The 71911-nt window shown below is 46.5% G+C and overlaps 1 protein-coding gene and 1 pseudogene across 1 annotated transcript; both read left to right on the plus strand.

The window, feature by feature from the left end:
* The first annotated feature begins 15197 nt into the window (after window positions 1-15197).
* Window positions 15198-44257, plus strand: NALF2 (NALCN channel auxiliary factor 2). Its single transcript, XM_020883012.2, has 3 exons — window positions 15198-17045; window positions 40846-41017; window positions 41379-44257. Exons 1-3 carry the CDS (start codon window positions 16176-16178, stop codon window positions 41762-41764), a joined length of 1428 nt encoding a protein of 475 aa, XP_020738671.1. The 5' UTR covers window positions 15198-16175; the 3' UTR covers window positions 41765-44257.
* Window positions 29903-31286, plus strand: LOC110130785 (coenzyme Q-binding protein COQ10 homolog B, mitochondrial pseudogene; annotated as a pseudogene).
* Window positions 44258-71911: the final 27654 nt, after the last annotated feature.

Raw genomic sequence — 71911 nt, forward strand, 5'->3', positions numbered from 1 at the left:
GCAAGAATACTGCAGTGGGTTGCCATGTTCTCCTCCAGGGGATCTTCCTGACCTAGGGATTGAACCTGTGTCTCTTTGTCTCCTGCACTGGCAGGCAACTTGTTAACCAATAGCGCCACCTGGGAAGCCCAAGTGAAAGATGTCAGTCACAATAAAAACATTATGCCATTGGTATGAAATGTTCATAATAAGCAAATCTATAGAGAAACAGAATAGATTAATGGTTGTTTAGGACTGGGGGTAGGGACAGGGGGAGCTGGAGAGTGGTGGCAAAGGGGTTTAGGGTTTCTTTTTGGGTTAATATTCTAAAATTGGTGTGGTGATGGTTGCATGATTCTGTGAATATACTAAAAATCAGTGTATTGTACACTTCTATGGGTAAACTGTATGGTATATGAATTATATCTCAATAAAGCTACTTCCAAAAAGAGGGGGATAAAGTATCTCATAAACACAATAACATGTAGAATATAAAAACATTATATGACCAAAAATACCCTAAAAAGTATATACTGTTATTCCATTATATGAAATTCTATAACAGTAACAGAAAATATATGCATGGTGCCTACAGGGGCCAAGTAACTGAAAGTAGAAATGAGAGAACTTTCAAGTGTGATAAAAATGTTTTACACATTTTTTATTTAGAGTGGTAAAAATACAAGTACACATTCATAAAAATGCATTGAGTTATTACATTTGGGATAAATACATTTCACTGTATGTAAATTTTATCTCAATTGAGACAGAATATAGGAGACAAAAGGAAGGAGAGAAAGGGAGAGGGGAGGGAGCAGTAAAATAAAGTAAAGTAAAGTAAAGTAAACTCTATAAATTTGGCATTCAGTAGGATACAAAGGGTATGGAAGAGGAAGGGATCTAAAACAACAAAAGGTGGCAGATTCTATTAGAATCCTGGCTTAAAAACCAGATAATCCTCCAAGACCTGTCTGTGAGACTGGCAATCTCACCTCTCTGAGCCTTGGTTTATTCATCTGTGAAAAAGAATTGTGATCCCTCTTTCACAAGATTTTTATGAGAACTAATGAAATAATACATATAAAGCACCTAGAGGTCTTTATTATTATGACTCCAGATCTCTAACTTTGCCCCTAGATAGGTCAAGTTTTTCCTCTGGGATGGGATAGGGTCTTGGATACAGGAAGGATTTGTACAAGGAATACCTGAAGGAAGGAGCCAAAAGTGAAGATGAGCAGCAGTCTCCCAGCTTGCTGACGGATGGACTTAGAGCCCAAGATGAAAGTCGCTACATCTATTGATATTTCCAGGAGCCCTTTCCCCACCTAATTCTTAAGCTGAGAGGTGAGATGCTGGTGGTATCCTTACTCTGCCAGCTCATATTGAGAGAGGCATAAACCCCTCCAAACCTTCTTATCTCCGTCTGGGCGATCAGGCTTGGCTTTAAACTCATTTTCTGGCTCAATAGGTAGAGCAGTACTCTCTCTGAGATCAATGGGACATTTCTCTGAGGTCCATGGAAGAGCCTACATCATTTGCATCAGATAAAGAGTCTGTTTACTCTTCCATCCATGCCCTAATGTCCAAAGGTGTGCAGAGCCCAGAGGGTGAGAGGTGGGCCAGCTGGGTTCTGGATCATGTTTGACCTAAAAGAGCTACCTGGCAAAGAAAGATAGAAGCTAAGTCATGACACCTAAGTTAACTTCAAGACATACTTAGGATGCCTTTGAGAATACTTACTTGTGATAGACTTTGAGACGGATGCTTGGGGATCTTAAGGGGCTTCATGCTGATAATTTTGAGACTGAGCATGCTTTGAGAGGAATTATAACCTTCCCAGTGTCTTGAACACCCTCTTTCTCCATTCACTTTCCATATCCCTAGAAGAGCTCTGACAGAGGAAGTCTGGGTATAGGCCAAAGTGATAGTCTCAGGACTTGACCAAGTTGTGTCTTTCTCCTGCCCCGACTGAGAGCCATGTTCTTGGCAGCACTGCAGAGGGTTGAGAAAGCCATAAGGAGCTAGAGAAAGCAGCCAGCAATTTGGAGATCTGAGCCTTATTTCACAAGTCACCTCAGGTGAGGAAAAGTAACCTCAGTTACCATGGGGGGGCAGCAGAGGCCAAATTACAGAGCCCTTAGCCTAGACTCAGAACTCCTGGGTTAGAATCTGTGCCTGTCCATGGAGCCATGCCGGGGCGGCTCAATCCTGGGCAGCATCACTCCCTGAAGCCCAGTTCATATGGAACCCAATGTAGAGGATGGAGTCAGCCCAAAGAGCAACCAGAGAAGTTAGAGAAGATGAAACGCTCCAGGACAATGGGGCAGCCTCAGGGACTGAAAATACCGCAAAAGAGAAGTCCAAAGCATGGTAAAAGAGGAGGGCAGTTATTTGCAAATAATTTAGTTCAGTCCTTACTATGTCTGTGGGACTTCCCAGGTGGCACAGAGGTAAAGAATTTACTTGCCAATGCAAGAAACACAAGAGACATGGATTCGATCCCTGGGTCGGGAAGATTCCCTGGAGAAGGAAATGGCAACCCACTCCAGTATTCTTGCCTGGTGAATTCCATGGACAGAGGAGCCTGGTGGGCTATAGTCCATAGGGTTGCAAAGAGTCAGACACAACTGAGCACATATGCAACTTACTACGTCTGTGCACAGAAATCTCTCCCTCCCTAACTGACTCTCACATAGAAACATTCTCCAACTTTTTATATTCTAAGCTGAGCTGTGTGAGTATAGAACTTCTGATCAGCTGCTTCAACTTCTCCCCCAGATCATTCTAGCAATGACTTTTATTCCATGTCATTGCTGGGAAACCATGCTGGTTTCTCTGGCCTGGAAAAGCCACCTTTTTACTTTTAAGGTCCACAAATTTAAGGTACCCAGATATTGTAAGAAGGCAATGCAGGGACTCTTCCTAGAGTTTCACCTTCCCCTTGGGTACACCAAAAGAGTGAACAATCAGTGATTTCTTGGGGAAGAAGGTGAGTCTGGTAACCAGTTCTAGCTTAATTCATTACTAAACGCAGAAGACACTGGCCATCCACATCCTGCAAATGAGCTGAAAGCCAAAAGCACTCCTAAAAAATAGGTCCTTATTGGGAGAGTCCAAAACCAAGCTCAGAGTTCAGAACAGGAAAAGAGAGACTGCTAACTGACATATCAGAGCCCCAAAGGGGTTCAAAAGACCATGGAGCTGATAGAATAAACAGGCTCAGATTTTAGACCAACCCATGAAGGTGCTGAGCTTCCCTGAGGGATACCTTGCAGAAGGAAGCCTCTCCCATGCTTTTCCTTCTAAGCTCCCAAACCATGTGTGAACTTCATACCAACTCCAAGAGACCCACTAGCTTCCTTCCTGAAGACCTAGGGATTCAGTCTCCTTTCCTGTTCTGTCTTTTTTTAAAAAATATTATTATTTATATGGCTGTGTCAGGTCTCAGCTGTAGCACACAGGATCTTTGTTGCAGCATGCGGGATCCTTTGCTGTGTTACACAGGCTTCTCTCGTTATGGCACACAGGCCTAATTTCTCCGCAGTGTGCGGGAACCTAGTTCCCCGAACAGGGATCGAACACATATCCCCTCCATTGGAAGGCAGAATCCCAACCACTGGACCACCAGGTAAGTCCCTCCTTTCCTGGTTTACCACCAAGGCAATACAGAACAGAAGCAACACATTGCACATACTAGGTTTGGTGAAGTATTACAGTGGAATGAATATGAACTGGTGAAGTTTCCATCTTCCAAAGTTCCCAGATTGAGGAGATTGAGATTGAAGAGGTTGTGCTCTATCTCCTGACTCCCTTCTGAGATGCCCACTAGAAGGTCTGTGAGGCTTTCTCCCTCTGCATTATTTATCCTGAGGGTGGGAATTACTTCCCCCAACACCCTTTCACACACATTTCTCCCACTCATACCTGAGCAGCAAGGGCATGGAGGCTCCCTTTCTCTGGATCTCAGAGGATGTTTATCCTGAGGGGCATGAAGAAAAGCACTCAGCCCACAAGCCTCTAATATACACAGCATTTTCTCTTAGCCAAGAACCAGACTTAATAACCTGCTAGTGTCTCAAGCAACAGAATAAAGATGCCATGAGAGACAAAAAGGAAACACCTACCCTGTGCTATAGGGGTTTCTCAGGTGGCACAGTGGTAAAGAATCCGTCTGCCAATGCAGGAGACACAGGAGACACGGGTTTGATCCCTGGGTCGGGACCATCCCCTGGAGAAGAGAATGGCAACCCACTCCAGTTTTCTTGACTGGAAAAATCCCATGGACAGAGGAGCCTGGCAGGCTACAGTCCATGGGGCCGCAAAAGGGCAGACATGACTGAGCATGCATGCACCTTGTGCTTCAAGGAACAGTTCAGGGTGGACTCATACATACTGAGGGCCATATAGCAGACACTTCAGAGCCATCATGACATTTTATCTGCACAAAAGCCTTATGAAGTAGCTATTTTTTCCCATTTTGCTGATAAGAAAACTGATAGGCTCTGATGGCTTGTGCTGGGCTGGGAGGCAAAACCAGGCCAGGTCTGCCTGACTCCAAAGTCTGTACTGGTTTTACTACAATATGCTGCTTCCCAAAGATGGTGGGAGCCATAGACTAGAGCTCACAAGGTCAGCTGAAAGAGGCAACTTTTAAATCACTGTGTATGCATGAGTGCTAAGTCGCTTTAGTCATGTCCAGCTCTTTGTGACACTATGGACTGTGGCCCACCAGGCTCCTCTGTCCATGGGATTCTCCAAGCAAGATACTGGAGTGGGTTGTCATTCCTTCCTCCAGGGGATTGTCCCAACCCAGGGATTGAACCCACGTGGCTTAAGTCTCCTGCATTTGCAGGTGGGTTCTTTACCACTAGTGCCACCTAGGAAGGCTTAAATTACCATGCCATACCCCAAAACTAAGGAGGAGAATCACAGACCCTCCAGGGGACAGGACAGCTACAGAGCCAAGCGCAGCATATGCCAGGATGTGGACCCGTCAGAATCAGTGCAAGAGTAGGTTGTGGGAGGGACTGGGGAAAAAGCTCAAGTCTTGGAAATCCAGGCCTTCCTTCCTTCAAGGTCCCAGATCATAGATTGAGCAGCATCCAAGGTAATCTGGACTCTAGGGCTCAGCCCAGCTCTGTTGCATTACAATCTCCACTCAGTTCCCTTTTATTTTCATCTCTGCTGGTTTCAGAAGATGAAACAGGCAGTGACTTGGTATTGAGTTGTGGAGGATGGAGGCCTACATTTCACCACACAACACAAGAAACTGCAGAAGGAGACTTTCTGGCAATCGACACTGGATCCCAGACTGGGAGCCTTTTGACCAAGGCCTTGCCCAACCTAGGGGGCTGGTTCCAGAGAAGTTCTAAAGAGCAGTGCTGGACAGGCCCCATCTGCCCAATGCCAACTGGAAAATCTACTTGTCTCTATAGATAGGTCCCTTGTTAACCCATAAGAAAGTACTCAGTGAATATAGAAACCAGTTCCCTCATTATGCACTGAAAAGAACATGGGAAAGAGGCTGTGGTTGCCTCCCAACTCTGGTCTATTAAATCTCCCTTACCTTTAGGGCCCTAGGTCTCACTCTGATCTTACCACTGTCACTCCTTTGGCAAAACAGAATATGGAGTCTCTCAGACTAGAGCAATGACAACCTTGAGAAGGAGAGTATGCAGGAGGGAAGCCCTCACTCCCAGGACCTCCATAGTGGGCCCCATGGTAGGGTTCTGCCTCTATCTCATTGAACCTGCTGCCATATACACAGCTTCAGAGATATGACACTCTCTTTTTAACACTCTGGCCTAAGAGGGCTACAAAACCAATCTTTGGGTTTTCCTAGGCACAGCAGAGGCAGCGGGAAGCATTTACATAAAGAGCTTCCTAAAGCATCCAAGGGGAAGCACAGGACAATGACAGAAACCCAAACAGCCCAGCTTCCACAGCAACATCTCTGAGCCAACTATGGCTAACTCTTCTCTGGGACTCACACTCTGTCTGTACTACATTCAAGCTCCAAAGGATCAGAGGCCAGGCTCCTTCCCTCTCTGCCCCTGGCCCATGTTCACAGGGTAGACCACTCACTTCCAACTTCAGCGAGGAAGATTTGAGGGCTAAATTTCCTCCCAGCCAATACCACAGAAACCTGATTCCCAGACTTTCTAGCGGCCTCCTCTTCAGTCCTGGTTCCCTGTCTGACAAATACATTTCTTTCTCAGGTGATCCTCAGGATTATGATAGATACCATTTATTAGTCCACAGTTCAGGTGAGAACCAGTCCCCTACACTGAGAGGCATGGCTTTGACCCCCATGGTTTTACAATAGTTCAATCTTACAAGACCCTTAATATCTGAATACCAAAAGTAGCCCACATACAGTAAAACAGATGGCACCTCAATTCTCTGTACTGTGAAATGTGGGGACATATATCCAGCCCACAACAATAACCTTTACTAAGAACTCTTTGGAAATAGCTAGGGCAGTGTACTTCTAACCTTACTAGGAGGACCATGAGGAAATAGCTTTAAATTTAAGCAGGAAAGATGAAAATTGGAAGCAAGGTTGTCAGTGAATGACATAACTGACAGAGCCCTGGAGGTTAAAGAATCTCTAACCACCCCATAAAGCAATCCTCAATGTAAAAAAATGTTGGTCTTCCCAAATATGGACTAGGAAAGATCTCAAGGAAGAGATCCTAGGTTTGGTCTTGGATGTGTTAAACTTGACTTGCATTTTAATCATCTCAGTAGAGATATAAAAATGGGATACATACCATAATCATGGATGAGATTTCCTAGAGAAAGAGTATAAGGGGAGAAGATAATGCAGATTTGAGGAACTCCAACATTTAAAAGCCAGTTAGAGGAAAATGAGCTCCCAAAGGAAACCAATGAGGCATTCTCAGAGAGGTAGGAGAAAAACAAAGAAAAGAGGCTAATGGGAGAAAGTATCTCAACAAAGAGGAAGCAATCAATAACATCAAATGCCACTGAGATGTTAAGGAAGATAATGATTGAAAGAACTCTTTGAATTTAATGGCATGAAGATCATTGGTGACCTAAGTGAAAACACTTTCAGGGTGGTGGGGAGGAAGCATATTTGGAGTAGGCCAAAAGTTAATGTAGACAACTCTTTTGAGTTTATTTTGGCAGGGGAGAATAATGACTGATAACTTCAGAAGAGTGTGGAGTTGAGGGGACATTATTTTTAAGACAGGAAAAATTTACCTGCTACTGAAAAGGGTCCATTTGAGAGAAAGACGTTGAAACAATAGATGAGAAAAGAGACTGTTGATAGTGTGAAAAGGAGGGCAGGAAAAGGCTACAAATACCAGTGGAAGGAATGGGCTTCTGAGAAGAACAGACACCTCCTCCACTGTTACAGGAGGAAAAGTCCTACAGAGATGTTGATTAGGTAATGTGGGAAGTGGAGGCTCTGCCTAGTGCATCAATCTTTTGATAAAGTAAATGATATTATCTCTCATAGTCACCTGCTACGGTAGAGAGAGAGTAGACACAAGGATTGGAGGTTTAAGAAAAGAGTGGAGAAGATTTGAAATAGTCATTCTGGAGTGTTACAGGTACTAAAACAATTGAGTACCTAGTAAGATTATGAAATAGTATTGATGGCTCGATTGAGATTGCTGATTTATAGTAGAGTAGACCCAATTTGTGACAATAGGTGGCTCAGGTGGAGTGGAAGAGATGAGGATGTTTAGGAAGCATGAGGTCCAAGTGATGGCTGAATCATCAACAAGGATATTGAAGTTCCTTAGGATGATGACAAGATTTGCGGTGGGGAGAAAGCCAGTGAAACAAAAACCAAAGTCTTCACTGAGAAAGAGGATGTATTCATTTCCTAGGGCTGCTCCAACAAATTACCACAAAATTATTTGCCTAAAACAGAAATTTATTCTCTCACAGTTCTGGAGGCCAGAAGTCCTAAATCAAGGTGCTGGAAGGGTCAATTCCTTCTAGCGCCCCTGAGGGATTATCTATCCCATGCATTTCTCCTAGTTTCTGGTGATGGTCAACAATCCTTGGCATCCTTTGACTTGACCTATAGATATCATTTCAATATCTGACTCTGTTATCACATTCCCATCTTCCCTCTGTGCCTGTCACTGTGTTCAAATTCCCCTTGTCTAATAAGGACACCAATCAGGGACCCACCCTCATTTAGTAAGACCTTCTCTTAACTTGATTACATTTATAAAGGCTCTATTTCCAAATAAGATCACCTTCACAGGTAACAGGGGTTAGGACTTCAACCCACTATGGAGGATACGTACATGACACCAATGAAAAGGAGTGAGTGATATATCAACATGATGTGAGTCTCAAACAAGCTACAGTTTTTGCAAGAGGGAGGAAAGCTAATGGGCTGGAAGTAGTAGTGGGGAACAAGGAAGGTATCTATCCCACCTCTTGACCCTAAGATACTGGACAAGACACCAAGCAGCCTTCACATAAGAAAGCAGCAGGGGAAACAGAGCCTTCTGGGTAGAACTAGGTTTCTGTTAGGTAAAAGAGGTTGAGCATGCTGATTAGGGAGCAGCTGGTCAAGAGGGCTCTAGTGGAAGACTCAGGAAAGTGAAGAAAAACTGGAAGAATGGATTGGATAGTAGTACTACCACTACTCTGATAGTAATGTGAAATTCAATGGGAGGGTAGAGGTGAGGCTTACACTTTGGGAATGAACTGATGACATCAGGAAATATGGATCAGGGTGGATTTACTCCTAGTGTCTATAAGGAGTTATCAGACTCTGGGCCTAGTGGCCAGAAAATCAGGTCTCTTGGCCTGGGTTGGTGGCAGCTGCAGGAGCTGCAGGCCCCAGGGTAGAGGTGGCTGACCATCTCTACCATTGTGGGCTACAGTGGAAGAATCTACGGTGAGGTCACTCTGTCAATTTCCTAGAATTGAGGTTGGATTCCTCACACTAGAAATTGGAAGCAAGAGGGAAAGCCCAAGATGGGCTAAGATATGGACATTTACTTCTCTTGGTTTGGACTGAGAAGCTGTCAAAGTATCTAAGATGAATCCCCTGAGTTGGAGGTCTTAAAATGGGGCCCGATATCTGTCTGCACCATCTGTGCCAACTTACTCACCACAGCTGAACAATCAAGCAAGCTGCAAATGGTCTCTGGTATTCAAATCTCGGAAATTACCCAGAATTACCAGCCCTTTTCAAAGAGGAGGTAAGGTGAGCATGAATTCTTATGTTCAACTTCTACCTCAGCCACTTTCTAACTGGGTAATCTTAGGCAAATGACTTAAGGTGTCTGTCATCATCTGGAAAATGGAGACAATAACAGTTCCAATCTCACAGAATTGCTGTCATAGAGGATTAATTCAGTTCAGTTCAGTTCAGTCGCTCAGTCGTGTCCGACTCTTTGCGACCCCATGAACCTCAGCAGGCCAGGCCTCCCTGTCCATCACCAACTCCCGGAGTTCACCCAAACCCATGTCCATCATCAGTGATGCCATCTAGCCATCTCATCCTCTGTCGTCCCCTTCTCCTCCTGCCTTCAATCTTTCCCAGCATCAGGGTCTTATCAAATGAGTCAGCTCTTTGCATCAGGTGGCCAAAGTATTGGAGTTTCAGCTTCAACATCAGTCCTTCCAATGAACACCCAGGACTGATCTCCTTTAGGATGGAGTAGTTGGATCTCCTCGCAGTCCAAGGGACTCTCAAGAATCTTCTCCAACACCACAGTTCAAAAGCATCAATTTTTCGGCGCTCAGCTTTATTTATAGTCCAACTCTCACATCCATACATGACCACTGGAAAAACCATAGCCTTGACTAGTCTTGACTAGACTTGACCTTTACTGGCTTAATATATGTAAATGCTTACACTGGTACCTAGGACACAAAACAAGTACTGTATAAATGTTTGTTTTTATTGTTATTGATTCTCTCTCCCACTTAATCTCTTGATACTACCCTGCTTGCTATAACATCCCTAGCTCTGAATCCTAATTTTAAAAATTACGTCTGAGCCTTCCCCCTGGGTCTATTTACCTCTAGACAAATAACCTCAGGTCCTTCAAATGTTCCTCATATAATGTGGCTGTTGGTGCACCAGCCTAGTGACTCGCCTTTGGACACTCTGCACTTTGTCATGTATCCTTATTTAAAGGGGATGTCCAGGATGGAGCACAGTGCTCTGGGTGGGATGTGACAAGTGTAGAGAAGGGCAGAACCATCTTTTCTCTTGTTCTGGTTCTATACTTCTATTAATGCAGCCTAAAGTCTAATTACCTCTTTTGGCAGCATCATCACTCTGTTGGCTCGCACCGACTTTACAATCAAATCAAGGTCTTTTTCACACGTGCTGTGGTTAAACCAGGCAGGTCTCTTCTATCCTATGCTAGAAGAACAAACCAGCTGTAGTTGCTGTGAGGAATTTAAGTCCAACAGTCAAAGCCCAGTATCTGCAGAATTTACTAAAAAAGGAAAGGTGGTCCAGTCAAGCAGTTGGTGGTTGGGGTTCATGACAGATGCTTCCATTTGCCTACTTAGTATGGATTTCTCTTTCCTGATCATTTACAGTATCCCAACTTTGCTTGGAGCAGCAATGTGCCCAACTAAAAGTATTGGATTTCCCAGCTTCCTCTGTAGCTAGGAGTGTCCATGTGACATAGTTCTAGTCAAAGAGATGTAGGTAGAGATCACTGGGTAGAGTGCTCCATTCTGGATAAAAAAAGTAAAGCCTCTCTAGAAGCTCCATTGTCCTTAGCCATCTTGCCCTGTGAATGTTTCCCCTTCTTTCTGTCTATAATATAAACAGGAGGTCCAGAGCGACAGCAGCTGTCTTGTCACTATGAGACAAAAAGCAAGTAGATGAAAGCTGACCCTAAGGGTGGTGGAGATAATAAGCCAGGGTCTGGATGGCATTTCTGAACTTCCCTTCCATCCCTGGGCCATGTACTCAGGGAAATTTTGTTGCATAAGACAAAGAAACCTATCTATTTAAGCTACTGTTGTAGAGTTGTCTATTTCTAGCCTAAAGCACACCTTAACTGACTTAGGGTTATAGTATAGGAAAATTGGGCATCCAAATGGAAGGTAAACATGACTAGAGGCATTCAGGCATTTATAAATACAAGTGGGCAGCAGGATCAAAGGAATCTATCAGTAAGCCATCAGCCACTGTGTTAGGGCTTGGGGTTAGGACTCTCTCCCTAGATGGTGAACTAAAAGAGCATGACTGGGCCTAGGCCTTAACATGAGACTGGTGATCAGGTTGCAAGACTCAGACATAGAACATGAGACAGAAAGCCAGGGATCAGAACTGAACAATAAGATAACTTCAGTGGAAACTTGAGATCAGACTCAGACCTGTGGCAAAGGGACTACTTGTTCCTGAGTTCCAGTGCACAGAGTGGGGTAACTTCAACCCTTCCTGTCTTAGGACAGGTATAGCCTGCAGGTGGGAGGGAAATTAGTCCAACTATGGAGGGAGGAAGGGGACAGAAAATGGGATCAGGCAACACCTGACAAGCTTTAGCTCAAGTTGTGCTTTAAGCCTCCTGGCGGTCTTCTTCGATTCACCTTTAATTACGGGCTCTCGTTTTCATCTTTTGCCCATGCCCTTTTAAGATCTGAGCTTAACAAGAATTTCCCTGTGTCACCACATTAGTCTATTTAAATGGATCCCACTTCTATTTCTGCCTAATTGTCAGAATTTCACTATGGGGAAAACCTCCTTCTACTCCAACTTGTCCTCTCCACTGTCCAGTTCGAAGGCACTCTATCACTCTTCTTGGGCTCCCCTCAGAAGTGATCCACCTTTATCCTCCGGCTTTAGACTCTGCTGACATAGGAGCAGGTATAGGGAATGGGCTGGAAAGAAGGCTGGCCAGGGCCCACAAGCTCTGGGGAGCAGCAGCCACCCCCCCCCAGCCCCCCACCCCACCCACAAGGCTGTTCTGTTCCAGTGGTCTGATTAGAGGCCAATGCCTTCCCTTCCCCATCCCAATTTCTTGTGTCATCTAGAGCAGGAGAACTTCCTCTAACCACGGATGTGCTACCACTTCTCCTTTGTGTGCACTGGGTACTGTGTGGATCAGTTATTGCTACATTGCATTCCTGTGATAAATGGACCTTTGTGAGACACTTTTCATCCTGTCTGTGCTGGACAGAAGGGAGGGAGTCTTGCCTGAGTGACTTCTCACAGAAAGCTCCAGAGGTGCTCAGAGCTGATAGCCTAGGCCTGGCAAGTTGCTCTTTCACTGGCACTCAAGAATGTCAATCATTGTGGTCCTGCCAATCATCTGTGAACTGGGTATCTGTAAGCCATTAGCCTTCTTTTTTAAACAGAACACTGAACCCTCCAAGGACTAAACAAAGAATGGCTCTGGAAAGATAGTTCCTAAGTGGGCAGAGGCAATTGTGCCCATGACACTAACTCAGACACTTTAGTTTCATCCTCCTCCTTCAAGCCCTGTCTCTACTTGATTCCTTATATCCAGGCCAGTCCCAGGTTCGTTCAATTCTACGCCTGTCATTTCCCTCCCAGGTGCATTTATCTCTACTCCTGCTGCTGCTGGCCTTGTTCAGCCTCAATACCTCTTACCTGGACTACTAACCAGTCTCATAATTGGTTTCCTTGCCTTGAGTCCTCCTGCCCCACCCCCTGCCCCACCCAACCCAGCTCCATCCTACAGCCAAATCAATCTAAAAATGAAAATCTGATTGTGTCACCTCCTGCTGAAAACCTTTCAACCTCTCCCATGGTGCTTAGTACCCTTGGGATAAAGTCCAAACTACTTAGCATGGCACCCGGGGCCCTTCATGATTTGGCTCCTGCCAAATCTTCAGCCTCATTTTTGGCATTGCTCCCATTTCACACCTAGTCACAATGAACTATTTTGCAGGTTTCTGAGCACGCCATTCTTGGCTTTGCTCCTAGGCCTTTACACATGACATTCCCTCTGCCTGGGACATCCTTCACATCCTTCTCTCCTATTTGTCTAGCCAACTCTTACTCATTTCTTAAGACTTGGATTAAACTCCCTCAGCCCAAGACACGTATTTTAGTGCTGTCTGTGTCTCTGATGCCTAGTACAGTGTCTGGAATATAACAGATCCTCAGTAGATGTTTGCTGAGTAAATAAATTAATTTACTCAGTGACCCCATGGACTGTAGCCCACCAGGCTCCTCTGTCCATGGGGATTCTCTAGGCAAGAATACTAGAGTGGGTTGCCATACCCTCCTCCAGAGGATCTTCCCAACCTAGGGATCAAACCCAGGTCTCCTGCATTGCAGGTGGATTCTTTACCATCTGAGCCACCAGGGAAGCCCAATAAATGAATGAATGCTCCCCAACTCAGTTGGCTGTGTGCAAAATCATCTCTGACAGATGCTGGCAGAGTTGATCAGTCCCTCCCTCTAAGGAGGGAGCCCTCTCTCTGTCTCTTGCATATTATCCTTATTATACTGGGTTGCAATTCTTTCTCTAAAATTCTGCCTCCTTAATTCAACTGTGAGCATCTCAAAGGCAGAGCCATGTTTGATCCACCTCAGGCTTCTACCTAGTCTGCAGCATAATGCTTGAAGTATAATGAATAAGCCTCCCAAAGACCTGACAGTTTTGTCCCTTGTCTCATATTCCTTTACTCTCTTCCCCACAAATTCTCACCACTAATATAGCCAAATTGTCACACTTGTAGCTTCACAACCATACAAAACTCTTCCTCATCCCTGAGACTTTTCACCTGCATCCTCTTATTTAATATGTCCTTCCCTCCCACCCACTCAAATTCTGCTACTTCTTTAAGAATCGGCTCAAATTTTCCCTCCTCCAGAAATCTTTCATGCATCTGTCCCAGCTCACCTCTGAGTAACACTAATGATGCCCACCCATCTCATTCAGCCCTGGGCATCCCCTCATGTTACTAACAGGAAAACCAAAACTCAGAGAGAGAAAGAGGACTCTCTCAAGGGCACAATGCATGTGCAGTGGTAGAACTATTACCTGAACCCAAGTCTCCAGTCCACGAGTCCTCTCAATAACCAAAATATATGTCTTATCTATATTTTCCTCATGAAGACTACAATTTCCTTGAATATAAGACTATCTTCCACCCATTTATCTTTCCAGGACTTAACTGGAGTGTTGAAGGCACTAGAGCCAGACTGCCTGGGTTTCTCTCTTGGTTTCATTGGTTACTAGCTGTGTGACTTTAGACAATCTAACCACTCTAAATCTCAGCTTCCTCATATATAAACGAAGATAAGACAACGCCTATGTAATTAGGCTGTTGTGAATATTAAATGAAATAATGAATATAAAGTGCCTAGCACCTAGTATACACTCAATGAACGCTACTACTTTCTTAATTGTTGGTATTCTTAATACTAACAAATCCTTGCTGGTAGTGGTTGATCAAAAATTGGAGGTGGGAGTTACTGGGGTAGGAGGCAATGAGAAAAGGAAGCAAACAACCAGCTCAGTCTGAGATTTGGTGGAATCCAAACAAGGTTAGTGGCGCGGCAGGACGTTTGTACGTCTGAGTTCCAAGTGCCATGTGACTGTGAGGGCCCCAAGCACATGGTTCCATCCTGGCGGCGTAGCTTCCCTAACTCTCGCTCAGCTATTCTCAGCAGTCTGTAGGGGGAGCCAGGAAGCTAGGACAGGGAGAGGTTGCTGGAAATCTTACTAAGGGCAGACACCCCATCGCTACTACCCACTGTCTTGCCCCTCCAGGACGCTCTCCAAGCTCTGTCCTCTGCGGTAGCTTAGCCGGGAGCTGTCCTTCAGCACCAGAGGCCGCCTTGGCCTCAGGCAGGACAGTGAGGGCGACAGCGGAGTTAGGGACAAGGGACTGGTCCGATCCGCAGCCGGCTCCAGCGTCGCCTAGTCACGGGAACGGGGGCGGCGACCCAGGGTGGCAAAGAGACGCTACCAAGGTGCCTCCTTTCTGCCTCTAACAATCACCCTCAGAAGTCCCCTAGCCCTCGGGGGGGAGTGAGCGGCCGCTACGGGGACGAAGGCGGGGGCCCGGGTCTGCGGGGGAGGGGGAGCGCCGGGGCCTGGGACTCAGCGTGCGGCGTGTGCACGCGGAGAGCGGGCGGATGAACGGAGGCGCTGAAGTGAATGGAGTTGGGGGTGGACTGGAAACATCCCCAAACAGCACAGGCTGCTGCCGGCTGCGGGGTGGCGGGGGGGGGGGGGGGGGGGGCGTAAGTCCTGAGGCGCAGGCGCAGTCGGGGCCCCAGTCCCGCTCCCTCCTCCTCTTCGTGGCTCTTTCTCCGCCCCACTCCCCCCCAAACACACTCGCACACGGGCTCTCAAGGTGTTCTCCGCACAGCGGAAGATGGCGACAGACTGAGGGGGCATGGCTAGCGGGAGCCACGGGGCCGTGCCGCCCGGCGGCTGCCACAGCGGTCCGAACGCGAGGCGGAAGCTAGAGGCGCACTAAGTAAAGCCCCGCGTCGGCGTCCGGCGCCTGTGGCGCCGCGGAGAGCTAGGTGGCCCGCCCGAGCCGGAACTCCGGAAACGACGGGCGCTGAGCCGGAGCGGAGCTGGCCCGGCAACGGCCCCGGCGAACAGCCAGAGCGCGAGCGAAGCCCGAAGGGCCGGGCAGTGGGCCGGCCGGCGGGCCTAGGAGGGCGCAAGCGAGGCAGGGAGCGGTGCGGAGCGGGCAGCCGGCCGGCGGGCGGGCAGGCGGACGGGCGGGCGGGAGCGGAGCGGCGCGGGGCGAGCGAGCTGAGCGGAGCGCGGCGACCGGGCCCGCACGGCGGCGCTGAGGGGCGCAGAGCTGCGCCGAGCCGAGACGGCCGGAGCGGAGTGCTAGCCGGGCGGCCGCCGGCGCGGAGTGGAGTGGCGCTGAGCTCGGGGCAGCTGAGGGGCCCGACACTATGAGGAGTGCGGCGCTGCCGCCTCAGCCGCCACCGCCCCAGTGCCCCGCACCGCCCCGCGCCGGGACGCTGGGCAGTGCCTAGCGGGCCGGGCGGCCGCGCCCGGGCGGCGAGCGAGGGAGCGCGGGACGGGCGCGAGGACGGCGCGAGAGCGCCCCGCCACTCCGGCCTGAGTGGGGCCCCGGGCCGGCCTGCCTCGCCATGCAGCCCCCGAGGTAGAGCCTGGACGGCGCCGGGGAGCGCGGAGCGGCGCGCAGCCGCCCTCCCGAGACGGCCGTCCGGCCTCGCGCCCGCCTGCTCCCTCCAGCCCGGACCCCCCTGAAATATGTTCAGGGGCGCTTGGATGTGGCCCGGAAAAGACGCCGCCGCGCTGACTATCTGCTGCTGCTGCTGCTGCTGGGCTCCCAGGCCGAGCGACAAACCTTGCGCCGACTCCGAGCGGGCGCAGCGATGGCGACTGTCCCTGGCGTCCCTGCTCTTCTTCACCGTGCTGCTCGCTGACCATCTGTGGCTGTGCGCGGGGGCCCGGCCCCGAGCCAGGGAGCTGAGCAGCGCCATGCGGCCGCCCTGGGGGGCCGGCCGGGAGCGGCAGCCGGTGCCTCCTCGCGCGGTGCTGCCCCTGCCGCCGCCGCCGCCGCCGCCTCCCGGCCAGCCCAGCGCGCCCCCGGGCACCTGCGGCCCGGGATACAGCAACCTGACCAAAGCCGCCGCCGCCGCCGGTCCCGGGCCGGACTGCGGCGGCGTCCCGGAACCCACGGGGCTGGACGCAGCTTGCACCAAATTGCAATCTTTGCAGAGACTTTTCGAACCGACTACCCCAGCGCCCCCTCTGCGGCCCCCCGACTCCCCTTCCCGTGCCCCGGCCGAGTTCCCCACCGCCAAAAAAAACTTGCTCAAAGGCCACTTTCGGAACTTCACTCTTTCCTTTTGCGACACCTACACGGTCTGGGACTTGCTGCTGGGCATGGACCGCCCCGACAGCCTGGACTGCAGCCTGGACAACCTGCTGGGGGACCTGCTGGCCGTGGTGGCTAGCCCGGGCTCCGGGGCCTGGGAGGTGTGTAGCAACTGTATCGAGGCGTACCAGCGGCTCGACCGACATGCTCAGGAAAAATATGACGAGTTCGACCTCGTGCTGCATAAATACTTACAGGCAGAAGAGTATTCAATCCGGTCCTGCACGAAAGGCTGTAAGGTAGGGACTGGCGTCCGCGGCCACAACGGCTGCCGCTTTGGCGGCGGGAACGGTGGCGGTGGAACCGGGAGAAAAAAGGTTTCCCCCTGTACCCACCCGACCGCCTCCCATCACCCCCACCGTTCTCAGTGGGCCACGGGTAGTGCTGCTGTGAGACCCTCCGCGGAGAAGGGGCCTCAGGGATTTAGGTCAGGTAACCACCTGGCCAACTTATATTGATTCTGGGTTTGGGCACCATCGGACAAGGGCTTTCTTGCATCCCGCCCCCTGCATGAGGCGGGAAGGGTTGTTTGGGGGGGAGGGCCCAAGTCAGCAAAGGGGTGGAAAGAGGGCTCTGGTTCCCCCAGCCCCCATCCTTAGCCAGCGGTGCCCCTTTCCTTTCCTGGGCTGGAATGGAAGGTCCTGGGACTGGCTGCTACAAGGGGAAGGCCAAAGGTGAGGGGAAGAATATTTGCCATCTAGCCCTCACTCTTCAGCCTCTGCCAGTGGGTGAGGGGAGGGTCGCTTGGTCGTGGGACACAGCACACTGCTGACCTTATATGACCTGAGGTGGCTGGTCAGAGCCTAGGCAAGTGGAGCCCCGGGGTGCCTGTTTTCTCCCAAGAAAGGAAGCTGCTAGCTCCTCTCCCCCGACAAGAGAAGGAGCTGGGAGCGAGCACAACAGCTTGTGAGAGGGTCACTGGAGGCTGGTGCATTACAAGTCTCAGGTGCCTTCCCAGCACACTGGGGTGGCAGTGGAGGAAAAGCCGGCTTTCTAGCTGTTGGGGACAGGCATCCAGAGGAGAGGCGAGGCTGCTGCAGAATGCACCCGCCTGGGGCAGAGCTGAGTGTTGAGAAACTTCTTGACCCTGAGCAGGGTCGTTCTGGACAGTGAGTGTGTGAGGGCTGTAAACGTTTGGGACATGGTGCTACTCCTTTGTTTGTGCAGCCTGCCAGGTGGCCTGCCTTTGAAAGGAAAAGGAACAGCAAGGTCAAAGGGTCAAGTGAAGAAGAGGCCAGGTGGGGTGCTGGCCTCACCCATCCTAGAACTGGGGGCTGAGAGGGAGATGGTTACCTCCCAGCCTAGCTTGTCTCCCTCTGAGGCTTTGGGGAGGGGCGGAAAGTGCGCCTTTCCATGCAATGTGACACCGTGGCCTTCTGCAGGGTTCCAAGTTCTCGGTGGGCTCCTTAGGGATTTGAGCAGGGGGTTGGGGAGGAAAGGGGTAGCTCCTTGCTCCTGACTTCACTTTCTTGTTCTCCTTTTTCCTGTTCTCGTAACCTAGCAGTCTCCCTCCCGCCTCCCTCAGCCTCAGCTGACTCACTGCCTCACTCACACTACCAAATGAGATATTCCACTTCTTAAAGGTGTACAGACAGATAGACATGCACACACTGCCAAACAGCACCACCACCACCCCAGGCAAAGTCACACAGAAATGGAGAGAGGTCGGCACACCCACAAACTGTGCCACTGAATCAGACATGGTGTCATACACTTGCACATCTCCCTAGCATTTCAGAGACACACAGACAGAAGTACTGTCACATGAGAAAAGGACACATTTTGTCACATAGGGATAGACATACACCCTTGATGTCAGCCACAGATACACACACTCAGCACAAACAGAAGGATGCAGCCCACTAGCAAGTGGAATAAAGGATGTCTGTCTTTTTGTGGTCTTCACTCTGACCCCATGGCCCTGACATTTTCTTTCCCACAATCTGCAGGATAAAAGAGAGACCATGCCACAACTTTCCCATGGGGTTTTCTTTTTCTCCAGGTCACAGTTGGCTTCAAACTCTGTCTGATGTGGCACTAAATAATAACCCCTCCCATTGATTATTTTTATCAGGCAGTTTGATGGAGAAAGGCAACTGGTCTGTTGGATTCAGGAGGCCTGATTATCTCTACCACTTGTTCATAGTGTGACCTTGGGCACGTCACTTCACTTCTCTAAGCTTTTGTTTCCTCATTCATAAAACAAGGATAATAACCCTGGCTCTGCCCACACTCTGAGACTTTTGTGAAACTGAAGTGGGAGGAGGTAGCTGATAATATTTTGTAAGAATAATAGAACATCTGATGGTGATGTCCTGCTTAGGGTTTTTATCCTCTCTCACATATATTATGAGATCACAACTGCCTGGGGAGGCTGGTAATACCAGCATCATTAGCTCCATTTTACAGATGGGGAAACTGAGGTGCAGGCTCAAGCAGTTTACCCCAATGCCACTCAGCTAACGAGCAGGAGTACCAGGCCTCTAACCCTCATGGTGTTGGTGCTAAGCCCATGCTTTGGCCATGGTGTCTTATGTAGTCCACAGTGGCCTGGGTCCTCCCTGCTCTCCTTTGTCTCCTTGTCGCTTTCGCTCTCTCACTATCGCTCTCTCTCCCTCTCAAGTGAACTCCGCCTGCTCTCTTGCTGCCTGCTGTGCCAGGAGAAGGGCAGTGCAAGCTCCACGGCTTTCTTCCTGTCTTTCCCACCCTCTCCGAGGATGTGCTCTCCCTCCGCTGAGGCCTACACCCACAGGCCTCTCAATCCAGCTGTATTACAGGCCCTACAGGAAAAGACAGCCCTGTTCCCCTCCTTCCTGCAGCCTCTCTCACTTCACCCCAGTGCCCCATCTCTATCCCAGACCTTTTTTGCAGATCCCTAGTCTGACCTGCAGCTTCAAGCCCTCCTGCCCAGTCCCTCCCCCAAATGGGACCCCTTGGAGATAATGCCCTGTCCTCCAAGCTTCTCCAGGGTGGAAAGCCCACAGCCCCAGGCCAGGGTGAGGAGGCCTCTTCTGCTGCTGGAAACCAAACCTGGAGACTTTGCTCCAGGGCCAGGTGACACCCCCCCCCCACCCCATCCCCAGGGGCCTGTCCCGAGTATCTCAGATCTTTCCGGGGCAGCCCCAGAAACCCTGTTCTCTCCCTTTGCAATATCTGCCCCTGTTTTGGGCCACACAGGGCCCCATGCATCATACCTGTCCTCACTGCTGCCTGTGACACCTCCCAATTTAGTACCAGCTGCGACATTTCCTTAATGTGCGACTGACTTCCTCTCGCACAGCAGGGCGATGATAACTTAGACTGATGCCCATCCCCACCCTGGCCTCTCCCAACCCCCAGGGCCACTCTCCACCCCTCCCTTAAGTCCCTGTGCAGGAACCCCCTCAGGCTTTGCCTTCCTGCTCTGCTTGGCCCTCCTGGCCCTGCCTACAGTTACTGGACCACCCCCTCACTCCCCCAGCCCTCTCCATCTCCCAACCCTGCCAGGCCCTGCCTGGTTCTGATTGCATCTTCCTTAACCCCTGCCCCTTCCCTATTCTAAATTCAGTATAGTCTGATGGGGACAATGGTGAAGATGAGAACAAAACCCTGACCTCTTCTCTCATAACTCTGATCCAAGAGGAGATAGAAGCCCAAAAGAAGGCCAGTTCTCAGCTCTCTCACTAGCCATAGGGCCAGGGAAGGATGCAGTAGTTCTGTTCTCCTCTAGACTGACCCGCACCCACCTGGAAGATTGTATATTTGGTTCCGGGTCTCACACTGAGCAGGTAGGAGGAGGCTGAAGCCCAAGTTCTCCTGGATATAGTTGAAGGAGCTATTTCACCAGAAGAGGAGACTCAGGAGGGTATGGTCTCTGACTTCAGACCTCAGAAGAGTTGTCGGGGTGCCAAAGAAGAGATATGTCCTGCTTAACCCCAGGGGAACTTCATGGTTAGAAAGTCCTAGGCTCAAACCCAGCTCTTTTACCCATGTGACCTTGAGCTAGGGACTTCAGCTCTCTCATCCTCACTTTTCTCATCTGTAAAATGGAGCTAATTCATCAGAATGGCCCTGTGAGCTCATTATTAATGAGAAATCTGCACAGTACTTAGACCTGGCATATCAGAGTTGTTCAGTTAACAGTTTTTTTTCCTTCCAAAGAAGAAACAGAGTACCTTGAGATGTGAGTTCCTGCTCCCAGGGGAAAGGTCTAGGCTGATTCAGGCAGACCCCTGGAGGACATGCTGTGGAGATGACTGACTCCAGATTATAGGGCAGGTTGGACCAGCCACCTCTGAGGTCTGTGTCAGCTCAGAGCTCAGGCTCGTGAGCAGAGGCTGCTCCCTCAGCAGCAGTATTGAATAGAGAGGGCCAGGAAGGAGGCCTAACACCCACAAGCAGGGGAAGGGGCTGCCGGAGTCAGCACCTTGCCTTCTGCCCTTACTCTAGGGGCCCTGCTCTTCCTCCACTCCGGCTGGCAGCTGTTTCTGCCTCGCTGCCTTCCTCTCTCCTCCCACCTGCCACAGCTTTCCTGCCAATCAGGACTCCCAGACTAACACTGGTGCTGCGAGCAGGAAGCTCAGGGCACTGGGCTAAGGGCAGGAGCCCCAAGTTGGCAAGTGGTCCCTGTTGTCACCCAAGCTTGGAGGCAGGGAACAGTGCCCCACAGTCAGCCTCCCTGACCCAGGGTTCTTACAGGCAGAGAACCTGTTCACAGGATGAAAGGGGGGGGTCAGTCAAGAAGCAGGCTCCTAGGAACCATGGCAAAGCTTTGAGGAGGGGCATCCAGATCCGTGGAAGTTCGTTGGCCACAGACTTGAGCACTGGGCTTCTGGGAAGGGCCAGCGATAGGAAAAAGGCAGTGTTTGTAGCTCACACAGGATGTAGGAGTGTAAATATGGGAGTGGGAAGGTGGCCTCATGCTGCCCACACCACTCTGAACCCCTTCACCCCTATCCTGACCCACTCCACTCCCAATCCCCACATTCCCCCCAATTCTGACCCACCACCAATATCCCCTATCCATACACCAAGGACCACACAATTTTCCCAACCTTTTGCTAGAAGGTCTCTCTATGTTAGTCACTCAGTCATGTCCACCTCTTTGTGACCCCATGGACTGTATCCCCCAGGCTCCTCTGTCCACAGAATACTCCAGGCAAGAATACTGGAGTGGGTAGCCATTCCCTTCTCCAGGGGATGTTTCTGACCCCAGAGATCAAACCCCAGTCTCCTACATTGCAGACGGATTCTTTACCATCTGAGCCACCAGGTAAGCAGAAGGTCACCCTAGACCCTTCCCAAACCACACCTGCACCTCACTCTCTATTTCTTATCCCCACACCTACACTCCTCTAGTCCCCACTTCTCCCCACAGTTACCCCCACCTGCTCCCACCCCTTCCTTTCCCCCTCGCCCTTCACTGCTCCCTTCTAACAGCCAGCCCTCTCCCCTCTCCCATCCTGCTCCGTTCCCCTTGTCTCTCACACTTCCCAAACCTTTACCCTGCCCCACTGTGATCCCCTTCTGGCCTCATCCCCTAAGCACTATACCTCTTGCCCTTGTCACCTCCATGCCCCCTCACCCCTCCCATCCCTCACACCCCACTCACTGTTTGCTTCTCTGATCCCCATCCGTCTTCCTGCCCCCTTTGATCTTATGGTCCCCTCTCTCCCTCGCTGCTCTTTTTCTCCTTCCTGCCTTCTCTCCTCCCCACTCAGGGTGGACATGTGCACACATGCTTAGACACATAGACACACAGACACACAGTCTTCTTCATGGCAACTTCCCATCCTTCCCACAGGCTGGTGCCTGACTACTATAGTCACCATAGCAACGGGAACCTCCAGGAAGGATACACTGGTATCTCCTGAAGGTGGGGGCGGGGGGGAATTAGGTGGAGGAAGGGAGCCCAGCAGCCTCCCACCCATCTCTTGGTCTGGCTGAAAGAGTCTGCTGAACACAGTGGAGGGAAGGGTGAGGAAAGGGGAGACAGTGGGTGCCGGTGGGGCTTAGACTAAAGGAAGGCCAAGGATCTCCAAACACATCACAAGCACGGGAGGGTGCTCCTAAGCCACGTGGCTGTGTGTTGGTCTCCTCCTGCAGCATCAGTATCTCAGGGAAAGGGCACACCCACCCTTCAGTGTGTGGGTGCATCTGTAGGACACCTTAGACTCGAGGGTGGGAGTTTGCCCTAGAAAAACTTCTCCCTCAGGGCAGTCTTTTCTGTTCCCACCCTGTGAGGCTGTTTACCTGTTGTGTGCCCTTGCACACGAGAATCAGACCTGCCCCTCCCTGCCCCCAGCTCACATCTCAGCTGCATGTGGATTCCAGCTGCAGGTGTTTGTTGGAAAGCCAGAGGCAGCTTCTGAGGCTGGGGTAGACAAATGTGGGCCTCCAGGAGCACCATTCTCTGATACTGAACCAGGAGGCTTCTTGGGAACAGATATGTTATTCCTGTGGTTACAGGGGTGCAAACCAGGGTGTGTGCAGTGATGCTGGACCAGACTTTTCTTCCTGGGCATGTAAGGGGGTTCAGAAAAGCCTGAATTTTTGAGCCAAACAGGTGCTTAGAGGGGAGAGCAAGGGTACCAGGTGAGTTGCAGCTGGCCCTGGGGAAGGGAGAAGTTACTGTGGAGTAACAGGAGCTGCCAGGGCCAAAGCTCCTGTTTGAATGGATTCTGGAAAAAGGAGCTGGAACCTGAACCACAAGTCTCTGGGCCAGAAGGCAAAAGGCAGGCTGGCACCAAAGAAGAAAGAAAAAGGGGAAAAGAAAACTGCCAGCTTTCAAGTGCCTGGGAGATGCCAGGGGCTTTATGTGTGTCCATGAACTCAGTTAGTTCTGACAGTCATCCTAGCAGCAGGTACTCTTATAATCCTTTTTTTACAAATGGGACAACTGAGGTTCATCAACAGAAAGGGACCCATCCCGGCCACATAGCTGAAAGGTGGGAGGATGCCACAGAAACCCAGGTCTGTCCGTTGTCTCCCCAGTCACACATGGATAAAGACGTTCTTAATAAACTCCCTCCAGCTGTCAGAGGCAATGCCCAGCTGACTACTGAGAGACTGGAGTGAGAAGCTGACCAAGTGCCAGGGGATCCAGCAACACCTAGTGCCAACTTGTAGGGAGCCCCTGGAGTGGCTCAGATCCAAAGTGGGGACCTACCAGCACTGTCTTTGTTCAGTACCCCAGTCTCTCACCCTTGAGCCCCAGTGATAATCACTGGTATCCTCTTGGGATGGTGACAGAAGATGAGGAAGAGAGGTGTTTACTCCCTTCTATTTCTAAAGGCTCTTCCAAGGAGATGGGAGGAGCTGGATTCCTCTTGCCTGGAGGGAAGGTATCTATTATGTTCTCAACCCAAATCTTCTAGAAGGATCAACCAGGGCAGGAGAGGCCTGAGCCCTGCCCAGCCTTTGCTGGGAGAGAAAACTATAAGACCTTGTTACCCCAGAGCCTCTGGGCTTTGGACACACAGTTCCCATGCCAGGGTTTTGGTGAGCCCTGGCCTAGGATGGCTAAGCTTCTCTTAGAGGTAGAAGGAAGTGCAAACTCACCAAGCTCTGCCTGGAGAAGGACATGTGGCAGTGGTGGGTGTTACTATTGTTCCCTGTCTCTGTACTTGGTTTCCAGCAGATAGCATGGCTACCTGGCTGATCTGTAGAAGGTGAGCATATCTGCTTAGTGTTGTACTCAACTAAAACTTCCAACCAGGTATAATCCTTCAGAACTATTATAGACTCAGAATCTTAAAAGAAAAAAAAACTTTTTTCTCAATTACCAAAAAAATGATCTTTGAAATGTTTTGAAAAATAGAAATGTAACAGTTTGAAAAGGGTCCTTGAGATGTTCTTAATGTTAGTGTATTTCCTCCCAATATGTCTTTTTGTGGCATAGTTTTTTACTGTAGTATAATATACATACATCAAATTTACCATTCTAACCATTTTTAGGTGTACAGTTCAGTGGCATTAAAGTATATTTGCAGTGTTGTACAACCACCTCCACTATACATTTCTAAAATGTGTTTATTCTCCTAAATAGAAAGTCTTTACCCATTAAACAATAACTCTCCGTTCCTCCTCCCCCAGCCCCTGGTAACTTCTATTCTTCCCATCTCTATAAATTTGACTATTCTAGATAATTCATTTAAGTGGAATCATATATACTTTTTGTCCTTTGTGTCTGGCTTATTTCATTTAACATAACATTTTCAAGGTTCATCCACATGGTAGCATGTATCAGTACTTCATTCTTTTTTATGGTTGAATAATATTCCATTGTCTGGATATACCACATTTTTAAAATTCATTCATCTCTATGGACACTTGGGTTGTTTCCACTTTGGGACAATTATGAATAAAACTGCTATGAATGTTCATGGACAGGTTCTTGTGTGGACCTATATTTTCATTTCCTTCCATCTTTTGGCTACTGTGAATAATGTTGTTATGAACATTGGTATACAAATATCTATTTGAATCCATGCTTTCAGTTCTTTTGGTTGTATACCTAGACTTGCTGGATTACATGGTAATTCTATATGTAACTTTTTGAGGAGCCTCCATATTGTTTTCTACAGTGCTGTGCCATTTTACATTCTTATGAGCAATGCACAGGGTTCTAATTTCTCCACATCCTCATCAATGCTTACTCTTTTCCTTATTTTTTTTTTTGATAGTAGCCATCCTAATGGATGTGACTATATATTTTTTACATAGTTGAAATCATCTAGGTTTTTTACTCTTCTCTTTCTAACTTATTGCTAAAGTTATACTGAGTATCTTTCCATGTAATTAAATATTAACAAACCATATTCTTTTCTTTTTTTGGCTGCACCACATGGCGTGTGGGATTAGTTCCCTTATCAGGGATTGAACCCGGGCCCTCGGCAGTGAAAGCACAGAGTCCTAACCACTGGACGACCAGGGAATTCCCACAAACATCATTCTTGATGAGCATATAATATTCCATCCCATGAATTTAGTGCAGTTTATTTACCTAGTCCCCTATTATTAGATATTTACTTTCAACTTTTATAAATAATGCTGTGATGGATAACTTTGTCCATAAATCTTTGTCACATCTACAATTTTCTTTTTCTAATAAATTTTCTACCTCAATCATTTTTTCTTATTTCTGTACTTTGTAAGTTTCTTAAATCACAAAATAATGTACCTTCATTGTACCAAATCTAACAATACAGAGGTTTATAAAAAAATATTTAATAATCTTCCTGTTCCCTCCTCTCCCAGTCCTACTGCCCTGAGGCCACTGATGTTAACAGTTTGGTGTGTATCCTTCCATCCCTCTTTCTGAGCTTACATCAGCATTTGTACACAAAATGATTCTTTCCCTTGTTTTTCATACACGTGAAAGCATATACATTAATTCTGCAGAATGAGCTTTTGGGATGAGTCTTATGGAATCAAAGAGTATTAACCTTTTTAAAGCCTGTGGCATACAAATTTCTTTCCAGAAGGGTGATTCTAATTTAAACCCTCACCACAAATGTGAGACTAATTTACCACTCTTGTCCAGTATTGAGTATCATATTTTTAAAAACTTTATTAATTTGGAGCTAAAAATGGTATATCATTGGTTGTAATTTGCATTCCTTAGGTCAAACATTTGTTTTTCTTATTTATGGGCCATTTGTATTGCTTGCTTTGTGAATTGTCTGTTTATGTCTTATGTCTTTATTATTGATTTGTATGTACTCTTTTATGTGTATTAATGCATTTTTTCTGATTACATTTATGGCAGTTTTTTTTTCATTTATTATTTGACTCTTGGAGCTGAAAGGGGTGCATTGGAAGGAAAGGAACTATCCCAGGCACTTTTATATACTTTATCTCACTTAATTCTTATATCTGTCTTGTGCCTATATATTTATCCCAATTTTACTTAGAAGACTGGCTCAGAGAGGTTAGGTAACTAGCTCAAGGTCATCCAGCTAGTAAGAGTTGGAGCTGGAATTTGAATCCAGGTCAAATCCAGGGATTTAGTAACCAGAAGGCAATGGTACTACCCAATCTGTACCAGTGTAATTTTACTATAGGTAAAGCTTTGTGCTACTTGATTTACAGACATCATTTACAGAAAGTTTAAGGATATATGCTCTTACTATCTCCATTTTGTAGATGAGGAAATTATAGATCAGGGAATTTAAGTAACTTGTGTGAGGTCTCATAACTAGTGACAGCAGATCTGACCTTTGACCACAGGACTGTATGAAGTTAGAGATGTTTGACCCTGTCTTCTCCCTATACATGCTGCCTCCCTAGGGACCATCTTCTTGGATACAAACTGAGGCTCAGGGAGAGAGAGTACTTTGCTTACAGTCACATAGCAAATTAGTGACTGAGTCTTTCCCTCCTTACAGATGACTTGTCTAGGTTCTTACAGCCAGTTAGTGGCAGAACCCCACTCTGGCTAACCACCTGACTGGAGCAAAGGCTTTTCGATGAAGAACATTTACAGAGCAAACTGGGGAGAAAGAACAATTAGGTAGAGTGTGTCACTGCCCTGAAACCTTTCTAAAGGAATGAACTCTGGTATTGGAGCCTTCTAGAGCAAGGCAGTTGCAGGAGCCCCTACATGATAAGACCTAGGACAGGAAACCTCATGTCCAAAGACAAGAAGACCTTTCTACAAGGAGACAGCTGCCTTCCCATCACCAGTTGCTAAAGCGGGAACAGTTGCCTCTTTTCAACACTCCCAGGGTGTGTGTGTGTGTTTGTGCTTGCACACATGCATACATTTAGAGAAAAGAGGAAAGGGAGTGCTTTGATGGAGGAATGGAAATGGTCTTTTGTAGCCCCTTATACTTGAATGTTCTTCACCCCACACCCCCTTACAAAGAAAACTTATATCAGGAATGAGCTGCATACACAGATTTTAGAAAATCACTCTCCCATCCAGTCCTAGAAATCTCTCCCCCAACTTGACCTGAAATTCCATCAAAAAGATTTGAGTAACAAGCTAATTACTTCAATGGTCATAGTGAAATGGAGGGACCATCCAAGAGGCAATATCATATATAAGAGCTTGGGCACTGAAGTCCAGGTAAACCTGACTTCAAATTCTGGCTCAAAATCTGCCTACTACATAAAACAGTTGTTGAGATCTTTCATCTCTCTTGGAACCTCACTTTCTTTGAATTCAAAACTAAGAAATTGGGTCATTGTGAGGTTTCAATAACATATAACATGCTAATCTCTCAAGAACACAGTGCCTATGAAATGGAAAGTGCTCAAGAAATGGTAGCCACCATTATTGTTATTGCCTGTGTGGCCTTGGATGAGCTATTTAAATTCTGGTCCTTCCTGTTCTCACCTGTAAATATGTCTCCATCTCAGGAGGTGGTTGTGAGGATTCAATGAGTTAATAAATGTCAGTTGCTTAGAAGAGAGCCTGGCATATAGTAAGCACTTAATAAATGGTAGCTATTATTATTCTCACCTTAATTAGATGTGTTTAATCTAAACGACTGCTTAATACTCAATTGAGATCAACAACACTTTCCCTTAGGAGGAGGAAAAGGTAATTTGGGAGCAGGAGGTGACGTGTTCGGTGTGGAGGTGGAAAGTTAGGAGCCAGAAGGTAACTGGAGAGGGTCTAGTGAGTGAGAACACAGAGACGTGTTCAGGTAGGAGAGTGTAGAGCCAGAGGGGAAAGACTCCAAAGCCTTTGTTTACCTCACCCTCAGAGACCAAGCACAACTGACAGGTCCTTTTAGTAGGTCTCTGTTCTTCCCATCCTGTCATCTGTTGAGCAAGATTCTGTGTCTGAGGATGGTGTAAGGTAAGGGCAAGGAGCTGGTTTCAGAATGATCCCCGCAGGAAGCTGGAGATGCCTGCCTGAGCCCAAGCCCAGGATTAGCAGCGTGTGGCAGACAGGCATGCCTGTGAGCAGGCAGTGGGATTTCATGCCCAGCACGTTTATGTGCAGCTCAAATGACAACACTGGTTGTGGCACCATTTCTGTGGTGGGTAGCCTGCACTGCTTGGGTGCAGAGGCCACCCAAAGTTCTCCTCCTCTCACACTAGTTCTTCTCTTTGGCTATGGGACCACTCATTAATTTCATTGGCCTGTTAACCTGGCCCAAGCCCGTGGCCCAGACAGTGGTGATGGAATAGATGATCCACGACTGGACACTAGGACCTGGGGTTTTGGGGCTGAGTCTGGTAAGGTTGATCAGGTCAAGTTTGGGGGACTTTGTTTTGTTGTTTTTGAAGTTCATGGCTGCATATTAGTTTATATTCTTATTTTCATTTTATCAAAGTAATATTTGTTCATAATTTTAAAAGACATATAAGCTACATATATATACTGAATCTTCAGTTAAACACTTAGCTTTTTCTTTTGATATTTATTGTCACATTTTTCATGATGTGCCAATACTGCTGCTATTTTTTGACTTTTCTATTTGAAATATCTTTGTGCATGTGAAGATACACACATATACATACATACATATATATATGTATATCTATCACATATATACATATATATATGTATATCTATCACATATATACATATATATCCTTGTAGCATCTATCTCTTTTAAATTATATATAATATCTTTTAAATAATAAATAGCAATCTCAATGCTTATAATTAAAGCAGAAGCCCTCTGTTCCAACCCTAAGCCTCATTCTTCAGAGTCAAATACTTCTAAACTTCTTAGCTGTTTCTTCTGATATTTACCTCCACATCTCTAAATAATATGCCAATATTATTATTTCTTGATTTTTTTTCTGATTTAAATATGTACTGACTTTTTATAGAGGGATTTAGCTGTCATACTACCAGTAGCACCATATGCACATTCCTCTCATATATCCAATATTGTCATATCATAATTTCTGGTTTTAACAGTATCCCATATTTATATTATTAAGATTATAAATATTGTTCATAGCTGAGTCATGTAGAATACTGTGATTATATTTTCTTCCTTGGCCAACTTGTTTTCCTGGAGTTAATAATTGCCTCTTTTTTCCCCCATTTGCTTAGTTTTCTATGATTTTTTTTTTTTTTTTGCTAATGCATTCCCAATTTCTCCATTATAGCTGTAAAATCCATCCTTTTCTTGGAGATCTCCACCTTCCTCCAGTCTGGGCTAGTTGCTGGAGGCTTGGCTTTTAAGTGCTTGGATTTCAAGTGCTTAGCAAGCATCTCTTCTATGCACCTAGTTCCTTGTGAAGTCCTGAGGGAAATACACAGATATGTAAGATACAACCCCTGTCCTCAGGGAACCTACAGTCCCAAGAATGTTAATAATTCATTCAGATATCTCACCAGAAGGCTTGAGCGCCTTCCAGAGACTTTGATCTAAGCTATGTCTTTGATCCCACACTCTAGGCAGAACTTCCTCCCTCCATCTCCACTAAATTATCAGAAGAATACATATAGTCTCCCAGAGAGCAAATGTGTTCTTAGACTGTATTAACAGAAACAGAGCTTCTAGGATTGGAGGACTGATACTTCTACTTGACTCTGTTGATAAACTCTGTCTAGGGATTGCGTTTAGTTGCAGGAGACATGGAAAAATAGGAACTTGTCAGAAGATGATGATAGCATAGCAGCTTGGACCAGTCAGAGGGCCCTGAAAAAGGTGGTTTTGGGATGTTGTCCAAAGTTGGCTGTAGCAGCCAGAGCCCCAGCTCCAGCACAGGGGCCTGCGCAGAATGTCAGATATTTAGCTCCCTGTGGTATACTGATGAGCAGAACTCTTCCACTACACACTTCAGTTTTGCCTAAGGAGATATATGCAAGAACTTTCTTCAGAATCACTGCACCATTAATAAACAAAAGAAAAGAATATTCAGAGAGGAGAATTATAGGATGTTCTATGCAGGAAATATATGATGTAGTATTAGGAATGGAGGATTACAAGCGTTTTGCTCCTTGGTGCAAAAAAATCAGATGTAATATCAAGGAGATCTGAATACTGCAAAACATAATTAGAAATTGGGTTTCTACCTGCAGTGGAGCACTATATATCAGTAGTAACCTTAGTGTAACCACATTTGGTAAAGGCATACTGTGCTGATGGGAAGCTCTTCAATCATTTGGAGACTGTTTGGCATTTTAGCCCAGGTCTTCCTGGCTACCCAAGAACTTGTACTTTGGATTTTTTCAATTTCTTTTGAATTTTGCAAACTTCTACCACAGCTTGCCACCTGGATTTTCAATGAAGTTGTAAAGCAGATGATATCTGCCTTTGAAAGAAGAGCATGTAAGCTGTATGGTCCAGAAACAAATATACTTCGGGAATTAATGCTTCATGAAGTTCATCACACATAAAGAGAAAAACAAAGTGGTCACCTACTTGCAACTAGTTTATTTACTTTTAGGAAGTGCTTTCATCATTTGCTTTTAGAAGTCAGAAAGAAAAGTGAAAGAAAGTGAAGTCTCTCAGTCATATCCGACTCTTTGCAACCCCATAAATTGTAGCCTGCCAGGCTCCTCTGTCCATGGGATTCTCCAGGCTAGAGTACTGGTGTGGGTTGCCATTTGCTTCTCCAGGGGATCTTCCCAACCCAGGGATCGAACCCAGGTCTCCCACATTGTAGGCAGACACTTTACCATCTGAGCCACCAGGGAAGTCAGAAAGCATTTGTCAAACCTAGCTTTGATTATAAACTTGTACCATTGAAAATTTGCACTTGAAATATGGAACCACGTGTATGTAGAATTTAATCAAGTTTAATTCAGACTAATATGTATATTAGCATATTTATAATAATGGGGTGTCATCACTGTTGCTAGAATACTGACATCACTCTTCTGAACAGAAATCAAAACTGTAAATTTAAACCTTTTAATTATCATGTCACCTGAAGAGGATGGTTGAGATACTCATGAAGTGTGTATAATATTAACCATATCATGTTTAAATTATTAAATTCAGACTATTTATAACTTATTGTCTTAGGGCCTGCCTCATGGCTTAGGATATTGAGTAGTCATCAGATAAAGTAAAACTTTGACTTAAAAATATTGTTAATGAAGGTTCCCTGGCACTTTTCTTATTTTTAAATTGTTCCTATGGGTAGTGTAGATAATTCAGTGTTAAACTGAGTTTAACTTCCAGATAAATAATTTTTTGTTGAGTGGTCCAGAGTTTTAAGCTACTTTTCTCTTTGTTTACAACCCTCTCCCCAGTCCTTTGACTGCTATTTAATAATGTTGAATCAGTGTCAAATTTTGTCTATAGCAATGGACAATAGATGAAGATAAATTGGTTGATATGTCTGCAGCACCATGCATCCTTATTTTCTATTTATTGTGTGTATTCGCTTTCAATAATGTATTTCAAACTGATATTTTTGTAAACAAATCAATGTAAGGACTGAAGTGGTAACTTAATAAAGTTAATTTGTTTAAAAAACAAAAAAATAGGAATTTGTCTGAATAGGAACAACCAGGATAAAACAGAAATAGAAACTACATCCCCCAAAATAGTTGAAAAACTAGTTTGGCTTCTTGGAAGAGTAGTGTACACATAGTTCTCTCCATTTTTCTTCCTCACAGTCCCTTTTAAATTGGTTTTTGTCCCCACTGCTCCACTGAAACTGCTTTAACCATGATGAAATTGCCAGCATGTCCTCATCTGCTGACCACTCTTATTCTTTGAAACTTTCCTTCCCTAATTTACAGAATGCTACTCTCTTCTGTTTCTTTTCCAAGCTCTTTAACCACTCCCTCATCTTTATCATACTCCCTTCTTCTACCTACCCCCTAAATGTTAATGTTTTCCAGGGATCCACTGTTGGTCCTTTTCTCTATGTATTCATTCTCCCTAGGCAACATCCTCTACTTTGGCTTCCACCATTGCTTTATCAGTCAGAGTGAGCTAGGTTGTGCTGTAGTAGCAAACAATTCCCAAATATCAGAGGCTTATAACAACAGTTATTTCTTGCTCATAATACATGTCCAAAACAGGTCATCAAGGAGCACCTGATCACGATAGTCACCAAGAGATCCAGGCTAGTAAAAGACCCATTTCAACATCACTTCCACAGTCAGCAGCAGAGGGAAGAGAATGTGGCAAATCATACTCCAGCTTCTTAAAGCTTCTCCCCAGAAGTGATCCAGGTCACTTCAATTCACATTTCATTGGCCAAAGTCTTATGGCCACAGCTAATTTCAAAAGGTGTGGGAAAGTATAGTCCTGCTATGTTCCTAATGATTAACTCCTTAACCATTGGTAACTCCCAAACCTTTATCTCTAGCCCAGACCCTCCTTCTGAACTCAGACCATTATGTCCAACTGCCTCCTTGACATTCTACCTTGCCTAGTATATATTGACCTATACTTCAAAGTCAGCATGACCAAAAACTGAATTCATCTTCTTGACCCCCAAATCTACTTCTCCTGCTTTCCCTTCCTTAATGAATGAAACTACTATTCATCCTGCCACCCAAACAAGAAACCTGGTAGTCATCTTGACCCCCTCCCTCACCCTCAATCCCCATATCCCTAATTTATCTCTTCTCATATCCATCCCCTTCTCTCCATTTCTTAATTCTGCTGCTACTGCTTCGGTTGAGGCCCCCACCATCTCTCACTCAGATTGTGGCAATAGTTTCCTAGCTGATCTCTTTACCTCCAGTCTTGATGCCTATAATCCATCATCCACATTTTCAGAATATAAATCTAAAAAGTTAGTCATAGAAGTGATAAGCAGTCTTTTAAAAGCAGTTATTTAACACTCACGAAAGGTTCTCTGTTGCCTATAGGATGAAGCCTGGCATCCAGAACATATCATAATATATTATGATATTATGGGCATGGCCTTCCTCTGCAGCCTTGTCTCCCATAATGGCCCCCTTTGTATCCTCTAACTATGCTGAACTACCAACAGTGTCTGAATCTGGCAGTATTTCAAACCCCCAGGCCTTTATACCTGCTTATTCCTTTGCTTTAAGTGCACTTATTCCTGCCATATTCTATCCAGTGAACTTCAACTCATTTTTTCCAAGCTCCAACTCTAGCCTCTCCCATATGGAAATGTTTTCTTATGCTTCACCCCTCAAAACACAGTTGATCCTTCCTCCCTTTATGGGATCACTTGTACCAAGTACATACTACTTGTTACAGTGACTTTTAATGATTGATACACAAGGTTGTCTCTCCTGCTCCTTAAAGATAGCAATCTTGTCTTCCCTATCTCTGTCATCTTTAGCTCTCCAGCACAGTGCCAGGCACTCAAACATGTTCAAAAAGTGATCATTGCAGGAAAAAAATGAATTGGAAGACCTGGCCTGATTCAAGGAAGTTTACAAATACCTCCTGCAGGGCTGGCATGGAGACAGGAAGTTTATGGCCCCAGAAGAGCTAGTAGGAGCAATGAGTAATGCCACAAAGAGGCATTATGTCAGCTCAAAAGGAGAAAGAATTCTTTAGCTGTGAGAGTTGTCTGAAGGTACGGGCTTCCCTAGGAGAATGTGCGCTATGACAAGAGGTTTACGGTCAGTAGCTGGATAAGACGTGGCAGTGATGTTAAAGTGGAACTTCCAACAGCAGATAGGGAGGTGGGGTTATGATTGTCACAGTCCTTTCCACTCTTGCATGGTCATGAACCTGCCTCCTCTGCTCACCTGATTGATGGGTCATCTAGGCTCCTTCAGAGAGCTGCTCTTATACCAGGGACACCACTTCTCCACTAACCAGGCTGCCCCTGGTCTTGGAGCAGGTGGCCTAAGAGGCTTGGAGGTAACTGGCCCCTCTGGAACTACACTGACTCTGGGTTCTTATACACCTCTCCAGCTATCTCCCCTGTCTTTCCTCCAGGCCAGGCCAGGCCACTCTGACTCATGACTGCTCATTCTCAGCAGCAGGAAAGCTACTGCTTATTTTTATAGCCACTTAAGTAAAGCCATGTCACCCACCTGCATTTGCTCTGTAATGCCTCTAATCTCAGTCTGACTTTGCCAGTCCCAAAGAACTACTCCCAGAGTCATGTCCATTATCTCCCTCCCCTGGGTTGGAGAGATTGACTTTAACCTTACCCTGTCCTGATGCAACTCTTTGAAAGCCCAGAATCAGAAATAGGCGCACGTGGCTCTTTTCAGACCTGCCCGCAGTGGTCCTTCACACAATGTTAGGTGTGGACGCAGTGCAAAGAGACAGTGGATTAATCATCAGAGTAACTCCCTTCTAGTCCTGGCTTTATATTAATAGTTGATTTCTTGCATGTTTCTGAGTTGGCTGAAACAAGTCCCTTTTCTGGGCCTCAGTTTCCCCCTAGGTAAAATCTAGAGGCAGGGTGGTTTACTTGTGTGGTTTACTTGTGTGGACAGTGGGTTTCACCCCCAAGCCCAGCCCAGACTGCCACTCTGCCTGCACAGTCTTTGCAGGTGCAGCTCCTGGCTAAGTGTCCCAGGGGTGCGTTAGGACAACAAGCAGCAATGAAGAGAAGGTCTATTGGGAGTATTTGGATGGGAAAACAGGCCCTAGGGAAGGAAGCAAGTTGGAATCCAAGAAGGAAACTGCCAACTTTCTGGTTGGCAAGAACTGAAGCCCTCCTTTCTGGAGGGTTTTCTGGCCCCCAAAACAAGGAGTCCAGGGTGGCCTCCTCTTCCTAAACCTTCTGGCCCTGAGTCTTGGCTGTGGGCTGTGTATGTACACACACACTCGTGTGCATTCCCGCAGCACCCTGGGGCCCTGGACAAGTCACCTGCTTCTTCGCAGGGGAGCATAGGAATGAGGATGCCTGGGCCAGGGCTGCATGCCAGGGAGCAGGAAGTTAAGGCTCTTTAGGTCCTCCCACTCTACCCTAAACTAGCAGCTGCAGAGCCCAGGATGGGTGGGGATCCCTGTCATCTTACCCGCTCCCATTTCAAAAGTGGTTTAACAGCCCAGCCGCGAGGAGGGGTGGGATAGCCTTCTCAGCTTCCTTTTTGGGTTAATTGGTGTTCCCTCTAGTTACTCCCTGCTTCCTTCCCCTCCCAGTTCCCATAGCAACTTGGCTGTATCTGCCAGAACTTGAGTGAGCCCAGCAGCAGCCTGCTGGACGTGGGGAAGGGGCTTCTGTAGGGAAAAGAGGGCACTGCCAGGTCAAGGCTTCCACCCCTCCCATCGTCTGCTGCTACCTCAAGGGTCTAGGATGCTTAAGCGCAGAGTACAGGGCGTGATAAAGAAGCCTTTCCTGCCAGAGCTGGAATTTGAAGAAAAGCCCAGAGCAGGCCTGGTTCTCCTCAGCTGTCCTCCCCTCCCCACATGCCAGTGACCTGTTTAGAATGCAGTCACTGATAGGATGGTCCAGGAGGAAGAACCCTGGAGTTGGAGTTGAGAAACTGGGTTTCAAGTTCCTCTCTCTGCCGCTATTTAGTGTGACTGTAGACAAGTCCTTCCCCCCTTTTCTGAGCCTCAGTTTCCTCAACTATAAAATAAAGCAAGGCTAAGATCTCTGCATATTAAAATTACCTGAGCTGTTTTGAAAAACTCTAGATGTGTAGGTTCCACCCACAAGGATTCTAGCTGCTTGGTCTGGAGTGCCATGTGAGCCAAGCGGGAGCATTTTTAAAAGACTGAGTGATTCTAATATGCAGCCAGAATTGAGAAACAGGCAAAAGATCTCCAAGGGTCTCCCAACTGACTGTTGTCTGGTTCTGAGACATTTCTCCCTTTGCCCTGCATTGCCCCATCTCCAGCCAGCCCTACAGTTCTCAAACCTGGCTCTCTCAGCTCTGCCCCTTCCTTGTGGATGAATGCCTAGGACCCCTGCAGCTGCCCAAGCAACACAATACCCTCTGGCTCAGTCCTAACACTGATGAGATGAGGCAAGTGACTTAGGCCCATCTAGGGAAGAGGGCTGCAGAGACTAAGGCAGGCTTGCTGTCCAGGTGGTCGCCCTGAAAGCCAGACTTTTCATTTGAGAAGGATCCCAGCCCCTCTTAAAGCATGTGGACCAGTGCAGCGACCTCAGCTGGCCATCTGCTTGCCAAGGAACTGGATTACCTCTCAGCCCCTACTTCCTCCATTCCCCTCACTAGTTCCTTGCCTGTTCCTGCCTTGCCACCCACAGGCCTGGTGTCTTCCTCAGGCAGTCTGCTCGCCCACTTGTTGCCATGGTGACTCTGGGGGGTGGGGCTTGAGGGAGGGTCATCTAACTAAGGAGAAAGGCCTCCCTCCCACAATCAGGCCACCTCTCTCCCTGCCTCACCTCCCTCAACTCCCTCCCTCTCTCCTAGGGCAGAGACAGGAGGGAGTGCCCAGCCACCAGTGCCTGCTGTTAGGCTAATTGCAGTTGCCTGGGAGGAGGGCTGACCCTCCACTGCAACCTCCTCACCTGGGAGCAGGAATATTGAACCAGAATCGCCCAGGGAGAATCCCGAGGGGGCCACTGAACCCCAGTGGTGGAGAACTGGGCTGTTCCACACAGTCCAGGGTGAGGGTGGAGGTAGACTCTGGGTCCAGTCTATAGAGATTGGGGAAGAGGCTGTGGACAGAGAGATTTCTCTTGGAACTCTGGGGCCCACAGGATGGAGGGGGGTCTCTGAGGTCCCGAGGCCCTTAGCATTACAGATTTCCTTTTGTCTTTTCTTTCTTTCTTCCCCGTATCCTTCTGCTCTTATCCCTCTTTCTTATCTCAGCTTTCCTCTGCTCCCATCTTCTTCACCTTCCATATTCCCATGCTGGCTCTTAAACCCTCTTTCTTACTCCTCCTTTCTTGCCTCTCCTCTTCACAGTCCCTCTTCCACCTCTCCTGTACCTCACCGTTATCCCCTACTCTTTCTTACCCTTCATCTTCTCTTAGCCTCACCACACCTGTTTGCCTCCCTTATGCCCTCCATCTCTCATTCCCCTGCTTCCTCCCCAACCCTTTTTTTTCCTATCCCTCAAGTACCACCATTTCTCCCCCTCCAACTCCCTACTCTTTGTTACCCTCTCTTTCTTCCTCTCCTACTCCCTTGTACTGCTGACCCCACTACCATTCTCTCCAACCCCTGAGCCCCTCTCGTACCACTCCAGCTCCCTCTTCCCCTGCCTCTTACCTTTACTTGTCGCTTTCCACCCTCCTTCCACTCCCTTCTCACTCCATTGCACAGACCTTTTATGCCAATAATTTCACTCTTAAGAGTTTATGTAAATAAAATATAACACAAGTATTCAAGAGAGATGTGTATAGATTGTTTGTGATAGTGAAAACCTGGAAATAAATGTCTGTTTATAAGAAATAGGTACCCTTTGCACTTCATTCATACAAAACCATTCTCCATTCTTCCAAAACATTGTACACTGCACTCACGTCCGTACCTTTGCTTAAGCTGTTGCCTCAGTCCAAAATGCCCTTTTGTCTCTGTCCCATCTCTGCCTTTCCCATCTAAAATCCTACTTTGAATCCCTGCTCAACTCTTATCCCCTTATTGAAATCTTTCCCAGCTTTCCTATTTGCTTCCCTCCCATGGCCAGTGATTTAACTTCTCTTATAGAAAATGTGCCATAGTTTCAAGTTAGATGAAACCGGAATTTCTCTGAGTTTAGGGACATGTCCTCATATATTTGTCTGGTTTGTTCCATTAACAGTTGTGTTTTTTTACATATATTGCACTGAGTACATAATGGTAGTAAGACACGCCTACATCTGCTTTCATGCAACTCACATTTTAGTGAGGCTGACAGAGAAAAACAAAACAAGGATGCAGACAAACTCATACTTGTGGCAAAGAAACAGTTAAGAAACAAACAACAGTTAAGAATAAGAAACAAAGAAACAGTTAAGGAAAAGAATGATGAGAGGTCATTCTCTAGCTAGAGTGGTCAGAAAGACCGCTCTGAGGAGATAACATTTGAACTGAGGCTTCAAAGTTGAGAAGGACCCAGGCAGACCAGAAATGGAGAATCAAGAGCATATCAGGCCAAGAGAACAGTGTGTGCCAAGGCCCCAAGGTGGGAAGAAGTAGGGCATGTTCAAGGAAAAGAAAGAAAACCTCAGCATGTGGAGCATGATGAGCTGGAAGGGAGAGGTAGAAAATGAGGTTGGAGAGACATACAGAGGCCAAGTTATGCAGGAATTTGAAGTCTGTGGTTGAAAGTTTGGATTTTATTGTAACTGCATTGAAGGATACGAAGCAAGGGAGTAACATGATCAAATGTCATTTTGAGATCCCTCTTACTCTTGTGTAAACAGTAGATTGGAAAGAGCAAAACTGGAGGCAGCGAGGCCACATAGGAGACTGTCATACAGGTGACGGATGACAATGGCCTGCACAGAGTCATGGACATAGAGGGAGACTTGGCATGCCTTGCTGATGGACTGTGTGTGGGAATGCCTATTAAGAGAGACATGATGGCCGACACCTAAGTTTCTGGCTTGAATATTCAGATGCATGATTGTGACACTTAAGTGGTCAAGACTTAGTGGTGTGGGCAGATTTGGAGTTAAAAAAAAGAAGACAGGAACTGAATTTTAAGATTTAGAACATGTTAAATTTGAGAGGCCAGTGAGATAGCAAAGCTGTGTTCCTCAGGGGGATAATCTGCACCACAACCCGCTACCACCATCCCCCACCACCACACCCCTGCCCCCACTTTGGAAAAGGCCAGTGTGGGGTTACATTGCCAAAGTCCAGGTTCACAATGGAGTTATTTGCATTTGAGTGTAAATGTTTAATGTCTGTGTAAGAAACTCTGACCATGTTGCTCAGAGTGTGGTGGAAAGGCCTCTGGAAGCAAAATGACCTCGACCCTTGTTCCAAAGGCAGATTCCTGAGCTCTCCTCAGTCCTCTTGAAGCTGAATTGGAGGGGGCCTTTTGCCTATTTAACAAGTATCCCAGGGGATTCTGAGGCACACTGAAGTCAGAGAGCCATTGCTACAGGGAGCAACTGAAGACATGAGGACTGGATGTGGGCAGAGCTCTGGGCATCCTGTTAAAATGCAGGTGTGACTTGTCAGGTCTGGGGCAGGGCCTGGGAATCTGCACTTTTCACAAGATCCTCGGTGATGGTGATGCTGCTGGTCCAGGTCCACACTTTCAGGAGCAAGAAGTTAGATCAGTGGTTCTCAATGGGAGATGGTTTTGTGTCCCTTGCCCCCCACCCTGCTCAGGGGATATTTGGCAATGGGCAGAGACAATGGGGGGGGGAGTGGAGGATGTGACTGGCAACTGCTGGGTAGAAGCAAGGAATGCTGCTCAATATTCTACAGTGCACAGAACAGCCCACACTAGAATCCTGCAGTCCAAAATGTCAGGAGTGTCACCATTGAGGAACTCTGGTCTTGATGATAGCCAAAGAGTACAGAGCAGGAAACCTTTCTTAGCTAGGACCCAGTGCCTGGTAAGAGAGGGCTAGATGAGGGGCAGAAAGTATACCTGTGAAGTGAAATGGCCAAGCAAAGTTTGAAGCAAATGAAATGTGGTGTCTGCTCAACTCCAAGGCCGAAGCCAACAGGACAGAGCATGGATTAAGTAGAGCTTGAAGGCACATCTAGTGCTTAGTAAGGCAGATTCCTGTTTTTATTAAAAAATAACCCCTCACATTTGTACTGCACTATAGAATATACAAAACATTTTCATACGTGTCATATTATTTGATCCACACAACACCTTAATGAGATAGAGCAAAGATTAACCTCTCCATCTCTTTTCTTGAGTTTAGAAACTTAACACCATCAGCCAAAGAAATGTTTGCTGAATCAAATGCAAGTGAAATTTACCTCAATATAAGTAACCTCAGAGAAGTCCGGACATCTCTTGGGACCAGTTATAAAATGGTGCAGTTGGTTGGGATGACTGGTAAGACCTTTTCCAGCTTAGATACAGGAGTCATTTTGTGATTTTACCAGTGAATAAATTAAAAGTCTTCGATTACTGCAGACTGGGGACTCTGAGTTCTGGCTATGAAATGTGACATTTTGGGGTAGGAGGTAGTGGTTTTGACCCAAACCCTTCTTCCCCAGCCCCTGGATCTTGGGGTTGGCTTAGTAAGCACACAATACCCTCCCCCAACAGACTACAGGTACACCCCTCCTCATCACTTTCCTCTGACGCCGGAAGGGGCTGGCACCTGGGCTGATGCTCTTTCCTCTCCCCACAGGCTGTCTACAAGGCCTGGCTGTGCTCAGAATACTTCACCGTGACCCAGCAGGAATGCCAGCGCTGGGTGCCCTGCAAGCAATACTGCCTGGAGGTGCAGACCCGGTGCCCCTTTATCCTCCCTGACAATGAGGAAATGGTATACGGAGGGCTCCCTGGCTTTATCTGTACAGGTAAAGACAGGGCCCTGGGAGAGGGGGGAGGCTGGGGGCCCAAGGCAGGCACCAGGTTAGGGCTGTGGTCGGGGAGGACAACAGGGAAGTTGGGTTAGGGGAAAGCTAGTGGCTGCCGGAGTGGATAGTAAGACCCCAGGTGGGGATGGGATGAAGTAGAATAGGGCCAGGGAGTTATCCCAGAGAAACTATCTGGGGTCCCTGGGAGATAGTGTCCAGAAAGGGATGGTACTAAGGGACAGGGGGAAGAGTCTTGGGCAGGACTGCCAGAGCAGCCCCAGCTTTGACAATCACCTCTCTCAGAAAGGCATAGCCAGCAGCCCCCTTAGCACCCCACCCCGCCTTCCTTATCCATTGGCAGGGTTGCTGGATACTTCACCAAAGCGGCCAGAAACCAAGTGCTGTGACGTGCAGTGGGTCTCCTGTGAGTCGGAGAAGAAGAAGTTCAAGGAGTCTGAAGCCCCCAAAACCCACCACCAGCAATTCCACCACTCTTATTTCCACCACTACCACCAACAGTACCACCACTACCATCCCCGCCACGAGCCCCCAGGCCGTCTCGGCCACAAGCCCTCCCTGCTGCCGGTTTCTGGGGGCTCCCGCCTCAGCCCCAGCAGGATCCGGCTCTACATCCTTGTTCTCGTGCTCCTCCATACCATGGTGTCCTTCTCCAGCAGCCAGAGTGGTGGGGGACCGGGCCTGGAGGCACTGCCTGCCCTAGACGAGGGCCTGGCTCGGGAAGAGTGACCGCAGGGAGGGAGATCAGACCTCCACCACACACCGACATCAACTCCAGCTCCCCCAGGGGGAGGGGGAGGGGGCCCCTCCCATGGGAGGTGTAGGACCAGGTAGGGGGCAGGGGAAATGGGGGGATCACACATCACCCCCAACCAACCCCCACCCCAAAAGCAGCTCCAACAGAGCCGCCAAAGGGCCCCAGGAAACTGCAAAACTCATCCAGGAGAAAAAGGCAGGAGCAGCAGGTGCCCCCCTCCCAGGCTCCATATATGGAACTTAGCCAAAAGAAAAGGGGAGGGGGGGTGGGGGCTGGAAATGCCCACCCCTACTAGAGCCCTGACCCCAGGGAAGAAGGCTGTTTATCTGGTCTTGGCCCTGCAGGGAATGTTGGGGGGCACAGAGGGGAGAAACTCTTTTCCCCCTCTGCATTCCTTTTGTTGCCACGATCCTTAATTCCCTCCTGCCCATACTCCTACAGGCAATGGCAGACGATGCAGTGGCCTTCCTCCGCTCCAGCGCCCCTTGTCCCATGGCGGGGCGGGGGGGGGAGGGGCCTGCCACAAGGAAGGACCAGGCTGGGACACAAGGTGTATGCAGTTGCAGCTAGGTTGGGGCCCCAGTTAAGATGTGCCCCAGCACCCTAGGTGATAGGAATAGTGGAGGGCGGGAGTGGAGAGGAGAGAGGAACACAGAGGGCTTAAAAAGATGGCTGAATGGCCTGTCACCACCTGGCACTGGGGAGGCAGATGATCAGTGTTGAAGCAGGCTCAAGGACACTGCCCCAAATCAGAAAAGGTTGCAAAAGGAGCCCTCTGGGGAAAAGAGCACAGGGACTGGGGTCTTGGGCCTTGAAACCGAAGACTGAGGGCACATGGTCAGACTGCCACTGTCTGAAGGGCCATATCTTACAGAAGGTGCACATACTCCCAAGGGCCACTCTTGCCCTGGAGATCTTGGCCTTGGGGCCAAAGACGTTTCCATTTCTGATCTCCACGGGGAGGAGGGACTTAAGCCCAAGAGGGTCAGGCCTGGCCTGGGTCCCCAAACTCCCCCAACTCATCCTAGCCCAGGCCTCAATGAAGGAAACCCTGGTGGTGTTGCCCCAGGGCTTTCCAGAGATGAGCCTCCCCATCCCCAGCCTGTCCCCATTCCCAGCCTACCAAAGAGTATTCATCCCTTCCAATCCCTGACCCCATGGGTTACTATCCTAATTGTGGAACCATCAGACTGCTCCTCACCCTATAGCGGGTCCCCTAATCCAGCCACCCTTGCCCCTTGCTGGAGAAAGTCCAGAAACTAGCAAGAGGACCCACTGGATAAAGACAATGTGCTGTGGTCCCTTGGCCAAGAGACTTGAAGTATTTAGTCAGGCTACAGTGCTGCATGAGAGAAGAGGCCTGCAGAGACCCTTGGGGGCCATCAGCCTCGTGCTGATCTCCTGGGAGTGGAAGGCCTGGGACATCTACAAACCAATAGGCACAGACAAGAAAGGGAGCCACAACTATGTTTCTGGGACAGGCCAAGTGGCTTTCAGTGCCAGAAAGGCCTGTGTCTGGGATGAGATGCCAGTGAGTTAAGGTAGGGGGTGGGGAGTGGTGGACCTGGAACTGCATTAGGCAAAACAAAGACTGGGACAGCTGGAACCGGTTGGCTGAGGGATAAATAAGAGACCTCAGTAGTAGAGAGGGAATCATTCAAGGGCCTCATCAGGGTCCCCAAATAGGCTCTGTGAGGCTGCAGAGTCCTTCCACGCCAGGTTTCTCATTTCTCACAGCGTGTCCCCCAACCCACCTCCAGCCCTGTACCCTGGCCACACGCTCCCTGTTGGACCTTCAGCATTTCAGGCCTAGCCACATACCCCATCTCTAGAGTGCTCTTTTCAGCTGGGGAGGGTAAGAGGTGCTGGCTCCTTTCCAGAGATGCTTTTGTAGATGTGAGAGACCCTAGGTACTGCCTTCTAATTCCTGCATCCTCAAGAGGGGCAAAGGGACTGGGAAGTAAAGGGGGGGCCTTAGGGCCCCAGGAAATGGACCCTTGGAGACTCCCACCCCACTTCCCCCTCACCAAGTGCCCAGGAGACCCCTGGCTCAGACCAGCCCAGGGCCTTGCCCAGTGGCAGGGGAAAGGGGCACCTCACTCCACTTCGAAGTCATTTGACTGTCCCCATCTACCCCACTGCCCAGATCTTCCACCACCCCTTCAGCTGCCTCTGCCCTTCGTCACAGGCAGCAGAGCTGGGCAGCTTTCTTACGCCATTTTCTACACTGTGCTTCATGAGTAGGACTTTCTTGCACTAGTTCCTATGACTGAGTCTCCAAGTCGGATTCCTAGTAGTCCCCCTCCCTCACCTGGCTATGACTCACTTGTTGCCCTACCCCTGCCTCTGTGTTTCGGTGAGAGTCTGTATGTGTACCGCTTTCTGTTTTGTTGCATTGTGGGGCAGAGGCCTCTCTGCTCTTGTTTAACCCCATAAAGAAATAAATGGTAAAGAGTTGATGATAACCCTCCCTTCATGGTTTTCTTCCATGGCGTCAAAATTGCCCGAGGAAAATGTCTGTGGCTTGGAGAGGAGGCGGGACCAGGAGATGCTGATCCCTCTGCCCTGCTGCTTGTCGGCTCAAGTCTCAGAAAAAAAAGAGTAACCTCTGTAGCAGGCCATTCGAGAGAAGGAAGTCCAAATTCAACCTCCAGCAGGGATCAGGCAGATAAGTGTGAGCGAAGGAAGTGGGCCAGGCTGGGCTGAAGTACAGACACACCAAGGCTGGAAGTGATGACAAGTGCAGGGTGCAGGCATCTACATGGATGGCTCAAGTCAAGGACTGACTTGTGGGAATATGGGCCCAATGTTGACAGGTCATCTCATTCTTCAAGGGACATCAAGACTTGAGATTTTTATGTGAAGCCTTGAATGTTGAAATGTTGGCTCAAGTCTAAAACAAACAAAAAACCCACATACCTCTCTGTGGGCTAAATATGCAGGCCCCACATGGCCTAGGGATTAGCAGTTTTTCACCTTCATGGCAGCCTTTGTTTCTAATCTCCCAGCCTCATCTCTCCCACACCACCTCACCAGGCCCATCTTCCCATCCTAGGTGGGAAAGCGCTCAGGTATCAGAGGAGAGGCAGCAGACAGAGCCCTCCACCACAGCCACATTCTCACATACCCAGGATAGGGGAGAGTGTGACCTGGGAGGGAATCTTGGTGTCATCACTGAGCTGCCGAATTTCTTCACTGAGAAAACCCAAGTCCCCCAACTACCCCAGAAAGCAGCAGAGCACGGAGTTTAGGGGCAGTCTCTCGACCCCAAGTGTATGAGTTCACAACTTGGCATGAATTCCTTGACTTCCTTGAGCCTTAGTGTCCTTATCTAGCCGGGTTATTTTGAGAGTTAGATGATAGACATCAAGGGCTCTGCACAACAGCTGGCATGAAGGAGCTGCTGAACTATGGGTCATTATTATTGTCATCAGTCTCTTAGTCTTTCAACTCTTTCCTTGAACTCCACCTAAAACAGTCACCAAGTTCTGTCAATCCTTCCCCTCTTTCTCACCCTTGCCTCCCCACGTAGCCACTTCAGGCCCTCTGCAACTTTTGCTTTGTCTACTACAATACCTCCCAACTAATCTCTTGTTCAATTACTCTGATTCTGATTCATCTTCCCCAGCACTACATGCTTTGGAATTTCGGAGGCACACTATAAATATTTTGTGAAAGAACTGCTGTGGTAAAGTACACATCTAATCTTCCCAAAGAGAACATGTTATACCTATGATCAAAAACATCAGATGGCTCCATATTTCCGGTAGAATCAAGTTTAAACTTCCTAGCAAGACTTTCAAGGCTCTTTGAATTCTGATTCCCATCCAACCAGTCTGAGACTGTCAAGCACTCCCACCCCATACACCTTTCACTGAATGAGCTCTGCACCTTCTCACCTCTTGTCCTTGGCTCACATGGCTTCTTGTGACCAGGATGTCCTCTCTCCATCTCTACCCATCACTGCCTCAGCTAGTTTTAAAAGTCCAGCTCAAATGCCACCTCTGCTACAAAGATTTCCTTATTCCCCTTCTCCCAGGCGAAACACTGCTATTCTCCTCTTCTGTACTTCTACACCACTTTGTACCTGAATCATGGTACTTATCACATCCTGCTTGTATTCGACTTAGTCATTCTTTCATTCAAAACATACCTATCAAGGAATTACTATAAGTCAAGTACTATGCTATGTGCTGGGAATACAGCAGTAACAAGACATAGACATGTTATTGGTCCACAAGATAACATGATGTCATGTGCTCAGCAACCATAATATACTTACTGTAACATTCAAGTTTTTGTCTCACCATATGTCCATGAGGGAGCCGGGCTCTCTTGACCAAAACCCAGGAAAGTAAGGCAAAAGACTGGGGGAGGCTATGTACCCACAGTGCCAAGAGAGTAAAGGGCACAACAGCTTTGCCAAAGAAGTGACCCTACCAGCCCTACCAGCCCTTTGACTCCTGGATTTTGCCCTGCAGCTGCTCCTTCATCCTGGGCCTAGGCCCTGGTACACTCCCTTCAGAGCAGTCCAACTGCAGGCAGCCTCAGTCTCTTACAGTCTCAGCATGTGCAGGAGAGGTGGCAGCAGTCACACCCCTGGCCATGCTACAGAATCACCTGGAGAGTTTCCACTCTGGTCTCACCAGCAGAGATTCGGATTGAATTAGTCCAGGTTGGGGTCCCAGCTTCAGTATTGTTTAACAAACTCTACAGGAGGTTCTAATGTACAGCCAGGCATGCCAATCACAGGATGAAGAGATGATTGGGGCTACATGAAGCCCTTGTTATTCTCAGATAAGTGGTGCTAGAGAAAGGACTCTTACAATGAGTCCATTTGAAGTGGGGACCAATATTTCACAACAGAGAAGGGGAAAAGGAGGAAAAGGTTTGACTGTGACTTTATCTTGGAAAATAAAATGAAAAGGTGAGAAACATTTTTATTTAAATTTAAAAAGTGTAAATAATTGCAAATATGCACTAATTCTTTGAACAAAGAATGAATCAATCATTGGGGGATGACAGTCTTCCTGACCTAAGTGCATGACAACACAATATTGACTTTTGCCACACAATCATAAAGTTTTGTTTTGTTTTTCCAAAATTAGAGGCTTCTTCAGTTATCCCTAGGACCTCCTGTAATCCTTTAAGAGTTAAATCATTCTCTTTGAAGCCTTGATCCTGTCATTACCCAGATCAATTTTCTTTTCTGACAGTGGTAGTGACTGGTCTATCTCTGCCAAATCCCATTTTCGAGGACCTTACATGACATTAGAGATTGTCTTCTATGTCACTCTCATTGTCTTCATGAAACCCTGAATCTTTTTCAAGACCTGCAGTTTCACTCTGAAATTTATTAGCATTGCATAATACTAGCAATTAACAAGAGGCTGAAAAAGACCTTAGCATAATGGGTTTGGATAAACAGTATTAGGCTATGAAATGGGGGCAGAGGGACTTATTTGTAGGACTCAATTAGTGAATATTTAGTGCTAATAATGACTTTGCCTTTCATAAAGTCACTTTTCCTTTTTGGACTTTTAATCTACTTATCTCTAACATGAAGGGGTAGGGTTAGATGTTTTTATAAAAACTAAATAAATTTTTTAAAAATTAAATAAATTAACATATGAAGTAGTATATGTGATAGCGTTAAGTGCAGTGTCTGGCACAGAGGAAGAACTCATAATCCCTGCTTTTCCTTCCCTCCAAAAACATTCTTAGATTCTTTTAGGAGATACTGAGGGACAAAGAAGGAAAAAGGGAGATATGCATCAGAGTAACTAGAAAGGAGACCCAGAACTTCTGCCCTAGGCCAAAGTTTCTATCTTATTATGATTCCCTCCTGTCACATTTTCTGGGGAGGGTCACAGAGATCTAGTCACTAAACACTAAGCACTGATTAGACTGTTTAGGGGTATAGAGTGGGAGTTCAAAGATCACTCAGATAGGGAATGTGCCCTCAAGAAACTTCTGGGTTGGTCAGGAAGAAGATACATGAACAGAAATCACTCAAAAATACCTCTAGAAAAAAACAAAAACAAAAAAAGACAAAAAAAAAAAAAAAAAGAAATACCTCTAGAATCCGACAATTTCTCCCACCTCCATTGTCACCACTTAGACCAGGCCACCATCAACTCACTTCTGGACCTCTGCAATGACTTCCTAACTGGTCTCCCTGCTTCCAACTTGGCATCCCACCCCCCCACATACACACATAGTCCACCCATAGTGATCTTCCAAAAATGCAAATCAGACCATGTCTTTCCCCTGCTAAAACATTCCAGTAGTTTCCCACATTAATCAATGGGAAACCCCTTACCATGACCCACAGAGCCCTACATATCCTGTCACTTGCCTACCTCCAATCACCCAGTACACTCCCTTTAGTATCCTTCAGTCACTGTGCCTTATTTCTTTTCCTCTGATACACTAAGCCTGTTTCTGTCTTAAGACCTTTCTGTGTGTCCTTCCTCAGCCTGAAATGTTCTTCCCTTAGATTTTTGCATTACTGACTCTTTCTTGTTATCGGATCTAAGCTCACATGTCACTTTCTCAGAAAGGCTTTTCCTGACTCTTCGAGGTATGGTACTGCCCTTCTTGCCCCCAGACACTGTATCATACCACTTGTTTCTCCATGATCAAGTGTTGGTAACTATTTGAAATGATCTTGTTTATACATCATCTTTCTTGTTCATTGCCTCTCTTTCATTTGAATGTAAACTCTGAGTAAACAAGTTTTCTGTCTACTCTCTGCCTCCCCAGTGCCTTAGAAAAGCTTCACTACCTGAATGGATGTTGATGCAGGTGAGTGGTTCATCTGGGTAAGAGTGAGTGGTGCTTGGATGTGTGGAGTGCATGGCAAGAGATGAAGACTGAAACACAGCTTGAGGTCAAAATATGGAAGGTCTTGAAGGTCACGCTAAGAAATTTGAACTTTATACGGAGGCCCACGGGGACCACGGAAGATGGTTGAGATTAAGAGGAGTATTATTATCAGCTGACCTGAAGAAAGATTCATTTAGTGCCACCTGCCGAGTGGATTGGTGAGCAAAGCGAATGGGGGCCCTGGTCCACTCAGCTCCCCCCACTCTTCTGGGGCCACTCAAGAGCCCTAACTGCCGTTCCCCGACACTGGCCGCTGGGTGGCGCTGTGGCTCCTCCTACCCGGGCAGGAGGCGCCAGGGAGGCGGAGGCGCAACCGCCGAACCGGGCCTTGGCGCGAGGGGTTCGTCGGCGCCTGCCCAGCGGGCTCTTCCTAGTCCGCCTAGTTCTCCCTCCTCCGCGCAGTTCCACGTCCAGGCCCGTCCCGCCCCAGCCCCCATCCTCACCCCCATCCCACCCCCACCCCAGCCCCGGGGGCCCCTTCTGCCTCTGGCGCTCCTCGGCTTTCCGACCCGCCAGGCCAAAGTGGGGCCAGAGGCGGGCGGGCCAGAGGCTGGGGGCCGAGCGGAATGCTCGTGGGGTCCCGGGGGCGCCCTCCCTTTTCAGCGCATTCGGTCTTCAAGTCTCCCTGGACCCCAGGGACGAGATAGAGCTCCGGCGGCCACCGCCCTGAGCTGCCCCGCCATCCAGTCCAGCCAGACCCGAATTAAAGCGATATCAGGGATGCAGGGATAGCCTTTTGATGAAAAGAGGCCCCAGCTATGAAAGGGCCAATTCCTCGTTTGTGTTAACAGCCCTGCTTTACATCTCGGACCCCTGAAGCTAGAAGTCATTCATCTGGGACTCCTCCTTTGGCCCTTCTACTCCCCTACTATAGGCCCAGATATCTGGTAACTCTATGTATATTATATATCCTAAACTGATCCTGCCATCCTTGTCTGCCCAGCGCCTCGTTACCTCCCGACAGGCCTCCCTGCCTCCAGCCTCCTCCTGCCCCTGCAGCCCAGACTTCTTGCACAGGACTAGGAGCCTCCTGGAGCACCGGTCTGGCATCCTGCCCATGTAATGGCTCCCATTGCTTGGAAAAATGGAAAGCTGGCTTTCAAGACCCTCCACTGACCTCACTGTTTTGGCCTCTCCTCAACTTACATCTAGAGTAAAAGCCCTACCCCTGGTATGCTGCCCTGAGTAGAAGAGGAGCTAGAAGGGGAAGTGAACACAGTGGGAGGCTCTGTAGGGCTCTGTACAGGGCTCCATAGGCATCTGTTTGAACAGCTTTAGCTCAAGATCACACTGTCACAGCTGGAGAAGTACAGAGAACGGAGCACCTGCCTCCCCTAGAGCAGCAGTCCCCAAACTTTTTGGCACCAGGGACTGGTTTCGTGGAAGATAATTCTTTCCATGGATCAGAGGTGGAGGGGGATGGTTTGGGGATGATTCAAGTGCATTATATTTACTGTGCACTTTATTTCCATTATTATTACATCAGCTCCCCCTCAGATCATCAGACATTAGAAACTAGAGGGTGGGAACCACTGCCCTAGAGCATGAGAACATATCCATGTTTATTCGTTTGCCCCCTCTTTGTCTCCTTTGTCTCATGGATCTGTTCTACTCTCCTGCCATCTCCCTGTCCCCCTTCCCAACCACATTGCCCACTCCTTTATGCCCCCTCCTGCTGGTCCATGAGGCATTTTTTCAACAAGGGCACACCATCCTTTCACAAAGTGGTTGATGACATGCATGACCAGGTTTCTCCATGATGTTCAGTCTCACTTTCAGCAGTTTTTTCTTGAGTAACTTCATATTCACAGATGCTAAGACTATAGGTAGCTCTTCGTGAGTAAAGGCTGCTGCTGCTAAGTCACTTCAGTCGTGTCCGACTCTGTGCAACCCCATAGATGGCAGCCCACCAGGCTCCCCCGTCCCTGGGATTCTCCAGGCAAGAACACTGGAGTGGGTTGCCATTTCCTTCTCCAAAGTAAAGGTTAGAGATGCCTATATTGAACTTAGCCTTGTTGAACCTGGCACATAAACATGGGAATTAACAAGGAAAAGCATACAAGTGAACAGGAAAACTGGCAAAGGCAGATGTATTGGCAAACAAAGCACTAATGGTTAATTCTAGGCTGCCCTGTGCCCTTGAAATCTGTGCCCAGAGTTAGATATGGCTCATTCATGGTCTTAAAAGTGGCCTGATAGATGAAAGAGCTTGGGATCAAAAACATAATCCTGAGTGGGATAAGAGGAGGCAGCTCATCTTCCCTAACTCCATCTCAGGGTAGCTTCCCCAAAGAAATGACAGCTTTCTGTTCCCCAAACAAGCTCTACTGCTAAGAATACCCTCTTCCATTTGCACTGAACATGTATACACAGTGTCTTGTGCTCCTCACAATAACCCTGTGCATTAGGTATTATCATTTTGAGTTTACAGATGAAGAAACTGAGGCTCAGAGAGGCTACAAGCCCCACCCTCACACCTACCATCCCCCAAAGAAAGAAAACCATAAATAAAATGCAGAGCAAAAGGCCAGGACTAGAAGCCAAGAATTTCACCTCCCAGACCAGTGCCAGCACCCTTTTACCCACAGTTTGGTGACCTATTGAGGACCCAAAGGTAAGCCAGCCGGCCCAAGCCCTGGACCATCACTCTGTTTTCAAGAGTGGGTGAAAATGCAGGCAGTTTGAGTGAAGTAGAGGAAGGGGCTTTTACCTGGATCCTGGGCTGTGCTGACACCCACCCTGGCTCTGAATGATGACAGGAGAGCTTAGTGAAACATTAAGGTTTACAGGACCAACAAAGCAAGAACCAGTCTTGCCAGACAGCCTCTAAAGCCAAAGTCTCCAATCAGAGGCTTCCAAAGACATTTTGTTCAGTTTGGCACTGTTGGTCTGTGCAGTGCTTAAATTTGACTTTGGTTTCCTCAGTAAGAGGTTTAATAAGAATGTTAAATGAAAGTTCAGTGAGAATATAGTCATTAAGAGCATGGCCCAGTTTTGCCTCCTGACTCTGCCCGTTGTTCAATATTACTCTGGGAAGGTTACTTAAAACTCTCTGTGCCTCCACTTTGCTCATCTGTGAAATGGAGATACACCATAGCCCTCTACCTCATAGATCTACAGCAGTTTTTGAGTTAGGATATCTAAAGCACCTAGAACAGTGCCTGATATATAGTAAGTTCTATATGCATGTTTGCTGTTACTATTACTATTTTTATTGTCTATAAGTTGAGGAGTGTTCACATAAAATCCATATTTCTCTCTTCTTAAAATGTCAGCAGTTCTGATAGTACTGGGGCCCCATTGCCTGCTGGAATAGAATTGGCCCTCTTCAGATGGAGTGCACCGTTGCTTAGTAAACTACTTGGCAAAGTCACTGCTGCAGTCATTATTCTACGTCCAAGTGTACTTAAGTTAGTTTCACTCTGCTCCTTCCTGCCTGGGCCACTTCATCTACTCTGGTTGGCTTGGCTTTACTCAGCCTCTATGGAGTCCAGGTTTGGGCTGCCTCCTTGGCACCTAGAAGTGAAGCCTTCTGAGCATTTCAGCTGAAGTGAAAACGGATTGGCAAGAGCAATGACCAGAAGACCAGGACTTAAAAACCATACTTCTCCAAAAACATTTCTCCCAGTCATCTGGGAGAGGGGGAGCTCCAAAGTGGGCAGAGTACTTGCATCCAAGTAGGGCACCCTCCCAACCAAGGTACCCCTCCTTTACCCAACCAAAGGTCCCCAGTTCAATCCAACAGACTTCTTTCTTTTACCTTTTTCTCTTTCAAAATTTGCATGAAGCCTTGGGCCAGTGTAAAGGTCCAGAGGTACTGGAGAAGCAAGGTAAAGGAAACAGAGCACCTGCCTTCTAGAGACTCGCAGTATAGATTCTGAAAAAGTCTGAGTTGAAAGGACTCTGGAGAGGTAACTGAGGTGATGATGGCTTTCCCTCAGAGTTCTGTGCAGGCCTCAGGCTTTAGAGATGTGCTTTAGGTGTTCTGCAAACACTGGATGTGTTGGTAGATATCAGACAGTAACCCTTTATTTCAGATCACTAATTTAATCAAAATTGCCCCGTAATTCAGATTGGTTTACATTCTAATAAGGTAAATGAGATAAATTTGAACTCAATAAAAAAGTGGGAAAGTGGGGGAACTGTTAATTCTTTAGTTGTGTATGACTCTTTGCGATCCTGTGGACTGTAGCCTTCCAGGCTCCTCTGTCTATGGGATTCTCCAGGCAAGAATACGGGAGTAGGTAGCCATTCCCTTCTTCAGGGGATCTTCCCGACCCAGGGGTTGAACTCAGGTCTCCTGCTTTGCAGATTCCTTGCTGACTAAGCCACAAAGGAAGCCCATTAAACACATTTTTATTCACAAAGTGCTGCTTTGATCTGTTTTATATAGTAGGGTTCTGTGTAAGAGTTCATGAAAAGTGGGAAGGTTCAGCTGTTTTAAAAGGTTCTTGTATGACAGAAAAGGAAATAGATCTAGAGGAAAGGAAAAGATTTACCTAAGGTCACCCAGCCTGGTCCAGAAGCAGGGCCCCCTGCCAACCAGTACTAGGTGATGACTACTATAAGTATGGAATACAAAATCCAATTTAAGAATTGAGTTGGGTTAGGAGCATCCTTCCCTGTGGGATCTTAGCATGGCTAGAACAGATCATGGCTCCAGGATACTTTGGAGCTCAACCATTTTCTCCATCATATGACTTCCTTATGGGGTCTGAGCATTCAACAGTCCCCAGGTGTAGGCTTCTTTCTGTCAGAGGCACCACCCTCCTGCTTGCTCTGTTTTCTGGGGCATCCTGAGGTTCCTTCAAGCCAGAGCCTGGGCTAGGAAAGCCAAAGTTTATTACTTGTTCAATATAGTTTGACTCCCAAAGGCTGGATCTGAGCGCTGAGCCTCTTGCCTACCCTTCATTGGAGCTTGCAGCCCTTGCCATGTTCCTGCTCGTTCCACACCCTTCCTCCCAAGCTTTGGACCCCTTCAACGCTCACTTGCTGGCAGACGTTCCTATGGACCCTCCCCTTTAGTCACCACTCCCCCTGAAACCACTACTGCTGCCTCAGAGCTCCTGCCTTTTATCTTGCCCCAGAAGCTGAGCCCTCTGGTCCCTTAATTGTTTGGGTTGCGCTTTTCTGAACTCACTCCAATTGAGCTCTATAAATTGAAGATAATTGGACTGTCTCGTTCAGGTTATGAGTCCCTGGGGCAGTGTCTTCTGGGTCTGGTACAGCCCTGCCCAGAAAGGGTGGGAGCCAAGGGGAGGGGCACAGGGGAGACCAGCCTAGGGGTCTGGCTCAGATCCCTGGGGAGAAAGCAGAGGGTCAAGGTACAGACATTCCTCCACCTGCTAAGCTTTGCAGCCTCAATATGCCTGCCCTGTTCCTCCCAGGCCAGTAACTGTGTGAGAGGCCAACCCTTCAGCACCAATGATGTTGGCAGCAGTTGTGTGCTATATAAAATTGTTTTTCAAATACTGTCCAAGAAGTTATAAAACTCTACACAAAAGATCCTCCTTGGAGGACTCCTGAGTGAGTCACCAGTGAAGAGATAGAAGCTTATAGGAGGAAACCCAGATTGAGAAGAACCCTGGGCAACTTGCCCCTCAGTGAAAGTGCTCCGTTCCATACAATAACATCTTCCCAGGTAAGTTGATGCTGCCACCTATCTTGGAAGGTTGACTTGGCCACATCCAAGGTATCCAGGAAGATGGGATTTATTGTTGCTCTAAGAGATGGTTACAGTAAGGATTGAGGGGCTAAAGTAATACTGTTTGGCTCTACACTCATGACTCCCTTTCTGCCCATCATCTCATGATATCACATTGTCATGATACTGCAGTGAGCCAGGACACATCCTAGAGCATCCCTCTGGCCATTACCCCTGGATGTGGGACATGCTCACTCCCCACCACTACCAAGATTGTGCTCCAGTGGCTCATCCCCCTGCACTTCCCACTGTGTCAAAAACTTCCCATTGCTGTCCAATTCCTGAAGGTAAGAGAACCCACATGATATCTTCAGAGCCTGGCACAAAGTAAATGTTGAATAAATGAATGTGAGTTAATGAATGCAGGATTATAGTCTGAATTCTTCCATGCTTTACACCTTGACAGAATCTATCTCCTTCCTTCCTTTGTGAGTCTAACATCATAGCATTTCCTCAGAGGAAGTGACAAGGGGAGGTATATTGCCTGTCCTCTTGTCTCCAGTTGGGACTGTAACTATATGCTCCCAAGTAGAAGGTCTTTTAGGGTTTCCATGGCTGAAAGGGAAGCAGCTGGGCTGTGGTTGAAAGAGCACTCAAGCTCGGAATCAGAAGTCCTGTTATGAGATCATTGTTCTTGCACTCACTAGCTAGAACTAAATTGCAAGAGAAGAAATGAGGCTGGAAAGTAGGAATAGGCTTTGTGCACCACTTGAGAGAGAATTTGGACTTCCATTCATTCAACAAAACTTTACTGAAGATCTGATCACTCTGGGTGCTGGGTGAAGCAATCATTGAGGAGCAAGACAATAGACAAGGGGACAAATCAGAAGGCCCTATCATTAGTTATGGCAAAATGTAAAGATTGAAACTGATAGGAGCAGAGAGCAGTAGAAACATTGAAGAGCTATTTAGGAAGTAAAATTGATAGGATTTGAGGGAGAGAGGACAGTCTAGACAACTACACTACACCTGGGTTTTTGTTGTGAGAGACTTAGTGGATAATAGTATGACCAATAAACCTGAGAAATGATGGGCGCTGGTTTCACAGTTTGATGGGAGAAGACTCAGGGAAGTTAAGAGCTTGTTTGGGACATGTAAAATACTAGGAGGAGAAGGAAGAGAGAGCCAATAGACAACTGGATATACAGGTTTAGAGCTCAGGCAAGAGGCTCAACTGAAATGAGAGTTTGAAAACTCTTTGGTATGAAGTTAGCTAAGGAGAAGGTCCCCTTCATGGATCACAGCCTTGTTGTGGCAAAGGGGCTTGCATAACTCAATGAAGCTATGAGCCATGTCATGCAGGGCTACCCAAGATGGAAGGGTCATGGTGGAGCGTTCTGATAAAACATGGTCCACTGGAGGAGGGAATGGCAAACCACTCCAGTATTCTTGCCCCGAGAACCCCATGGACAGTATGAAAAGACAAAAAGATATGACACCAGAAGATGAGCCCCCCAGGTCAGAAGGTGTCCAATATGCTACTGGGGAAGAGTGGAGGACAATTACTAATAGCTCCAGAAAGAAGGAAATGGTTGGGCCAAAGCAGAAATGACACTCAACTGTGGTTGTGTCTGCTGATGAAAGTAAAGTCTGATGCTGCAAAGAACAATATTTGCATAGGAAGCTAGAATGTTAGGTGCATGAATCAAGGTAAATTCAAAGTGGCCAAGCAGGAGATAGCAAGACTGAACATCGACATCTTAGAATCAGTAAACTAAAATAGACAGGAATAGGAGAATTTAATTAAGATAACCATTACATCTACTGCTGTGGACAAGAATCCCTTAGAAAAATTGAAGTAGCCCTCATAGTCAACAAAGAGTCCAAATGAGGTGAAAGTGAAAGTCCCTCAGTCGTGTCCGACTCTTTGCTACCCCATGGACTGACTATACAGTCCATGGAATTCTCCAGGCCAGAAAACTGAAGTGGGTATCCTTTCCCTTCTCCAGGTATCTTCCCAACCCAAGGATCGAACCCAGGTCTCCCGCATTGCAGGTGGATTCTTTACCAGCTGAGCCACAAAGTACTTGGATGAAATCTCATAAATGACAGAATTATCTTGGTTAATTTCCAAGGCAACCCATTCAACGTCACAGTAATCCTTGTCTATGTTCCAACCACTAATGCCAAAGATGCTGAAGCTGAATGGTTCTATGAAGACATACAAGACCTTCTAGAAGTAACAGTAAAAAAAGATGTCTTTTTCATCATGAAAGTGTTAGTCACTCAGACATGTCCTACACTTTGCGGTCCCATGGACTGTAGCCTGTTAGGCTCGTCTGTCCATGGAATTTTCCAGATGAGAATACTGGAGTGGGTTGCCATTTCCTTCTCTAGGGGACCTTCCCAACCCAGGTATCAAACCTACATCTCTTATGTCTCTGGCATTGGTGGGTGGGTTCTTTACCACTAGTGCCACCTATCATAGGGGATTGGAATGCCAAAGTAAAAAGTCAAGAGATATCTGGAGTAACAAGCAAGTTTGGCCTTGGAGTACAAAATGAAGTAGGGCAAAGGCTAACAGAGTTTTGTCAAGAAAACAGACTGGTCATAGCAAACATCCTGTTCCAACAACACAAAAGATGAATCTACACATGGACATCACCAAATGGTCAGTATCAAAATCAGATTGATTACGTTCTTTGAAGCCAAAGATGGAGAAGCTCTGTACAGTCATCAAAACAAGACCTGGAGCTGACTGTGGCTCGTATCATGAGCTCCTTATTGCAAAATTCAGGCTTAAATTGAAGAAAGTAGGGAAACCACTAGATCATTCAGGTATGACCTAAATGACAGTGGAAGTGACAAATCGATCCAAGGGATTAGATATGGTGGACCGAGTGCCTGAAGAACTGTGGACAAAGGTTCATATTATTATACAGGAGGCGGTGACCAAAACCATCCCAAAGAAAACGGAGTGCAAGAAGGCAAAGTGGTTGTCTGAGGAGACTTTACAAATAGTTGAAGAAAGAAGAGAAGTGAAAACAAGGGAGAAAGGGGAAGATATACCCAACTGAATGCAGAGTTTCAGAGAATAAATAGCAAGGAGAGATAAGAAGGCATTCTTAAGTGAACAATGCAAAGAAACAGAGAAAAACAATAAAAGACTAGAAATCTCTTCAAGAAAATTGGAGATAGCAAGGGAACATTTCATGCAAGGATGGGCATGATAAAGGACAGAAACTGTAAGAACCTAATGGAAGCAAAAGAGATTAAGAAGAGATGGCAAGAATCCACAGAAGAACTATACAAAAAGGTCTTAATGACCCAGATAACTATGATGGTATGATCACTCACCTAGAGCCAGACATCATGGAGTGTGAAGTCAAGTGGGCCTTAGGAAGCAGTACTATGAACAAAGCTAGTGGAGGTGATGGAATTCCAGCTGAACTATTTCAAATACAAAAAGATGATGCTGTTAAAATGCTGTACTCAATATGTCTGCAAGTTTGGAAAACTCAGCAGTGGCCACAGGACTCGAAAATGTCAATTTTCATTTCAATCACAAAGAAGGGCAGTGCCAAGGAATGTTTAAACTACCAGACAATTGCACTCATTTTGCATGCTAGGAAGGTTATGTTCAAAATCCTTCAAGCTAGGCTTCAGCAGTACGTGAACCAAGAACTTCCAGATGTACTAGCTGGAAAGGCAGAGGAACCAGAGATCAAATTGCCAATATTCATTGGATCATAGAGAAAGCAAGGGAATTCCAGAAAAACATCTACTTTTGCTTCATTGACTATGCTAAAGCCTTTGACTGTGTGGATCACAGCAAACTGTGGAAAGTTCTTAAAGAGACAGGAATACCAGACCACCTTATCTGCCTCCTGAGAAACCTGTATGTGGGTCAAAAAGCAACAGAACCTTACATGGAACAACTGACTGGTTCAAAATTGGGAAAGGAGTACAACAAGGTTGTATATTGTCACCCTGTTTAACTTGTATGCAGAGCACATTATGGGAAATGCCAGGTTGGATGAATCACAAGCTGGAATCAAGATTGCCAGGAGAAATATCAATAATCTCAGATATGCAGATGACACCTCTTTTAATGGCAGAAAGTGAAGAGGAACTGAAGAGCTTCTTGATGGTGTGACAGAGGAGAGTGAAAAAGCTAGCTTCGCTTTTTTTTTTTTTCCCGGTAAGTGGCCTGAGGTGACCTCTAAAAATGGTGCGCTATTCACTTGACCCAGAAAACCCCACAAAATCATGCAAATCAAGAAGTTCAAATTGTCGTGTTCACTTTAAGAACACTCGTGATTTTGCCCAGGCTATAAAAGGTATGCATATCTGAAAAGCCACCAAGTATCTGAAGGATGTCACAAGAAGCAATGTGTGCCATTCCATCATTACAACAGTGGAGCTGGATTCCGTCATTACCAGTGGAGTTGGTAGGTGTGCACAGGCCAAACAGTGGGGCTGGATGCAGGGTCGGTGGCCCAAAATGAGTGCTGAATTTTTAACTGCATATGCTCAAAACTGCAAAGAGTAATGCTGAACTTAAGGGCTTAGATGTAGGTTCTCTGGTCATTGAGCACATCCAGGTGAACAAAGCCCCCAAGATGTGGCACAGAACTTACAGAGCTCATGGTCAGATCAACCCCTACATGAGCTCTCCCTGCCACATTGAGATGATTCTCACTGGAAAAGAACAGATCGTTCCTAAACCAGAAGATGTTGCACAGAAGAAAGATATCCCAGAAGAAACTGAAGAAACAAAAACTTATGGCCCAGGAATAAATGCTGCAAAAAGTAAATGCAAACAAAAGTAAAAAAAAAAAAAAAAAAAGCTAGCTTAAAACTCAACATTCAAAAAATGAAGATCATGGCATCTCACTTCATGGCAAATAGAAGAGGAAACAATGGAAACAGTGACAGACTTTATTTCTTGGGCTCCAAAGTCACTGCAGATGGTGACCGCAGCCATGAAATTAAAAGATGCTTGCTGCTTGGAAGAAAAGCTATGACAAACCTATACCACATATTAAAAAGCAAAGATATCACTTTGCCAACAAAGACCTGTCTAGTCAAAGCTATGGTTTTTCCAGATGTAATGTATGGATGGGACAGTTGAACCATAAAGAAGGTTGAGTGTCAAAGAATTGATGCTTTCAAATTGTGGTGCTGGAGAAGACTGTTGAGAGTACAAAAGACTGCAAGGAGATCAAGCCAGTCAATCCTAAAGAAAATCAACCCTGAATATTCATTGGAAAGATTGATGCTGATTGGAGCTCCAGTAAATTTGGCCACCTGATGTGAAGAGCCAACTCATTGGAAAAGACCCTGATGCTGGGAAAGATCGAGGGCAGGAAGAGATGGAGGCAACAGAGGATGAGATGGTTGAATAGAATCACCAACTCAATGGACATGATTTTGAGCAAACTCTGGGAGATAGTGAAGGACAGGGAAGCCTGATGTGCTGCATTCCATGGGGTCACAGAGTTGGACACAACTCAGTGACTGAACAACAACAACAAAAACAAGAAGGTATAGAGACAAGCAATGAAGATTAAGAACAGGACTTTCAAATATGCCAAATTTAAAAATACATATGAAAGACTATGTATAGGGGGATAAGTTAGGAATTTGGGGTTAACAGATACACACTACTATATATAGCATATATAAATAATAGAACCTACAGTATAACACAGGGGAACCATGTTCAATATCTTATAATAACTATAATGGAAGAGAATCCGAAAAGAATCATGTGTGTGTGCATGCTAAGTCTCTTCAGTTGTGTCCGACTCTGCGACCCCATGGACTGTAGCCTGCCAGTCTCCTCTCCGTGGGGATTCTCCAGGCAATAAAACTGGAATGGGATCGCCAGTCCAGGTTGGATGCATGAGACAAGTGCTTGGGGCTGGTGCACTGGGATGACCCAGAGGGATGGGATGGGGAGGGAGGTGGGAAGGGGGTTCAGGATGGGGAACACATGTAAATCCATGGCTGATTCATGTCAATGTATGGCAAAAACCACTACAATATTGTAAAGTAATTAGCCTCCAACTAATAAAAATAAATTAATTAATTAATTAATTAATTAAATATTTATTTAAAAAAGAACTGGAATGGGAAAAAAAAAAACTGGAATGGGTTTCCATGCCTTTCTCCAGGGGATCTTCTCGACCCAGGGATTGATCCAACATCTCTTGTCTCCTGCATTGGTTGGTGGGTTCTTTACCACTGGCACTACTACCTGGGAAGCCTGAAAATGTATACACACACACACACACATAAATATATAGATATATATGTGTGTGTGTATATATATATATATAAACTGAATCACTTTACTGTTTATCTGAAACTAACACACATTGTAAACCAACTATACTTCAATTAAAAAAGACTATAGATAAGGCAGCAATGAAGACTGAGAAGAAACAGACAGTCAAAGAGGTAGGAGGTGAGCCATGTTAGAGACAATCATGAGAACAAGGTAGGTTTTTTTTTTTGTTTTTTTTTTCCCAAGGTAGGTTTTCAAAAGGCAGTAGTGCTTAGCACAAATGGTGTAGAGAAGAGGTCCAATCAAAGAAAGACTGAAAATGCCCCTGAGGCTTCTGCCCTGACAGTTGCCTGTACTTCTGCATAGTAGCAGAAGCCTGGTAGCTGTGGTTTGAGGAGTAACTGAGAGGAGAGGAAATGGAGGCAATGAATTAGACCGCTTTTTCAAGGTTAGCTGAGGTTCAACACATGAAAATCCTAGCTGAAAGAAAATGGATGCTCAAGAGAGAGTTTTTAGAAGATGAGACGTGTGTGTGTGTGTGTGTGTGTGTGTGTAATCACAGGGATAGAAGCCAGCAGAGATTGAAGAGACAACAAAGAAGCAGGCATGATGATTGCATCCAGAACACAGAAAGAAGAATTAGCCTTTTGCAGGAAAAGAAATACTCCTCTCAGAGCAAAAAGAAAGAGAGAAGGACTAGGAGATGCAAAAAAAATCTTGTGATTCTGGAAGGGGAGCTCATACCTTATGGCCTCTATTCAAAAAAGGGGCAAATGTTTAGAATTGTGGCCAAGGGAAATGGGAGAGAGTTGAATAGAAATAAAAGGATCAACAGTGTTCAGAAAACAACTAAAGTTAGAAATCACACATTTGTAGTAGTATCCATTTGATGGGCATCCAATTCTTCTCTAGAAGTTCTGGCAGAACAACAGAGGAGGTGGATTTTCCAGTTGAATCAGGGTTTGGGATTTGTAAGATAAGTGTGACAGATAGGTAAGAGAGCTTGGATGGTAAAGTTATACTGGTCAGAATGATCAACCACAGAATCCAGAATGTGTAGGGAAAGAAGCAAGGATGGAGGATTGCTAATAAATTAGGAGAATGATGGGGTTAAGCGTCTGAAGTTGTAATGAGATAGAAGAGGTATGCAAGTAGGGAAGTATGAGAGCTAGAAGATTGTAGTGGGACTCTTGGGATGACAGAATTCAGAAGTAATGAGATTCTAGCTGATACCAAGGTCAAGATATGACCATGAAGTTGGTTTTCTGAAGTTTAGTGGAAATGAAAGTCATTAGAATTGAGAATGTCAAGGATCTGTGAGGCCAGGACAATAGTCCTTGATCCAGCTTGTATTAGAAATCTTAATGTTCATTGCAATCCTGGCACACTAGAATCACCTGGGAGCTTTAAAGAAATCTATGCTAACATCCACATTCAGATTCAATTGGTTTGAGTTGGTCCTAAGCATAAGTATTTTTTTTTTAAGTTTTCCAAGTGATTGCAGATTGAGAACCACTGGGCTATAGAAATGGGTGGAATCAAAAAAAAAAAAAAGAAATGGGTGGAATCATCTGCATGCATTTTGAAATCAGCCAGTGGACAACAGCAGTTGGAATAGGAAAAGAATATATATAAACCAGAGGGAACCAAAATCCTCTAGGAATGTGGGAGAGTAGATGACAGTGATGGTGGAAGGAGGAGGATAGAGGGTGATAATACCAGATGGAAAGAGTATTGAAGGAGGAAGTGGTTTTACACAATAGTGGGGAGCAGTGGTCTGGGAGCAGCTGCAGGAATTTAGGTGATGCTGATCCTAACTTGAGGCAGTGCACTGGTGGGATGTGGGAGGCGGAGCTGAGCTGTAGAGAAAGTATTGTGCCCACAAAGAACCTGGTTTTTGGAGTTGGTGCAGGAGGTACAGGGTGCATGCTGAGAAGAGGCTGAGCATGTAGAGGAACTTGCTTACCTTAGAGAGGTATTTGTAGAGCACACATTGGAATTACGGCTGCCACACTGCTCAGCTTTAGAGATGCCATTCATATTGGGAATGATGGGCCAGGTAAGGAAGAAAGTTCAGAGCAGTATGGGAGTGGGAGAATAAAAGAATGTTTGCAACCAGATGAGACTTCTGTGATTCTTCTCCCTCATCTTGCTTTAAGTTTTGGTTTGTTTATTTGTTTTTGGCTTCATGAAGAACTGATTAACAAATAAGTTTTGTATCTCACTCATTTCAAGTGGGTTTTTTCTAATGGCCTTCCCTTTACATTTCTCAATGCATCTTTTTTCTTGAATTTTTCTCAGCCTTATTTGCCACTTACTCCTTACAATTTCTAGGTGTGTCCCAGCTTGAAAGAACACTATTGTGACCTGATTTCACCACATCACCTTGCATTCAAAGGTCAGAGAGGCAACCGAGTCCCCCTACAATAAGGGCTGGTCTGCAGTTTCAGAGGAGCTGTTGAAGCTTTTACTACAAGGCTCCAATTGGGCATTACCTTCTGAAGACCTGATTCTTTCAGAAATAAGAGATGTGATAGATGTCTTCAAGAGAAGTGCAAAGGTACAAAAGGAGTTCCATGGCTAAAAGAAGTCACAGTTAAAAGAAGTTTAACCTTTGGGCCTCAAACACTGATGATTAGCGGACTAGAACATTCATTAGCTGAATAGATCAGAGACAGAATACTGACTCTGGTAAAGGTTAGAAAATAGATTGCAAGAGAGTAGGCATTTCCTATGTTAATTGGGCCTAGGAAAAGCTTCTGCTCTGAGTTGGCTAATCTGAACTCTATTTTCAAGGAAAAAAGCTCACATAATAGTGCCCTTCCCCCACCCCATGCTTCACGTCCCCATCACAGCTATTTAGTGCTGAGTGAAAGCACCCGGCCCTGACTCTGGGAAGAAACAGCCAAATCATATTTGGTTTGGGGCTTGGCATTTACACATGCACCCTTACCTAACTTCAACTCCCTATGGAACTTCCCAAACCAACCATACCTCACCTAGACCAGACACCAAGCCTAGGTAGTCTTTCTCAAACCTAGGGAGAGAAAAAATGGGTATGAATGGATGTTCCCAGCCTGTGATAAAAAGACTTGTAGGATGACCCCCTTCCAGTGATCCATATCCTTATATAACCTCCTCCCTTTGAGTGTAGGTAGGAGTATTAAATACAGTGTGCTATGCTACCACATTTCAAAATGGATGTTCCAGATGTAATTAAAGTCCGTAATCAGTTGACTTTGAGTTAATCAAAAGAGAGATTATTCTGAATGGCAACTGAATCAGGTGAGCCCTGAAAAGAGACAAGAAATGTTTTCAACAAACAATGCCACTGCATTTGGATACCCATAGGCAGAAAAAAAAAATTAAAGTTTGTGTAAACTTTGTACCTCATATAAAAATTAACTCAAAGTGGATCATAGATTTAAATATGAAATGTAAAACTATAAAATTTTTAGAAGAAAACATAGGAAAAAATCTTTGAGACCTAGGAATTGGTAAAATGTTCTTAGGTTTGATACGAAAAGCCTGATCCATAAAAGAAAAAAATGAATATATTTGATGTCATCAAGATTAAAAACTTTTTCTCTGTGAAAGATTTGTTACAAGAAAGAAAAGAAAGCTACAGACCGGGAAAAAATATTTGCAACCATGTATACGGTAAACAACAAGTATCATGAATGAACTCTCAAAACTCAGTGGTAAAAAACCATCTAATCCAATTAGAAAATAAGCAAAAAGTATGAAGATACACTGAAGAGAATATGGAGATAGTAAATAAGTAAATGAAAAAATGTTCAACATCATTAGTCATAACGGGATTAAAGTCACCTATCCAAAAGGCTGGAGAAGGCATTGGCAACCCACTCTAAGACTCTTGCCTGGAAAATCCCATAGATAGAGGAGCCTGGTAGGCTGCAGTCCATGGAGTCGCTAAGAGTCGGACACGACTGAGAGACTTCACTTTCAGTTTTCACTTTCATGCATTGGAGAAGGAAATGGCAACCCACTCCAATATTCTTGCCTAGAGAATCCTGTGGACCAAGGAACCTGGTGGGCTGCTGTCCATAGGGTTGTACAGAGTCAGACATGACTGAAGCGACTTAGAATGCATGCATGCACTGGAGAAGGAAATGGCAACCCACTCCAGTGTTCTTGCCTGGAGAATTCCAGGGATGGGGGAGCCTGATGGGCTGCCATTTATGGGGTCGCATAGAATCAGACACGACTGAAGCAACTTAGCAGCAGCAGCATCCAAAAGGCTAAAATAAACTTTTTTTTAAGTGACAACACCAAATGCTGGTGAGGAGGTGAAAAACTGGATCACTCATACACTGCTGGTAGAAATGTAAGATAATATAGCCACCTTGGAAAAAGAGTATGGTAATTTCTTTAAAAACTATAAATACACTTACCAAGTAGTTCAGCAACTGTACTCTTACATTTATCCCAGGAAAATGAAAACCTATGTTGACACAAAAATCTGCACACAGATTGTTCATATCAGCTTTATTTGTAACAACCAGAACTGTAAACACCAAGATGTCCCTCACGAGTGAGTGAGTAAACAAACTGTCTTACATCCAGACCATGGAATACTACTCAGCTATAAAAAGGGACAAACCAATTGATACCTGCAAAAGCTTAGGTGGATTCCAAGTGTATTTTGCTGAGTGAAAAAAAAACCCAAAGGTCTCAAAAAGTCACATTCTGTATGTTATATAACATTCTCAACATGACAAAATTATAGAGTTGGGGAGCAGATTAATAGTTGCCAGGAGTTAGAGATGATGGGAGGGAAGGGGGTGGGCGTGACCATAAAGGAGCAGTAGGAGGGAGACTTTTGAAAGGATGAAATGCTTCTGAAACTTGACTGCAGTGGTGGTTACACAAATTTGTACATGCAATACAATTGCACTGAATTATATGCATACTTTGCACCAATGTCAATTGCCTGAATTGGATATTATACTATAATTAAATAAGATGTAATCACTGAAGAACACTGGATAAGAAAACATGGGTCTTCTCTGTACTATATTTACAACTTCCTGCAATTTTATAGTTATTTCCAAATAAAAAGTTAAAAATGAGAGAGGGAGAGAGTCAGAGAGACAGAGAGGGCCAAGCAGATGCTCTTTTTTGGCCTCATAGAAGTAAAACATCATGTTATGAACTGCTTATGGAAAGGGCCATGTGGCAAGGACCCGAGAGTGACCTCTAGGAGCTGAGAGTAACCCCCAACCAACAACCAGTAAGAAAATGGAGACTTAAGTCCTACAATCGCAAGGAACTAAATTCTGCCAACAACTAGTGAGCTTGGTAGAAAACTCCAAGCTTCGGAAAAGATTGCAGTCCTGTGAACACCTTGATTTCAACCCACTGAAACCCCAAGCAGATGACTCAGGTAAGCTTTGCCCAGATTTCTGAAGCATACAAACCATGAGATAACAAATTTGTTGTAGTTATAAGCCACTAAATTTGTGATAATTTGTTACCCAGCAGAAGATAACTCAGGTACATCCCCAAGGGTGAGATGCCTTTGAACACTGGGAGCTTTCCTTCTAGGGGCCACAGTTGAGACGTACACCACAGTCTGACAAAAGAAATCAGATCAGCAACATCATTGGGGAGGGTCCAGTCTTGGAGCTGAAACAGATGCTCATGGTCTTTCCCCCAAAATATGATTTTTTAGTTTAGAGTCTTGAACTGCCTCCAAACCAACCCAGCTCTGCTGGCTGCTTGACCCTGCAAGTCTGCTGTCACGTCCCAAATATGCTGTTCACAGTCACAAATGAATTGTGCATTGATGGCACCATGCATTTGCCCTGCCTCTTGCTGCAAATTTTCAGCTGGAATTAATTCCTCTTGCAGCCTTCCTGGCCCCGCCTGGGGAGGTGGCCTCACACCCAGGGCCCCAGCTGCTCGAGCAGCCCTATATAGTTCATAGGCAGATGCATCAAGCCAGCTTCAGCTTCAGAAACTGGCTCCATTCCCCTTCCTCCTAGGCCCCAGAGCCAGGGCCGGGAGGACACCCAGGCTGGCTCTCACTGAATACCAAAAAGGTCAAAGAAATAGAGTGGGATTGCACAGTGGGCTGGGAGCTTTCTTTCAATCTTGCTGCTGAATATCACAGTCACTCTTTCAGTCTACTCAGGCTGCCTTAACAAAATACCACAGATTGAGTGGCTTAAGCAACAGAAATTTATTTCCCTACAGTCTGGAAGCTGGGAAGTCCAAGATCAAGGTGCTGGCAGACTTGGTTCCTGGAAAGGGTTCTCTTTCTGGCTTGCAGACAGCTGCCTTTCTCACTATGGTCTCACATGGGAGAGAGAGAGAGCTCTGGGGTCACCTCCTCTTACAAGGACACCAGCCTGTGGGATTAGGGTCCCACTCTAGAGGAGCCTGCTGGCTACAGTCCATAGGGTTGCAAGGAGTCAAACACTTGCAACTAAGCATGAACGCACACACGTATGCATGCACTTATGACCTCATTTAACCTTTATTACCTCTACATAGTCTCTATTTCCAAATATACTTGCTTTGGTGGTTAAGGCTTCAATATATGAATTTGGGGGAAACAAACATTTAGTCCTCAACAGCCACCTTCTGCTGTACTGCCAGCATTCACAAATACTGTTCCGCTACAGGTGGGCAGGGTTGGGGAGGGGTAGAGGAAAGAGTCATCTGATCATGTCCTCAGAAGCTTGACCAACCTCACTTCCAGGATTGGAAGGTGGTATGTATTGTGGAAGGGCTTCCCAGGTGGCATTAGTGGTAAAGAACCTTCCTGCCAATGAAGGAGATACGAGAGACTCAGGTTAGATCCCTAGGTTGGGAAGATCCCCTGGAGGAGGACATGGCAACCCACTCCAGTATTCTCGCCTGGGAAATCCCATGGACAGAGGAAACTGGAGGGCTACAGTCCACAGGGTTGCAAAGAGTTGGGCACAACTGAAGCAACTTAACACACATTCACAAATGTATAGTGGAAAGAGCATGGACTTTGCTGTTAGGCATGTGTTTCCTTTTACTGGTTGTGAGACTTTGGGAGAATCATTTAAACACACTCAGCCCGTTTCCTCATCTGTCAAATGGGGACTATAACATATATTTCTCATGGGTGATTTGAGGGTTAAATAAAATAATGCATGTAAAAGCACCCTATCAGCACATAGCACATGATGGGTATTCAATAAATATTGGGGTCCTTCCCCACTGAATTTCTCAGCCCATTCCCCACACCACCTACCTTCACCAGGTCCAATGCATGCTCTGACTACCACACACACTGATCTGTTTGTTCTGGGTAGAAGACAGCAATACTCAGCATCCTTGAATTTAAGGCTGTGGTAGGTGGAATTTCTAAGAATGACCTCTAGGATTTCATGTCCTCATTCCCAGAACCTGTAAATGTGATAACACATTACTGCTGTGCTTGTGCTATGTTATATAGCCTAGTTGACCTTAAAAAATGGGAGGTGCAATGGAATAGCTTTCACCCTTAAAAAGGAAGGAAGTTCTGATGAATGCTACATCATGGATAAATATTGAAAACATTATGGTACATGAATAAGCCAATCACACAAAATAAAGTATTGTATAATTTCATTTATATGAGGTACCTAGAATAGTCAAATTCATACAGAAAGAAAGTAGAATAGTGCTTTCCAGGGGCTGGAAGAGGAAGGAATGGATTACTGTTTTATGGATATAGAGTTTCGGTTTGGGGTTTTGCAGATGAATAGTGGTGATAGGTGCACAGCAATACCAATGTATTCAGTGACACTGAATTGTACACTTAAAAATGGTTAAAATAGTATATTTTGTTATATATATTTTACTATACAAGAAAGGGATTTTTCTGAATGGGCCTGATTTAGTTACAGGAACCCTTAAAAGTGGAGAACTTTCTCCAGCTGGTGGCAGGAGAGAAGGCAGAAGGAAAAGTCAGAGTTGACACCTTGTTGCAGGTTTGAAGATGAAGAGGGCCACAGGAGAAGAAATGCTAGTGACCTCTGTTTAAGCAGTGAGGGCCCCCAACTGACAGTCAGTCAGGAAATGGGCCTACAACCATAAGAAAGTGGATTCTGCCAACAACTTGAACCAACGTGGAAACAGATTCTTACTCAAGCCTCCAGATAAGAGCCTAGGACAGCCAAAACCTTTATCTTGGTCTTAGAGACTCTGAGCAGAAAACCTAGTGGAACCCATCCGAACTTCTGACCTGCAGAACTGTGAGCTAATAAATATTGTTTTAATCTGCTTTGGGTTTTAGTCCTATGAGGAAGAACCATTTCATGCCCTAGAAATTTGCTGCTATAAGCTTTACTCTTTTAGATACATATGCATGCACTTTCCCACCTATTTTTTGAGTGCCTCCTTTGTGCCAGACAGTAGGCTTTGAAGATGCAGGGACAGAACAGATGGAGCTATGAAACTTCCAACTTTGCCCAAGGGCAATATTCCTCACTCTGGCCAAATGGAGGCATGCTTTCTGATCTGTTGTCAAAAATCCCCTTGGGCCTTCCCAGCACCTGAAGACTAGGTGCCATTCCCTAGTGGTTGTGATGGGAGTGGCAAAAAGGGCATTGACAGAGAGGTCCAGGTTGGGCAAATCTCCCCAAGGCTCAGGGCCTGGGCACAGCAATTCTGTGCCAAAGCATGTCAACATCCCTTGGGTCTGCTTGTGGGAGCTGGGCAGGGCTCTCAGTATCTTGGGACAGACTGAGGCCCAAACAAATGAAATGGAACATTCTCCCTGAATTTCTGAAAGAGTAAGCATAGGGGGAGTTCCTATGGTCCAGCGGCTAAGATTCCATGCTCCCGATGCAGGGGATGTGGGTTCGATCCCTAATCAGGGAACTAGATTCCGTGTGCCACAACTAAGAGTTCATGTGTCACAACGAAAATTGAAGACCTTGCCTATTGCAACTAAGACCCAGTGCATCCAAATAAATAAATATTAAAAAAATAAATAAAAAGAATAAGCACAGGGACGGGAGGTGAATTGAGCGTTACCTAGGGCCATTTTCAAGGTTCACTGTGTGTGTGTGTGTGTGTGTGTGTGTGTGTGTTAGTTGCTCAGTTATTCCTGACTCTTTGCGACCCCATGGATTGTAGCCTGGCAGGCTCCTCAGTCCATGGAATTCTTCAGGCAAGAATACTGGAGTGGGTTGCCATATCCTTCTCCAGGGGATCTTCCCAACCCAGGGATCAAACCTGGGTCTCCTGCATTGCAGGCAGATTCTTTATCACCTGAGCCACCAGGGAAGCCCAGTCAAGGTTCATAGTGGTTATTTGAAAAGGAGAGCCAGAGAGAGGGCCGCATGGTGGAAGATGTGCTTGAGGGTGACTGGGAAAGTGGCTGGGAGCAGAGAAAGACTGGCCAAAGATAGCAGAAGTGCACACACAAGCCAGATGGGCAGGAGTCCAAGCCGGAGAAGAAAACAGAGTTGGAGTGGGATACCGAGAGAAGGCAGGGAGGAAGGGGCAACAGTGGAGAGAGGCCCAGGTCTGGCCAAGCTCAGGGCTTCCATCAGCGACTGAGAGCCAGGGTGGGGCCTATGATTTGGAGACCTGATTCTTCTTCCAGGCCCTCCTGGGCAAAGCTGGGGCCTAAGCTTTGGGGGAAGTGCCAGGGGTGGGGCTGGGGACAGTTCAACTCTCCAACCCCTTAGCAGCCCTTACTAACTCACTGGTAATCTGTTTATGTGTTTATTTGCAAGATTGGTTTCTGCTTCAGTGAGGGGAGGTTTGGCTCCCTGCCCTCAGTCCCCCAGTTCTGAGTTAAACTCCTCTACAGGGCAAGCTGCCTGCTCCCTACCCCACTTGGCTGACTTTCCCCTGCCCACTCTGTGCCTTTGGCCCCTGGCTGGTGGACTAAGAAATTCTGGAGGGCTGGTCCTCTGGGACAGGTCAGGATTCTGGTTCCCTACAGACCCAGACATCTGGGGTGGGGGTGGGGCGGGCCTGGGCAGAAACTCAGGCTCCATAGGAACCCTGAGAAAATCAAACTGAAATCCCGCCCAGGGAAATTTGCAGTTGTCCAGGAAGAGCTTCATTTTAATACATGCGGTAATTTTTTGTTGTGCTTATTCAGACTGCAGCAGCTGCAGAGGGAGAGGTCCCCAAGGAGGGCAATGAGGTTGGAGCAGAGTGGCAGGGTGGGGAGAAGGTAAAGGCTGGGTTGCCACCAAAGGCCAGAGTTTAGTATGGGGGAAAGAGAGAGGTACAGGCAGTTGGGATATAAGAGAGGAAATCCTCAGGAATCCAGGACTGTGTCTAGGGGGAGGGAAGAAGGGGAGGTATAGCAGCAGCAGCAGCCAAGGGTGGGGTGAAGGCCTGATTAGGATGGCATGTAGTGTGGATGATGGAGATGGGGCAGAGTAGGGAGAGCAGGAGAGAATCACCCTTTTACTGTTGATGATGATGATCTATTACCATAACTCAGCACGTGAAATATTTTTCTACTGCAAAACTGAAGAGATAAAATTCTGGAAGGTCATTCCCAAGGCTAGGAGAGGGGCACCTGAATGAATCATCAGAGAAACCTTGGGGAAGTAGGTGGAGTTTGTAACCTGAACTGGAAAAGGCCTGATGATTCATTGGGCTCGAGACCTGTCAATCCTCTCTCCTCTGCCAACAGACTGCGAACTGGAAGTGTTGCTCAGGCAAGACAAAGAAACCCAGTGAGTGCTGTAATAGGGGGAGGGGAGTGAGTTTTGAAACGGGAAGAGACAGAGAGTCTGCTACTAACCTTTGAAGGGGCCTGACCTGAATCATAGAACTAGAAAGGACCTTGTGATCATCTGATCTAATCTTTTAATCTTACACTTACAGAACTGGAACTCAGAAAAGCAAAGTGATTTGGCCAAGGTCACAATGTTGCAGTAGTGAACTGGGCAGATGGACGGGCTTCAGAAAGAGGCCACATAGGTCACTAGAGAGAATGGCCCCAGATGTTAGCCTAGATAAGGTCTGCAAATACTCGATGCCATTTAACCACTGCAAATACAGCTGGCCCTCCATATTGGCAGATTCTGTATCTGAGAATTCAACCAGCCACAGATTGAAAATTTATATTTTCAAATATGTTGTTGTTGTTGTTCAGTCGCTCAGTCATGTCCAACTCTTTGTGATCCCATGGACTGTAGCACACCAGGTTTCCCTGTCCTTCACCATCTCCTGGAGCTTGGACTCATCTCCATTGAGTCGGTGATGCCATCCAACCATCTCGTCCTCAAAAATCAAAACTTGAATTTGCCCTGCTCTGGCAAATATTTTCATAGGATT

The sequence above is a fragment of the Odocoileus virginianus genome, chromosome X (genome assembly GCF_023699985.2).
Source record: "Odocoileus virginianus isolate 20LAN1187 ecotype Illinois chromosome X, Ovbor_1.2, whole genome shotgun sequence".
NCBI lineage: Eukaryota > Metazoa > Chordata > Mammalia > Artiodactyla > Cervidae > Odocoileus > Odocoileus virginianus.

What these genes read in the sequence shown, in the direction of transcription:
- NALF2 (XM_020883012.2), top strand. Translation starts at nt 16,176, where the DNA reads ATGTTCAGGGGCGCTTGGATGTGGCCCGGAAAAGACGCCGCCGCGCTG. An exon ending in CCTGCACGAAAGGCTGTAAG is followed by an intron (nt 17,046 to 40,845) that starts GTAGGGACTGGC and finishes CTCTCCCCACAG; the next exon opens with GCTGTCTACAAGGCCTGGCT. An exon ending in CCCTGGCTTTATCTGTACAG is followed by an intron (nt 41,018 to 41,378) that starts GTAAAGACAGGG and finishes ATCCATTGGCAG; the next exon opens with GGTTGCTGGATACTTCACCA.